The sequence below is a fragment of the Leptosomus discolor genome, chromosome 22 (assembly GCF_034619465.1).
Source record: "Leptosomus discolor isolate bLepDis1 chromosome 22, bLepDis1.hap2, whole genome shotgun sequence".
NCBI lineage: Eukaryota > Metazoa > Chordata > Aves > Leptosomiformes > Leptosomidae > Leptosomus > Leptosomus discolor.
Window position 1 is genome coordinate 4,852,867 of NC_141412.1, and position 68,941 is coordinate 4,921,807.

At 49.5% G+C, this 68,941-nt stretch overlaps 3 protein-coding genes across 4 annotated transcripts; 1 reads left to right on the forward strand and 2 right to left on the reverse strand.

The window, feature by feature from the left end:
* Positions 1–1,888: 1,888 nt before the first annotated feature.
* Positions 1,889–8,535, reverse strand: VPS26B (VPS26 retromer complex component B). Its single transcript, XM_086476822.1, has 6 exons — positions 8,313–8,535; positions 4,770–4,926; positions 4,280–4,444; positions 3,347–3,522; positions 2,575–2,717; positions 1,889–2,147 (listed from the first exon to the last, which is right to left on the reverse strand). Exons 1-6 carry the CDS (start codon positions 8,533–8,535, stop codon positions 2,001–2,003), a joined length of 1,011 nt encoding a protein of 336 aa, XP_086332948.1. The 3' UTR covers positions 1,889–2,000.
* Positions 8,536–10,713: 2,178 nt separating this feature from the next.
* On the forward strand, positions 10,714–36,461 carry NCAPD3 (non-SMC condensin II complex subunit D3). 2 transcript variants are annotated; one of them, XM_086476787.1, is made up of 33 exons: positions 10,714–10,870; positions 11,320–11,343; positions 11,413–11,576; positions 11,885–11,946; positions 12,217–12,304; positions 13,657–13,790; positions 14,515–14,587; positions 15,183–15,308; positions 15,489–15,741; positions 16,270–16,338; positions 16,490–16,573; positions 19,254–19,327; positions 20,237–20,371; positions 21,149–21,369; positions 22,786–22,977; positions 23,307–23,404; positions 23,538–23,653; positions 25,031–25,138; positions 25,693–25,807; positions 25,903–26,010; positions 27,028–27,266; positions 28,013–28,092; positions 29,282–29,419; positions 29,757–29,890; positions 30,027–30,226; positions 30,833–30,943; positions 31,359–31,514; positions 32,303–32,466; positions 32,707–32,846; positions 32,973–33,050; positions 35,942–36,016; positions 36,127–36,178; positions 36,268–36,461. In XM_086476787.1, the coding sequence occupies exons 1-33, from the start codon at positions 10,729–10,731 to the stop codon at positions 36,377–36,379; spliced, it is 4,065 nt and encodes a 1,354-aa protein (XP_086332913.1). In that variant the 5' UTR covers positions 10,714–10,728; the 3' UTR covers positions 36,380–36,461. The 2 variants fall into 2 exon arrangements, with proteins under 2 accessions (XP_086332913.1, XP_086332912.1); XM_086476786.1 differs by lacking the exon at positions 11,320–11,343 and having other exon boundaries at positions 10,729–10,875; positions 11,394–11,576; positions 16,255–16,317; positions 36,118–36,178.
* A 4,079-nt stretch (positions 36,462–40,540) lies between these two features.
* Positions 40,541–51,428, reverse strand: JAM3 (junctional adhesion molecule 3). Its single transcript, XM_009957471.2, has 9 exons — positions 51,407–51,428; positions 45,552–45,617; positions 44,569–44,682; positions 43,820–43,972; positions 43,380–43,582; positions 42,929–43,028; positions 42,463–42,592; positions 41,205–41,259; positions 40,541–40,576 (listed from the first exon to the last, which is right to left on the reverse strand). Exons 1-9 carry the CDS (start codon positions 51,426–51,428, stop codon positions 40,541–40,543), a joined length of 879 nt encoding a protein of 292 aa, XP_009955773.2.
* Between the last annotated feature and the right edge of the window lie 17,513 nt (positions 51,429–68,941).

The window sequence follows — 68,941 nt, forward strand, 5'->3', positions numbered from 1 at the left end:
AAGCTTTTGCTTCAGTCTTAGGAAGACACGGCTCCAGCCCATGGCACAGACTTCTCATGTAAAGAAAAGCAAGCCATGTCTTCACTATTACAGAGCAGAAACATGGTGTGACACAAGCATTCAGCAGAGATGAGATCATTAGTGTCCTCTACAACAGAGTGAGGCTGTCCAGCTCTACTAAAAACCACAACCTTACACATGGTGAGTAAAAGATAACTTACTTTGGCAAGCAGAAACACACATTTATCACTGAAATACAGTAGCTGTCTTAATACATAAAAAGCTCCCCTTCCCACCCAGGCCCCACTCCCTCCACCAGCACTGTTCCACTAAACCCAGCAGAAGATACTTCCATTTCCCAGCTGCAAGACAACTGTTCTACATTCAGCTGTAGGACAGAGGCAGAGGACATTCATTCCAGAGTCAAAGGGAAGCTCTCAGGGAAAACCAGACAAATCCCACTTGATAGAGCTCACATCCCAGCATTTAGTGCAGGCTTGTCTCTCTATCCGGCAGGGGGTCTAACCACCTTCTTCCTTGAAGGCATCTAAACAGGATGGATATTCTTCAGACTTAAGTCAATCAAGTCTACAAAGCCACATCTAATTTTTAGGGGAGGAGTGACTCCCTTCCGGGAATGTTCTCGTGATTCTACTTAGCTGAAGACTAAAAGAAGTTTATTTCAGAAAAGAAAAAGCCCGCATTCAGGTTCTCAGTTCATGGCATATGCTCAGACCTCACCAGTTGACTACAGCTCTGGTCGCAGGAATCGGAGAGCTCTACCATCCTGCCAGCAGCTGCTTGGCTTCATCTAGCAACACGCTCAGGGCATGAGCTTCTCAAAGCAACTGCATCCACTTTCTGTCCTTACTAACCCTCATCCCGCAGGCGCGAGGGAGCAAACAAAACAACACACACGTGTTTCTACGCTGCCGTCTGTCCCTACTACAAAGCCTGCTCTGCCACAAGGACACAGACAGGAGCAGGGCACCACGGGCAGCTTAAGCCCACTCCCAAGACAGCCCCCATTGATTTCTCACGTTCTAAAACTAGTCCCTAGACCCCTCCTGGCCGCTCTGCCCCTTGTCTGCAGCAGCAACTGGGACCTGTATGAGCGCAGCAACCAGAGAGACTGAACCGCAGGGGCACTCGGGGCAGCCGCCGGGACAAGGCTAGGAAGGCACGGCTCTCGGCCAGGAGCCTTCCTGCGCACACTTCTTGCCCACCCAGCAGCACTGGGACCTTCACCGCTCTGCCCAACCCATGCCACCACCTCCTCCTGCATCCGCACGCCTCACTCCCTCCTACCAGCCACAGCTCGCCCTCGATGCAACGCGGCAGTCAGGAGCTCCGCAGCGAGGGCACACCAGCGCGCCTGCTGCCCGTGCTCCGCCCGGCTGCGTGGCAGGCCCGGGGCTGAGTCAACGACGTGACCTAACTGTTTGTGACAAGGAATCCCATGCCAGCATGAAGAGGAAGGGGAGGCAGCGAGGGGATAACACCGAGCCATTTCAAGTAGGCCGCACCTCAGTCTCTGATTCCCTCCTCTGTCTTCCAGCTATTCACTCTGTCATTTTGTGAAAGATTTCAGAAAGGCAAGAAAAATACCCATCCTACGCAGCCCCAAAGCAACCTCCACACTGCTGGGGAGAAGCAGCAGATTTGGCCCGTACTTGCTCTCTCCCTCCCCGCTGCCGCACTGAAAGGGTGTTGGGGCAAAGAGGAGATCAGGCAGCTCCGCAGCCTCCGGACACGTGCCTCAAAGCAGCCGACCCCAGAGGAATGGAGTTGATTGGGAAGCACTGAGGTACCTTCAGCTCCGCACCGCCAGCGCTCCGGCTTGCCTTGCCCTCCCATCCCCTTCCCACCCTACGAGTCCTTTGAAGAAAGGAATTAAGTCAAAAACGGATATTTATTTTCATGAAGTCTCTGAAGTGGTTTTTCCTCCTCCTTGCTGCTGTCCCCACTGGCTCCACAGCAGCCTTCCTCTGCGTGGCCTCTCACTGCCGGCCGTTGTTCTCTGCAGGCTGGCTGGGGGTCTTGGCCTCGGTGTGTGAGGATGTCCCCTCAAACCGCTGGGAGGCGATGGCTGCTTGGTGGGACATGCTCTTCCTCACGATGTCTCCTTTCCGCCAAAGCACCACCTCCTGTAGCAACACAGCCAGCAGGGCTTGTCAGGGCCTGCCAGACCTTCTCCTGGCCCCACCCAGACCCCAAGGCTGAACCAAGCTGCCCGGCCAGCAGCTCGCACCCAGCCCACGCTGGCAGGTTCCCCCGCAGCCGTGCACAGGAGGCCGCTTGCAGCAGCAAGCAGAGGCCTCGCAATGCCGCCGTCCTGGAAATTTGGGTAGAGCGCTCCTCCTCAGGGTCTGAGCACGCAGAGGCAACCCACTGGACACCTAGGGCAGCTCTGTCCTATTGCCATTGGCTCTCGTTTGTCCAGTCCTTACAGATATTTAGTCAAGAACATGATTCTCCCCCACGGGAATCCCAAATTCCCAGAAGGTCCTTGTAACGTAGTAGCCCAAGTGACGGTCTGGAGGCCCGAGAAGAACTAACCGCTGTGTTTCTCACCTGCTGTTTAAAGTAGCGTCTCTCTTCCTCATCGATCAGCACCAGATTGAGGTAATAGCGCACCGAGAACTTCTTATTGATGTCCCTCATCGTTGGAGTCAGCTCGTAGCCAGCCAGAAAGAGTCTGATGGGAATGGACTCCCCTGCAAAGTGCACAGGACTGTCAGCACGGAGAGAACGCACAGATATAAACGAGGAGAGCGCCAGCGAAACAAAATCGCGCTGGGCCAACAAACTTTGTGACCGTTTCCACGAGTGGAGTAAGGTGAGCTAAAAGACCTCACCTCCCTTCAAAAACCAGCATGCATGGTCCACGGGCAGATCCCGCCCTTGCCGACAGCTATTCCTGCGCTGCAGGAAAAAATGAGTAAGGTGACATTTTCTCTGGCGGGTGACTCTGCTGGGCAACAGGAACTCAAAAACAAGTGGCACAGGAGACCGGCACAGAGCTGGAACACCATCTTTCTGCTCCAAGTTGCAACAATGCCAGGTGGTGGCCCGTGCCAGCACTGAATTTACATCTATTCCTGCTTCTGCCACTGCTTCATCAAAAGAATTAAGTCATTGTGACTCATTATGCCTCAGTTCCCCCCCATCATGCCAGAGAAGGAAGGGGATCGTATTTAATGCCCTATGTAAACTGTTATGAGTCCACCAGTGAAACCGGGTGCGTACAGAGCACACAGATTCAGCGGAAGATACTGCAGGACGCACGTTCCCACCCCAAAAGACTTCCGAAGAGGAATTCTCAAGGCCTCCTCTGCCTTCTCACCTCTCACAGGTGCCCCATCCATGATCTCATATTTAGCTATTGTGTCATTCTCATGGTAGACGTTGGGTCCGGTCCCTGTTGTTTCTCTCTTGATGATATCAATCTCCATGTGTTTGATCTTGATTCGCACTAGCAGGAAGTAGATCTTTCCAACAATCACATCTTTTAGATGATACCTAGCGCGTGGAGGAAGCAAGCACCACAATCACACGCTGTGCAGCAGACCAGGACACAGACTGAAGAGGCACTTTGGCTCTTTATCTGTGGCCCCAGCTGTAAATCTCAGATGGCATATCAGCCACCTCCTCCAGGCTGCTGTGAACTTCCTCTTTCACCCTCCGGTCTTTTGGAAATCAACGGGAACATTTAGCATGATCAGATAAACGAAAAACAGAATTTCAGGCTGAATATCTGGTAGAAACCCCTGCGACAGCAAAGCCTCCCAAACCAATTTTTTAGGTCAATTAAAACTAACCCAAATGCTACGCTGCAGGGAGATTTGCGAGCATCGGCTGGGAAGGATGCGTTAAAAGTAGTTTAAAAGGGTTGTTCCAACTTCTGTGCCTGAATTAAGGTCCCGCTTCAGCTGCATGGTCTGGTAAAGGGCAGTCGACATATTTTAGAGACACTTGGAGATACCGATCTTGCCGGGGACACAAGGAGCGCGAAGTTACCGCAGCAGCCTCACGCTGTGCTCCAAGCTGGGTCAGGCACAGCCGTTGCTCCCCACCGCTTGGTCCAGAGAGCACATCTACGGGGCAAGGAGAGGAACCCGCGGCTCCTCAGTCAGGCTCCAAACTGCCATGCTGGAGCGCATGAACAGAGGATCCCTTTGAGGGTCACATGCAAGACCCGTGCCTCAGGCCCCCCAGTCAGGCTGTCCCCTGTTGCAGGTGGTTCCCCACAGCCACTGGCTGCTCTCGAGAAACTTACTTGGACTTGTTATACTCAAACTCAATGTGCAGGCAATCCTCGATCCCCACCTCCATCTTAATGGAGGAGTTGAGCTCTGGGTAGGTGCTCAGGGTGTGCACGACTATGTCCATCTCCTTCACCACGTCGTTCAGTCGGCGGCTGACAGTCGCTCGGAGGAAATACCTGCAAGGAGAGTCCCCCTCCTATTAGGGCTGTACAATGAGAAACAGAGACAGAGCAGGGAGGGACGTGGGGCTGAAAGGATGGCACTGGGCTTTCCAAGCAGTCTTACTGGTACCCTGCCTTGTGCAGCAGCCAACACCCATTGCTGGAAAAGACAGAAGGGAATTTTCAAATGGAAAAGCAGACTCTTCTAAGACTTCTCTAAGCTTTCATGCATTTGTGAGCCTGGGACGGGGTGCTGCACTCCAGTATCATCACGGTAAATACCAGTACTTGCACACTGCACAGAACCAAGAACTGGGATGAGCAGGGGGAGGAGACTCACCGTAACTTCACGTTCTGCCCCGTGTAGGACTCGTAAGGTTTTTCCACGTGCGTGAATTCGAAGTCAAATGTCTGCGATTGAGTGAATTCACCAGGACGGGCCAGGTCCTTCACCAGAGACACGAACTCGTGGTGGTTTCCTCGGTCATAGTAGAGTTCTGGGAAGACAGAAGTCCAGGTTAAGCAGCGATGCTTAATCCCACGTGGCTCAGTAAGGCAAGGCAGGCGATCTCACGGCTACTCTTGTCCCGATCGCCACTTCCTTCAGCACCGTTCAGAGAACCTACCGGGGGAGCCTGTGGCTGCAACCTCCTGCCCTTGCTCACTGCTCTCCACCGCAGCCAGGCGCAGGCCAGAACTCTCCTCCCTGAAAGAGGAGGGTAGAGGCCCACACAGCCTACTGCAAGGCACCAGGAGCTCAGCTTGCCTTAGAGCCACACGGGTCGCCGATTATCAGTATTAATTCTGTTCAGACTGTTTGAGAAGAGGAGCCAGCAGCTCACACGACACCTTCCAATAATTTTCCCACGATATTGAAGGCCAAAGGCATCGCCACTTTTAAGAGAGGAAAAACCACCACTGCTCTGGAACAGCAAACAGTGACAGAGCGAAAACGAAGGGCTAGGAGGTGTCCAACTGTTCCTGCTTATCCTTTGACAACAAAACGGTGGAGTGGTCTTGATTCGCACCAGGGAATAAGTGACGGTGGAGATCCTCGCCGATTGCGCACAAAGCCAGGGTTCAGCGCACGACTACCAAGTGTGTGGGGCAGGTGAGCCAACTGTTCCACCAGCCCCCGGAGAGCACGTTAACAGCCGCGTGAACACCGTCAAGGGAAGAGCATTCACCTTTGGAAGCACCGTTCAAACCAGCTCAGGTAACCGACACGGTCACGTTGCTTCAGTTTTCCCCACAACCCTCTTGCATCAGCAGGAAACGACTACAGGTTTCCTCATTTAAGGAAAGCAATCCTCTCTACACTTCCCCAAAGTTTTCTCCCTTCAATCAAAGCGACAGAAACTTCCAACTCTGCAATTTGCATTAACAGCTCTGTGTTACACGTAACCGTCAATGAAATCTGCCCTTCCCAACCCTGCGTGTGAGCTCTGTGACTACAAGACACCCACACAGTCCTTTTAAAAGGTAGAGCCTTAGCCAATCTGATACGGTTAGATGAGGAAACAAAAACCTAAGTCATCAGACAATCATACACACACAGAGGTTCACTGTCAGCACTAAACTTTGCAGAGGAGGCTTCTGAGAGGTGTTAGTAGCGTTAGGAACTGCGGTGAGAGTCAGTTCCCCACTCCTTGAGCTGCACGATGAGATTTCAGCTCTTAACGCTCCTTTGCTCACCTTATCTCTGTAATGGAAATCCTGGCACTAGAGCACCCCTCGCCTGCGCAGAACAGCGAGTGCCACCCGGCCCTTTAGGCTGGGCAGGCAGGTGACATAAATAAACCGGCCCTCTGCACTGAATACCTGTCCATTGAATGGAAAGTGCTCGTTGACGTGACAGGGAGAAGCCACGCGCCACATCAAAAAGGAACGCGTCGCCTCGCCACACGATGCAGAAGGCAACGATCCAATTTAAAGCACAGGGAGACAAATGTCGGTGTCCTGAGTTCTCTGCTACGCCGGCAGGGCGCAGATTGGCACTCTGCGGCCTTAAGGAGAGGAAGGATTGATGTTTCCCACGCTGCAGAACGCATCAGCATGTGCAACGGGTATAAGCTGTAATTTCAGGTTTTCAGAGCTATAAGGTTTCCAAAAAAACAACCTCCCAACGTTTCGGTGGCGAGCTCGGGACACAGTAACCGCAGGCGAACCGAAATCTTAAAATGGGTTCTGTGCTCACCAGAGGCCGCACGGGACACAGTGTTCCCAGTCTGGACTCTGGTAGCCCGTCTGGACCAGCCGTCTTCCCCGTGACACGTCACTCCCTTACGTCTCAGTCTCCCTAACCTGTTAAACTGTCTCACTTCGGTACTGACCTCGCGGCGGCGAGAAGTCAGGACGTAAGGCGAGCTGTTGTGAGAGGGAAGGCACTGAGGAAGTGCCCTCAGCGGTACCAACTTCGGCACTTGAATCAAGTGGCCCGGTGGGCAAAAAGAAAGGACTGATGTGCAGGCGCAGCAGCTCCTAACACACCCTGCTCGGGCAATAACGGGAATTCAAAGCAGTTATTCTAAATGCGCCTGGTCAAAAGTCTTCCAAAATGGGGAATCGGAAGCAGGCGAGGCAGCACGGAGGAGACGGAGCGGAGCAGGAAGCGAAGTTCACGCTTCATTTCCACTGACGATCCTAATCCAACAGCCGCTAGCTCCCGACGAACGGGCTCACTCACACGCCCTCACTCACAAGCTCTCCCTGCCCGTCCTCCCCTTTCTTTCCAAAAAGCAGCGCTACGCACGAGCCAGGCCGGCAAAACCATTACACAGCAGTATCGGGGCTGGGTGGGAAAACCTCGAGTTCCCCTCCCTACACCACCTGATTTGCAATGCAAAGGCGGCAGGCCCAGGGCTCGCCCAGGGATTTTGGGGCGAAACCCAAGTACGGAGGGCCGCAGGCACGAGGCATCGCTCGCGCCAGGCACGGTCACATCACCGGGCACCTCTCGAACTTATTTTGGCTGTGGGACTCGGGCACGTCCATGAAACACGGACATCTCTGCTGCAATCGAAGAGTGGGCGTGGCAGCTGCCTTTCCTCTAAGAAAGCAGGAAATGTCAAACCTAAATTGGTTACATGCACAGATAACCACGAGTTTTGAACAACTTGAAGCCACCCAACTAACCATGCAGAGGAATTACTCAAAGACTAAGGGAATAAAAGATGGACGCAGCCGAGTGGAGCCCGCAGGCCTCAGGAAAGCCGATGTAAAACGCATTGTGGGGTAGGGGCTGGGAAGGCGCAGTTGATTTGAGACAAAACCCACCCAATTCACCGTCCTAGGCAGAGCCGTCGCTTCCCCCCCCCCCCGAATCCGCAGCCGCACCACAAACGCAAGCAGACAGCTGGCAGAGCCGCACGCACAGACGGCCCTCGGGGAGCACCGCCCGAGAGCCGGCGTTGCCAGGGTGTCCGGGCTCAGACCTGCGTCTGCGGCGGGGGACCGAGCGCTCCCCTCCCGCCGAGCGTCCGCGCTCTACAGCCAAGATCGGGGACTGAGCAGGAGGCGGAAAATAGGACGCGAGAACAATGAGGATGGGAGTTCCCTCCCTTCCAGCGGGGCTTGAGCCCAGCCAACAGACCAGGTCGCCCAGGGCGAATGGAGGCTGGAATAATGGGAATCCTCCGCGCGGCACAGCGCCGCTCGGGAGCGAGCGTAACCTACTTCGCCCCAGCGAGGATTTCCGCGGCGTAGGGCGCGGCGACGTCCCCGGGACTCGCACCCCGGCGAGAGGGGACGTGCCAGCCTCCGCGCCACGCAACCCAGCGGCGAAGGCGCCCGATGGGGAGGGATGTCGGGGAACCGGCAGGGCACCCACGCCCCGGGGGCCGAGCCGCCCCGCAGCAGGCCTGCGGCCCCGCGCCCCTCTCACCGATCTGCCCGATGAACTCCACTTTGATGCCCTGGTGCTCCAGGCGCCTGTTGGGGTGCTTGAGGGTGAGGACCACCCGCCCGGAGACCGTCTCCCCGTCGTAGAAGAGGAAGTACTTCTCCTTCTTGCCTTCCTCCGTCTTGTGCTCCACCCGCCGCCGGCTCTCGGCGTCGCTCAGCACCAGCTCCAGGTCCGGGGTCTGCCCGAACCCGAAGAAGCTCATGGCACCGGCAGGCGGGGGGGGCGGCCGCGGACACCGCCGCCCCGCTGGGAGATCGCAGCCGGCGGCTCCCGGCCTGCCCGCAGGCACCACGGACAGAGCCCTCCCGGGGGGACGGCCGGCGGATCGGGCCCGGCGCCCGTGGAGACAGGGCAGCCGCGCAGGGCGGGGGGCGGCACGGCGGCGACAGCGGGCACTCGGCGCCGGGGCCGGGGGCCGCAATGCGGCAGGGAGGCCGGGGCGGGGGCGGCGGCGGGGCCCTGCGGCCCGGCGCTCCCCGGCCGCCGCTGGAGGGACACCGGGCGGCCGCGCCTGGCCCCGCAGCGCCCCCCCGCCACGCGCGAGCGCTGCCGCCGCCGCGCCGCGCGAGCGTTGCCGCCGTCCCGGGCCGGGCCGCGCACCGCGCATGCGCCGCCCGGCCAGAACCGGGGCCGCGGCGCGCTCCCCCCGCCCTCCCGCGACGCGGCGCGCAAGCGCCGCCCGCCCCGCTTTCTCTTCGGCGCTCCGCGCAGGCGCGCTGAAGGCGGCGGCCCGGCTGCTTCCGGGTGGCCGGCGGGAGCGGCGCGGGGATTGGCCGCGGCCGGCGGGAGCGCGCGATTGGCCGGTTCGAAGGGCTCGGTGGCGGCGCGATGGCGGCGGCCGCCGAGCTGTCGCGCGCCCTGGCGGGGTGGCGGCTGCCGGACGCAGGTGCGGGGCGGGGGGCGCGCGGCGGCCCCGGGAGCGGGGGGGGGGCGGGGGCGGGCGGCTCCGCTTGCCCCGGTTCGCGCCGGGTGCGCCCGGGGAACGGGCGCCTGAGGCCTGTGAACCCTCCCCTCAGCCTGGGCGAGCGCCGTCTGGGACCTGGACTTCACGGAGGCGGAACCGCTGGACCCCCGGCTGGCCGAGGAGATCGCGGGAGAGGGGCCGGAGGCTTTCACCGGGCTCTACCGGTCGCTGTCGCCGTTTGCTGCAGGGGGCCGTGAGGACCGGGAGGTGAGGCCAGCGGCGCCTAACGGGGAGCCAGGCCCTGGGCCCGTGCCCTGGCGGGGAGGGCACAGCCCCAAACAGTTCTGGTGGCGGCCGCCGGCACGCTGCGGGGGAGAAGCTGGCCATTTGTAATTTAACATCATATAAAGAAAAAAACGGCATAGATCTGTTAAAGCACAAATATTGAAGCGCGTTTTTAAAACTACGTAACGTACGTCGGGGGTCGGCTGCAGTGGCGGTGTGAGAAGTCGCTGCCTGCAGAGAGCTGTGCTGTCACCGCGTTGTTTCTGACTGTCGCGCGTCCTCTGCCGCAGAACGTCTGGAGCCTGTTTGCTGAGAGCGGCGTCTCCGCCAGCGCGCTCGTGGCCGTGTGGCACCACTTCGTGCAGGCGGGCCAGCACAAGCGAGCCCCCGCGCAGCAGAGGGTCTGCGCTCTGCGGGCGGCGGGGCTGTACTTCCTGCTGCTGGAGGTCCCAGGTGAGCGCGGGGTGCGCCTCGTTCTTGTCCGTTCGGGCAAAAAACAGCTTTCTCTGGTTTAGCGGAATTCCAGGTGGGACAAGTGATGGTGTTTGCTGTTCGCTGGGTCTCCCTGAAATCCTTGGGGATCCAGCTCGGCTGAGCAGCCGTAAGGGTCCGACAGCAGCTCGCCCCGCTGTCACGAGGTGGCCCCATGGTCTGGGTCCAGGTCCGCATTGTGACAAGGTTGACAGAGCGCAGGGCTGGAGCCACCCGTATCCCTCTGGCGCGACAGTGCACAGCGAAGGCAGGGGCTTATTCCCGCTCTGTGACCAGAGGGGGTTTCGCTGTGCCGTGCTTTTGGACAGGTTCATTGGTGAAAACAAAAGTCTTGGTTTAACATACCCAGTAACGGGGGTTTTGAGCAGGTAATGCACAGCAGCGTCCCTCTGTGCTCAAGACTAGCACGTACTCCAGAGTTCCGCTGGGCTTGGCCGTGCGGCTCCTCGCCAGCTGGAAGGGGTCAGTCAGCTGGTGGTCCTGCTGGAGCACGTGCCGTCCCGATGCAGTTGGGCTTTGTTCAAACAATCCTTGTCTTCTTCTCATGAACTAGGGTGCCAGGGCAGTGCCGTTGTCCTGGCCATCTCCTTGGCCGTCCAGGCGAGCGGAGAGGTGGCCAGGTGGTTTGATGCTCTCTCTGTGCTTTGTCTGGAAGACGGCTGACGGTGTCTTTCCTGGGCAGGCAGCATAGCCAACCAGCTGTTCCATCAAGTGATGTTTGATAAATGTCTTCACACCCTGACAAAATGTTGGCCTCAAGAACCAGATCTGGTGAGGAAAAGAAAGAAGATGCACACTCAGAGCTCTCAGACCAGCGGCAGAAGAAGTAGAAAGAAAGGAAAACCGTGCAGGAATGGCAATGTAAGATGTTTGTGCAATCTCTGTTAATAACCAAATTGTTGGCAAGCTGTCTCACTTCTGGGTCAGTGTGAGACTCTTCCTCTTTTTCACTCCTTTTTTAAATTCTTAACCTTTGATTCAGCAGTTCAGTTGTGCTCTTGATCCTCTACCTGTTATTAGGAACTTCAGAGGTCTGATGATTCAGCGTTAGCCGCAGTTTCCTGGTGGCTGACTAATAGAAAAAATACAGCTTATTTGTGGCGTGTTGCTAGAAAGCTCAGTAGCAGAGGGAGAAAGTAATTTCCATCAGCTTCTTCAAGAGACCTTCAAGTTAGCGTGTGACCAGCTTGCAAATGGCATTTGTGTTCCCTTGCCCACTGTTAGGTGCGTTAACTAGTTGGAAAGAAAAGCTGTAGAATTTTGGCTGTGAAATCCCGTAGGACCTAGCCTGAGAACTCTGTGAAGCACCGAAACGTGCGGAAGAGATCAGCCAGTGCCGTGGGACAGGATGGTGCAGTTTCTCTTTTCTACCAATATAGGTGGAAGAGACACTGGAAGAGGAGGAGGAAGAGGAGGAGGAGGATTGTGAAAATGTTTACTTCTCAACGGATGATCTTCTTCAAGTTCGCAACTCCATCTTCCTTCTTCTGAAAAACTTCCTAAGACTTCTACCGAAGTTCTCCCTCAAAGAAAAACCTCAGTGTGTGCAGAACTGCCTGCAGGTAATACGGCTCAACTCCAGGAACCCTGTGTCCCCTGACACGAGCTTTTGGTGGGTGCAGAACGCCCCGCAGCCACGGGAGTGGTGGCAGCCCTGCCTGTCATAGCCTGGTCCCCTGGTTAGATGGGCCTCAGTGTCGATCTTGGCGTGGGTAAGACCTATAGTGCGGAGCCTCTGGGCTTTGGTCTGCTTGTGTCCCGCTTCAAGGGAGGCACCGTGGCGCAGACGTGAGGCGCGGGTTCTCTGTGGTCCGACCTGCGTGTCTCGCCCTCGCGTGGATGAGCGAAGCTTGGCTTTCTTTCCCTGCAGATCTTTGTTGAAATGACAACCTTTGAGCCGGCGGTACGCAAGCTCCAGTTCTCAGCAGCCATGTGAGCAAATAATTTTTTTAATGCCTCTACGGTGCTTTGAACAAGCGGAGTGCTCGGTGCTCGTGGTGTTGTTACCCTGTTTATATGAAAATGAAAGCAGTGATTTCTTTTGCTAAAGATAATTAGAACGTGTTCCACCTAGCTAACCGTAAACAACACTTAGTGAATATTGAATGTTTTCCAGTCAATGAGCACATTTAGCTGTAATGATTGTAGTCAATGTTTCTCTGATGAGAGATGAAGACATCTCCTCTGCTTTGTTTTGCTTAGGAATGTCAACGAAGCCAAGTGCGTTCCTGAGCTGGCCTATCATGGACTTCGGTTACTGTGTTCCCCTCTCCATGGTGCACGGGATAAGGTAAAAGTTGGACACAATCTTTCAAAATCCTGACTGCAGTGTGGAAAGGAGAAGTTGTTTCTTTCCTTCTCTCCCTGTCATTTTTGCTCGCACGGTTTTCACTCTCCGCATTAGTCTCACGTTTTGTGCGTGTGTTTGCCGGGTCAGAGGCGAGACGGGTTTCCCCACCCCAGACCTTGTGCACTTTGACTTGTATGATGGTGCATCTGGGTGCTGAATTCTCTGCTCCAGTGGCTCTAGTGGCAAATGAATCGAAAGCAGAGGATAGCTACCACAGCGGCATTCCTTCTCTGTACCTTAAAAAAAAGAGAATTCCAGGTTGCTGCGTTTGCCCGGAATTCCCTTGTTTCCGGCTAGGTGGAGCTCCAGCACCGCTTGGTGCCGTGCTGTGGCGCTGGGTCGTGCGGCAGCGGCGCGCCGTGGGGCAGCGGTGTGTGCGGGTGGCGGCGAGCAGGCTTGGCTCCCCCTCCGAGAGCAGCCTGTCATCACGGAACAGCCCGTCCTACCCCAAACGTGTCTGCGGCTTTGCATTTCTGATTCTGTTGAACTGTCCAGCGCCCCGTGTCGCCTCCCGCTTATCTGGGTGCTGCCCCTGTGGGTGGGGTTTTAGGACTGAGGTGTGACCGCGCTGGGGGTTGGCGACTCTGCGAACACATCCGAGCTAGTTTTGAGTGAGCAAGGCAGGCTGTCAGCCCGCCGCCTGGCCGCCACAGCCTGGAGCGAAGCGCGCGCTAACCTGGCGTAAACCTGAGCCTCTGCCCGGCTTCAGCAGCCTCAGAGCTGGGTTTCCACCTCCTTGGCTTCTCAGCCAGCACAAGCTTTTCAGAACTGTTGAGGTTTGTGGTATCCGGAGGATGTGGTAGCTCCCCTCCGCACCCCTGCCTCGCTTTCCCTGCCTCTCCTGTGCCTGCTCCGTGAATGTCAGGATCGTGAGGCCTGCTGCGATCCCAAAAGCGTGGCAGGGAGGAAGCTCCAAAAGTTCAGGTGCACGTTGGGGTAAAAACATGTATTTAGTTTCAGATATCTTCTGTGCAAACACCAAGGATTTTTCTCAAGTTCTAAATGGTTTTGGCAAATTGAAGTCCACGGCTTTGGAGGGAGGGGATCTGCTGATGTTTCCAGAAGGCCCTTCTTAGGACTTGTATGAGAACATCACGGCTAGGAAGGATGTTGTGTGTATTAACGACTGGGTCCTCTTTGAGTTACCCTGCTGGGAGTCCTGTTTTGACAAGTGCTATTGTTTGGATCTAAGTTTGTTTGGTTCGGAATTATTTTATAAACTTGGTCAGAATGTTTGTCCTTGGGCTCCAGTTGCTGCTGAAACGAACCTGAAAATAACCTTTCCTTTCCAGATTCTTCGCTGTGTCTTCCAGCGGATCCTCAATGTCATTCTTATGCTGGAAAGTGGTGTGGGTTCCAGACCCGCAGTCCTTGCCATCACGTCGGCTGTGATCGGTGCCAGGAATCAGGCTATAAAATTCATCAGGTGAAGTACAGAGCTCTGGCACTGCCCTTGGTGGGTATGTCTGCTCTCCCTTCTGGCGTGCCTGCCTTGGCTGTGGCGTTGATAAAGGGATGAGACAAACTCGCGCTGACTTTGAAGTTGTTTGTGCAAATGAGGTTTAATTAAAATGTCTGTAATGGGAATTCACTGAACTTGCTGGCAGGGGGGGAAGAAGGTGCTGTTTGACAGGGAAGTGGCAGTGAGTGGAAGAGACCTGCCTTCTCTGTTTCGCTTTTGTGTCAGTTTTTCAGGTTTTGTAGTTTACTACAAAGTACTGTAAAAAAGATAAAAGATGAATATGAAGCTCCTGTTTCCTTAGTTCTTTGCTTTCTCCCGCTTAAAGTTCTGTTCGGCCTATGTTTATTATTCCCCCGTGCGGGGATCCGTGTTGCTGGGACGCGCAGTCTGCGCAGAGATCCCCAGACAGCATATAGTGAGTAGCCTGAGCATAGAGAAGCTTTTCTTACTGTCCTTCTACCTGTAGAAAGGTACTGGAAGCAATATTTTCTGCCTGCAAAACCAGGTTAATGTAGAGAGTAAGCAGGTCTGCTCTCTGACCGCGTCCTGTTGCACTAGCGCTCGTGGTGCCAGGACACACGCTCTTCCTGACTTTGGGAACGCGTCCTGAGGGGAATGTCCTTGGCTTGATTTTTGCTCTGTCATAAACCCAGCCTTATTACTGTCTGCTTGTTCCTCTTCCGTGCAGTTCTCTGGTAGATGAGCTGAAAGAAGCTGTTTTTCCCATTCTTCGAATATTGCTGCAACATATCTGTACCAAGGTACGCTGAGCGTTGTTGCGTCTTGAGCTGAAGGAGTTACGTGTGGACACATGGCGGTGTCTGTAGTAGTTAGGATGTCCGTTTTCACAGTGTTCCCGAAGGAACGGAAAGATTTTCGTCATCTGCGAATTTCTTGACAGCCTGATTGCGTTTTGTTTTGATCTTTAGCAGAGTGTTCAGACACGTCGTGTCACACTCCAGGAGAATACTGAGGGTGAGCGCTTCCCCCCTCGTTCACAACTGGTTGTACCCGACTTGTGACCTTTCCAAAATTTGCAGTTGCTTTTGCCGATGTTTTGGCAGAGGACAAAGACGATTATGAGAGCTCTTTGCTCTGCTAACTATCTGAAGAGTGCCATGTTACAAATACTGCCTCTGGGTTTAATCTAAGTTCCACCTCTGCCGTGGGGAATTTGCTGTGTGACTGTGGGTGGGCGCTGAAGCAGCGACCGAGGAAGCTGTGATTGTTCTCCCAGTCCTTGCTGAATGTGACCGTATCCCCTCATGAAATTAAAAAATAAGCCCTGAAGTGCCATTCTGGCTTCCAGAGCAGAGCACCGAAATACCACACCGTGCAATTGCCCTTGTGTTTCAGGTCCCAGATAAGGCTGACTATCGCACGCACGCTGCGCAGGCCTTGGTGACTTTGCTGAATCAACTCCCTTGCGTAGAGTTTGCCGACTTCATCGCTTGGCTTTATAAATACTCACGCAACACGAAGGTAAGGAGATCTCCTTGATGTTCCAGGGTTCAGATGCAGCAGTAGTTTGAAGACAAAGGGGTCCCTATCAGTCCTGCAGAGCATTGTTGTTATTGCTGGTGCTGCAAACGGGGGAGTGGAGCGGGCAGCGCCTGTGTCTTCGCTTACGTTAACGGACCCCTTGTGCGCTTTTCATTCCAGATTGCCTACAGAGTGTTTGCTCTTGACGTCGCCTTGGCTTTGTTGGATGTGCCGGAGAGGAGCTCGGACAGCTCCTTGTCCCTGGATCGTCAGAATTTCCTAAAGCATAAGTTTTTAGTACAGGTCATGGTGTTTGGCCGGTGTTCGGACAAAGCACCCGTGGTCCGTAGCAAAGCTTTAAGCAGCTTTGCCCACTGTCTCGAAATGAAAGCTGCTGCTACCTTGGAGAGCATACAGGACTTGGTGCAAAGCTGTAAGTGTTGTGGACAAATTAGTGAAAATATTTCTTGAACTTTCTGGGGAGTAATTGCTGGGAGCTCAGAGAACTAGTTGTTAGGAGCTTAAAAATCTGCACGTAGTGTCCTTGCGTGTGGTGTCATAATGAGAAGTAATGGATGAGTCTTGTTACTCATGAACCCTTCTGTTTGGAAGGGATTTATTCACGTACGTCAGTGTTAAATAGATTGCTGCATGAGATACCTTTGAAGGATATTTACAGACGACTGAAATTGCTCATTTGGAAAAAAAAAAATTGGTTCTTGCCTAACAGTTGGTTAAATCTTGAGTTGCCTTTTGCTTCTGCTGTTGTTTTGTTCGTGATTGGCACTCTGAACTCCCTCAGGTGTGGTAAAGGCCAGATGGCACAACTCAGAAGTATGCACATAGCATCCTACGGTTAGATTGCTTGCCTGAAAAACCTGGGAATGACAGAATATCCGGAATTAAAATACTTCGTTTAATTTCTTTTTTTATTTCTTTTTGGCAGCCTGTGACCATACAGTCTTGGAAGCAAACACAAAGACTGCGAGTTCGATAGACAGTGCGGAAGGTATAGAGTCATTCTGTTATAGTAAGCCTCGGGCTTTTCTTGGCAAGCCATTTTCTAAAAATAAGTGCATCTGTAAATCCCAGGGCATGCACGAGGCACCGTTTAAGAGCGAACCATCTTGCTGGGTGAACACGTGACTTTTTCATTCTTAAAAGTTTAACTTTTCTTTCAGCTCTGTCCAGCCATCCACTGAAGACCTTACCGACCTTCAAAACCATTGAGTTGACAGACAGCAGTGATACTACTGCGCTTGATGGTACGTCAAAATTATACTAGCCTTTTCAGATAACTTTTCAAAACTTAATTGAAATTAGACTTTCTGAAGTGTATTCATTGTCCGCTTTTCAAAGAAAGCGAAGAGAGCTTTCTGTAGAGCTGTTGAAAAACACTTAGGGGTGATGAAGGGGGTGTAAGTGCCAGCCATAAAGAAACACTATTTCCACTCAAGTCTGAAAAATATATTTAATCTTGAAATACTCATGTCCATTTGGGCTAATGTGGTGGCAACGCTTACTGAAAAGCAGGTAATTTATTGTTTCCAAAAAGGTCGGTAATTGATGTGGGATATAATACTTGTAACTCCATAAATTTAAGGGTAATTAAATCTCTTGCTCCAGCGCACAAAGAAGTAATCCATTTTTGCTCCGTAAAACACAGCCCCTTTTGACTAGCGCTGTGATGCGGGGAAGAGTTCGCTTCTCTGCAGCAGCAGGTATCGGCTGGAGTTGCAAGCCAAGTGCAAGGGTGAATGGACTGATGCAGAACGGCAGGCGGCGAGTTCCAGTTTGTTGATAGCTTGCCGTCAGCGTGTCATCTGGCCTTTGCGGCCGCGATCTTCCTCCTTTGGATCTCCTCCTCTCTTTTCCTCTTCCACGTAAAAGCTTTTCTCCCCGACCTCTAGGCCTCTGCCGGTATCTTTGCTCTCCGTTCTTGCTGTTCACCTCTCGTGAACTGCTGACAGTTCAGTTCGCTGCTTGCTTCGCGTCCTGCGTTTGTGTCTTTGTTACACGTCTCACGCTGCTCTTCACATGGGATCTCTCTCCCTATCTCCTTGAGCCAGGCTCCAGTCTCCTCCACTGAAAGCTTTCTTTTAAAACATTTCGCTGATAAATGTCATTAATCCGCGCTCTCAGATAGAAAAGTCCTCCGGGCCACTTGTGGTATTGTGTATTCCCTGCTTAGCTGCAGACTCCTTGTGGCAGAGGATGCCTGGCTTTGTGTCTGATACCCAGCTGAGCATACACTTGGCACTTGGCAAAGCAAATTAAGAGAAGGGTTGGATGAAAAAAGGGCCGTCTGGAGCTCAGGAGGATAGCTGCAATACAGGGCTCTCCGAGTCAGTCAAGGTGCATTAGCAAAGCTGTCTGGCACGCGCTTGCGTTTGGCTTAAGCCTGTGCTAATTTTGCGCTTCCACAAAGACCAAACAGCTCGTGTTTTAGAAGCGAAATAAATCTTAGCCGAGGACAGGCGGAAGGGGCTGATGCACAAGGGCGCAGATAAGCAGGGTGGGGATAATCTGCAGGGTGAGGTGTGCGCTGCGGAATGACCACTGCCCGGCAGCAGGCAAACATGCAAATAGATTCCCTTGACAGTTCTCAGCCTTGGTTTTGGTTTGGTTGGTGGCTTTATTTTTTCTCCTTTTCTATGTCACTGTGAGTAAAATCAATGTCAGTTGGCAAAGTTGTGATTATTTTAGCAAATTCGGTCACTTTCACAAGAGCTGGACTATTTTAATGGCGAAATCCGTGCTTTTTCTGTCAAGCTGCTCTCGGGAGGAAGACGTGATTGCAGTTAGCTGCTCATTAAGAAAGCGCAGATCAAAATCCCTTTGCTTCCTTGGGTAAAAACTTGTGTTCAGACTGCTTTTGATTAGTTCCCTGTGACTAATCCTATTTCTTAATGGCAACAGAGTGGATCTCCACACGAACCTCTCAAAGTAACAGGTCTCCGAATTTGGCATATGTTTGGGAAATCTTACTTAGTGCTGTAATAAATCTAGCAAACAAAATAGAAACCTCAAAAGCCATGGTGAAATGCTTGAGGTCGGTATTGTCAGCTTGTCAGTAGTGCATTTGAATGATTCAAAAGGTGAGAAATAATTGTTTGTGGCTCTGTGTATTCAGTCGGGTGTCACTTAATAAACTATGATGGCTATTTTTCCCGAGAACGTGCAGAAATGAGTATGAATGGCTATGGAAAGTAAAAATTGAGGCCTAACTTGACGTTCAGGAAGGGGAGATGTGTTCTGATTTCCTTGTAGACTCTTGGGTTCTTCTTTGCAGCTGCCATTCTGCAGCCTCAAGGAATTCAGTCAATTGATAAACGGAGTCGTTTCCCCTCTGTAAAACACAGCGGTTCATGAATTAATGCTTTATGCTGTGCGGAGGCTGTAGGCGTTCTGAGCTCTCGGCACGCAGGTCTGTTAACCTGTCTTGGGTCTGCGTGGGTTCCCTTTGTCTGTGGTCCACCCTCGGCGTGCTGTTCCCGCGGGTGGCAGGGTTACCTGTGCTGCAGGCGGTGGTTAGAACTGTGCACGATTCGTCTGAGGAGCTCTCGAGCTGAGAAGGTAGCCTGACGTCTTGATGTAGACAAAGAAACAGGGCAGAAATTACTGATGATTTCTTTTCTTCTTGCTGCACGTCTCAAATGGTTTAGTGCCTCGCTTTCTGCTGTGATATGTCCTAAGATATGTTTTCAATTGAAAGAACCTGGACTTTTTTTTGCTTTTTCCTCCCTGTCTGGCTTATTCTGCATTATTTTGGGTGGGTGTGTGTGTTGTGCTTTGTTCAGTCCTCCCCTCTTGCCCTCTGCGTGTCTCGGGCAACAAATGGTTGTTCAGTTGGGTTCAGAGCTGTACTCCTCCTTGCTGCGTTCCGCGTGCCAGCGCTGCTGCGCGGGGCTGTGGGTGATCTCTCGTTATCGCGGGTTTGGACAGGAAAAGAAATCATGGCCATGCTGAGACTGAGAGCCGGGGATGAGAAAACCAACGTGAGGAAATCTGCTCTCCAGGTACGGTGGCTTTTGCGTGCTTCCCTGTTCCCGGTGACTACCCAGAATGCCGTGGAAATAACGAATTAGGCCGTAGTACTGTAGCGAGCTGGATGTAACTTTGCCCACCTGTAGCTTCCCGCTGTTCCTGCGGAGTGCCTGCAGGGTAAATAATGCAAGCATGATGATGGAAAATTTTTCTAGTACTCTGGCTGGCATTCTCTTATTCCGTCATTTAGCAAGAGAGGCTCTTCTCAAATGTCAATAGGCATTTCAATTAAGCGACTTCCTTATAAACTGAAGCATATTAGCTGCTTAGTTTGTTTTGACCTTGTTAACAAAGAGATTAGGTTATATCCAGCCTCTTCTCGAGGTCTGCGGTGCTTTGCCTGTTGCTTAATTTTTTTAATGAAGTCATTAGCTTTTAAAGAGATATGCTTCAATGAACATTCCATCCTTCTAAAAAATACATGTCTGCTGTTGACTGCTTTCTGCTGTTAGTCCTCTTCAGCCCAGCTCTTCCCCCTCAGTTCACATGCCGATTTGAGCTTCCCAATTAAAGCTTTACAATTGCTTTGCTTTAATGCTTTTTGATTAAGGAAAAAAAAAGAAATCCCCTCTTCCTTACTACCAGGTAAAAGATATGGTTTGTATAATTATGAGACACGTATATTTTCAAGGGGAAATTGTGACATTCGCTCTATCCAAATGCTGTTATAAAATCAGAATGACTGAAAAGATGCTTTGTGCTTCATTCTGCATCTCCTGGTTGTGCCCAGTGCTCATCAATTGCTGATGTGATGTTTCGCTCTGGGTGAGATAAATTAATCTCGAGTTGAACTTGGTAGGGGGTAGATTGTGTTTTTGATTCGCTCCTCAGTGCGCGTGGCCTGTGTTACCCACAAAGTTCTGCTGGCGTTTGACTCCCAGGTGTTTGTGAACATCCTGAAGCACAAGGTGGTCCCTTGCACTGCAGAAGACTTGTCCGCTCTTCAAGACCGGTGCCGGGACCCGGCTGTTTCTGTGCGGAAGCAGGCCTTGCAGTCTGTAACGGAGCTCCTGGTGGTGAGCAAAAAATGTCATGAATTCTTATGCAGCCCTGAGATGAGCAAACTGTGGGTTAAAAGAAGGAGGAAACAGGCAAATCTGGTACATGTCAGTCGTTCATTCGCTGAATTTCACTTTATGACTGTGTTTAAATTTTTTTTTTTTTTATTACCTTTTGACTTGGAAGTCATGACTCATTCTTGTACATACTTGTGATTTATGTAGAATGCTTCCAACTGTTGGAAACATGTATCTTCCTGGCTGTTGATCTATGTGTCATGGAGAAAATGTTTATGTTGCTGGCCTTCTCAAGTTCAAAAAAAGATCTGAATCACTTTACTAAGGTGTAATGTGTAGATGATAGCACTGCGATATTTTTCTTTTCTATTTATTCACCAAGGGTTAGTAACTTGGGCTTGGAGCATAGGGTTTATATTAAGCAAAACTTTTTTTTTTTTAGTGTTAAATCATCTGCAGTACAGCTTTATTGCGATACTGTTATGATTATTTATAGGGTTTCAAAACAAAGTATTACAGTACTTTAGCAGAAGCAGCAGGTAGCTTGATCATAGATATGATCAAATACCTTGTGATGTCAAGGAGACGCCAGTTCCCTTGTCCCATATGCCACCACATCGCAGTGCTAGTCGAGCAGTATGGTGGGATTTATTAAAATCTGTTTTCAGAGTTAGTAGCTGAATCTGGAGGTTTCTAGGCCTGGGCTGATCTTACCTGTGCTTATAGGATCCTCTAATGATCTCAAAATGTTTGTAACACAATGTGTGTTTCTCTCAGTCTCAGCACAACAATGTTCTGGTGCAGAAGGCCTGGTTAAATGGTGTGGTGCCTGCTGTGATGGACGCTGAAAGTTCTGTCCAAGAAAAGGCCTTGGATTGCCTTGATCAGCTCTTGTTGCAACATATAAAATACTATAACAAATTCAGGAGTGAAGATGGGAAGCAGGCCCTAGCGTGGGATCTCCTTACCCTCTTGACTTCAGAGAGCCAGGAGCTGAAGTAAGCGCGTTTCTTCTGCCGTTGTGAGCTCTGATGGCTCTTCCGTAATAGCCCTTTGTCCGATGACTTTGTTGCTCTTACTACGTTAGCATTCAGGCACAAAATCAGAGTTTTTTAACTTCTAATCCCGTTAGAATATGTAAGTTTTCCTTTGCAGAGGGAAATGGCCCGTTGTGCCCATTGACTGAGGGACTAAGGTAAGAGTATAAGTTGATCCTGTCAGTGCTCTCGGTCACGGTGTGGCCACAGCCGGTGGTTTCCGTACTGCTGAAAAGGCACGTGCCATCTATTGTGCAAGGACAGGAAAATGATTTGATTTTTTTAAGCTACTTGAGTTCCCTGCTTGCAGCAATCAGTATAAGCACGTATTCCTGCTAGAGCTGGAAACTCTCTTGGTGTGAGGGGCTTGTGTCACGCTGCCCGTTCCTGGGACAGAGGAGCTGTGGAGCACGGGCAGCTGGCGAGAGGAGCGCAGTGTTCCTTTGGGTCAAGTATGTTCACTTGCTGCTCTCGCTACCTGTGCTCTCTCCCCGAGCTCGAGCGTTCCCGTGCAGGAGCCTTGCATGCTGTTCTTGATGTGTTGGTAGCAGCATGAATATTTAAGTCAAATGGAGGTGTTCTGATGACAGAAGTAAGAGAGGATATATAAAGAAAGGAGAACATCGCCTCTTATTAATGCTGATGTACTTGTCTTATGACAAATAGAATTATTCTGCCTTTTGCAGAACGCTGTGGGAAGAAGCAGAAGAAACGCGATGACACACAGTATGACAAGGACACAACATTGATTAAAGACAGCTGTATGTTTATTAGTCAACAGGGCATAATAGCTCAGAAATAGCAAATGAGATACTGGTTGTGCTGCTTTGCCAATCTGTGAAACTGTCAATGTTCTAATTCGGGCTATTTTATAACATAGTTTGCAGATTCATGGCACCTTCTTCTTCCTGACCTTAGGGTACCTTGCAGCTTGATACATCTCAGAACTCTTTCAACATGCAGTGGGTAACTAGGGTTAAACAGAAAAATGAGCAAGTTGTGGTGCCTTAACATGACTGTGTCCTGTCCCATTCTGCGTATTAAATCACAACTACTAGAAAGTCTCTGTTACTGATTGCTGAAAGTGTCTTTTCTTGATGTGCCGTGGTACCAGTTGGACCTTCTGTCTCACTGACACAGAGCCCTACATCCATGCTTGTATGCCAGGTCTGAGGCACGTCAGGATTATGAACTGAAAGACTGGAAGTATCTAAAGCCCCCATGTATTCTGGGTTCTGGGGACGCCAAGCGATGGCAGCTTTGGGGCGTTGCCCAGTGTGTCCTGGACAGGGATGCTGGATTACACTGCCAGTGTCTAAGACCAAGTGATTTGTTTTCTCCTCCTTTAACTTACTTTTCCTCCTTTCTTCCTTGCAGCCGTTACTTGAACAAAGCTTTTCACATGTGGTCCAAACAGAACAAGTTCACCTCCACTTTCATTAGCGATGTCATGTCTCATGTGGAAACGGAGCATGCCGTAGCGGCTTGGATGTTGCTTGCTAAGGTGGCGGGTTCTTCACCCAAGCTGAATTATTCCAAGATCATTGAATCCTGGGACCATGTCAGCAGGTATATATGTGTTTTGAACTCCATCCTCCGTTCCGCAGGAAAGAGGTGGGGGTGAAGGGGGGGGAACCAAGCTGGTGAGCACTTGCTGGCCTTCCCCAGGCAGATTGCTGCTTCGTTCACGGTTCTTGATTCAGGCAGTGGGTTCTCCAGCTAGGAGGCAAGCAGTGGCCTGCAGTAACCAACTCCTAGCTCAAGCTTTTTGAGTTTTCGTTTGGTTTGACAGGTCTCCCTTAATAATGCATGGCCCAGATGAAGGGATGGTTCTGCTGCTGCGATTTGGTGGTCTTCCTTAGCGTTAACGTTCGTTTGCCTGCTCTGCTGTTTTTCAGGCAGCCCAACGTGAGCGTTGATACTACGGCACACATCCTGTGTGTCATGGGTCACGTTGCAAAGCACCTCCCCAAAAGCACCTGTGAGGGGCTGATCGGTGAGTGGCCCTGCGAAACTGCCGAGGGAAGGCAGGGAGGGTTCATGCCTCCCACCTTAACAGTTCGTTCTTCTCCAAAAGCAGGAGATAAGCTTAGAAAATGCTCGTTTTACGTGTGTGATCTCATTTTCAGATAATATCAAGTGCTGGCTGAGGGAGTCTCAGTGTCCCTTGGAGGTGATCAGCCCAGCTGTAGAAACTCTGCAGAAGCTCTGCCACGCGTACGCAGATGTGCTGGAGGAGGCACAGGTGTGACTTAAAATATGTCTTTTAAAATAGCTTGTTCCACACTTAGGAGGGCTGTCTCCTGAAGGCAGCTCCTGACTCCAGTCTGTAGGTTGATGAGCTCTCGAGACAAAGAGGATCCGACTCCAGCAACTTGAGTCTGCTCTGCTCAGCTCTCTCACTTGCTTGACTGCAGTCGTCCTGGAGAGCATCCTGTAGCTAAGGATGGGCTTGTAAGAAATCTTCTTCAGAAAAGAAGAAATCTTTCCTCCCCGCCCAGCCTCCGAACTACTTAGCCTTCTGTCAAAGTTCACAGAATTCCTCAAGGAGACCTATTGCTGTGCCTTTATGATCTCAGCTATTTCGTAGGCTTCGTCCTGTTTGAAGCTGTAGGTTGATTCTATATCAGAGCTGCTGTAGGTACACGTGTTTTCTAGGCCTCTTTCGTGGGACCAAACGGAGTTAATGACACATCATTGGCACATTTCTCTTTTCTGCCCCCGTTGGTTTTATGCCATAGCTTTGTTCTCCTCCTGTAGTGAGAAGGTGGGCTGGTAAAATAGAGATCTGAGCCTGAGCACAGTCGCAGAGAAGCTAAAACTGATGCAGGTCTCTCTTGCTGATGATTTCTCTTTGTAAGTTACGTTTCTCGTTCGGCGTTGATGACAGCTATTTTGTAACGGGCACCCCAATAAAGTTCAGTAGATAGTTTGCAAAGCTGCGCGCTCTGCGCTTCAGATGCCAGGGTGGATCGATGGTTTCTGTCTTGTTACATGGGCAGTCAGAAAATCCTCCCTTGTAGGTATAGTCATCACAGTATGTTGGGTTACAACCAAATGCAGGTCTTCCTGAACATTGGTCACTTCAGCAGTTCTAACAGCTTAGCTGCCATACATACATGTATTTGGTTTCTTTTCTTAACAGTTTTAGATGGTAGAAGAAGAGAAATGATGCATTATTTTCATCTGGTAGACAGTTACCTTTTTTGGTTTGCCTTCAGCCTCTTGGAATTCACATCATGTTTTCATTTGAATGGAACTGCGTTTTCCAAACAACACTTAAAAATTCACACAGACAACCTCAAAAGCGTTGGATGTACATGAAACAGTCACCTAAATCCTTTTTGTTTAAATCTGTGTGACTTCTATAATGAAGTAAACTTAGGCCCGTGGATCATTAAAAGCCAGCTTCTCCAAGGTGTTTTGACACTTGCACACCTCCTTTGATGTGCAGGAAGAATTTTAAAGCTCTAAGGCACTGTCTGATGGATTTCAATTGGACCTAGATTATTAAAAGCATATAAAGACTTTCAGATTAAGGATTCATGTGTGAACAGGTATTACAGCTACATTTTGTTTAATTAATGAAGTGCCGAATTATTTTTGTTTAATTATGGAACAGGAGCTGCTCAACCAGGTGTGTGGAGATTTAGTATCCACCTGTGAAAGCTATATTTCGAATGTAGTCCTCACGGAGGATGGAGCGGAGCAGCTGCGCGAAGATCTGCTGGTAAGTTCGGTTCCCCTTCACGGGCTGGTCGAAGGACGACGGCGTACTTGAGACGGGTGTTCCCTGAAGTTCATGCCCACGGCTGTGTTACGCAGGACAGTACTGGTGTGCCCACCTTGTGGCTGAGCTCCTGACGAAATCTGGTAGTTACGGGCCTGGGAGCGTACAGCAGTTCTACACCCCAGCAATGGCTTTAAGGATGTGATACCCCACGTATTTTCAGTAAAATGACGCGGTTTTTCTGCGCTTTTCCACTCGTATTTCTTAGATGAGCTGTCTGGGAAATAAGTCTGTAAAACACACAGACTGCTTTGAGGAGTATTCCAGTATTAGCAGTAGATGTGTGAGGGTTTAGCATATTAAACAGCCGCGCCCCCCCGCCCCCACCATTTCTGTTTCAAAGCTTGACCTTCTGTTCCCTAGCCACTGCCTTCTTGAAAGGACTGAGGGAGTTTAAGTTGGTTTTGGAGAAGTACCTACTGTACTGACTCCTGCTGGCTTACTGGGCGGCTGGGCCGTGGCCTTCTGACTGCAGCGTTGCTGTGTGTCTGTAGGTGAGGCACCTCTTCATCCTGGGTGAGGCTGCACAGCTCTGTCCCGCCAAAGTGGAGAAACGCATCTTCCTTTTGGTTCAGTCCATCCTGGCTGCTTCTGTCAACGAGGACCCATGTGAGGCGCTCTCCTTCCTGTCTTTCATTTTGCATTCAGACAACACTGTTTGCCAAAAAAAAGCATGTTTTCATTCCTGACCTGTTCTTTCCTAGCGGCTAGTTCTCTAGAAGATAAGGAAATTGCCGCTTCTCAGCCACTGTCCCAGTTCAGAGGATCAGCCATGCCTCCAGTGGTCAGAGCTCACGCGTTCGTGACTCTAGGTAAGTGCCATCCTGCGGCCGAAGCGTGCCCGGGTGTATCCAGTTCCCAGCCCTTCTGGTCAGGGTTCTGCTCAAAAGCCCTGTCACTTGTAACGGCCACAGTGCGTAACGTTCGCGTCGCCTCAGCTCGTGGCTTTGAGCAGTGCGAATATCCATGGTAACAACCATAAAAATGCTGCCATCTATGTGATTGCTTCTCAATGCATTAATAGCTACTGCGTTAATAGTGATTAATAATTAGCAATGATGTCGTTGAGGATTGCACTCTCCTTGTACTCGGAATTGGTTGCTGTCCGGCTGAAGGATCGTCTTCCATGGAGTAAGATGCTCAACAGAGGGTGAAGAGAACTTGGTGCTTTTGGTGCAGCTTAGAGCAGAATGACTGCACGTACTTCCTTGTTCTCAGCATGAACAAAATGCTTCTTTGTGATAGAAGCCTGGTCAAATCTGCATCTCCAGTATTACGGAGCGTACTAAGTGAAAGTTCTGATTTTGTAGTACCTCTGTGGTTAGGAACGAGTCTCTTCTCTGGCAGGTAGATGGTATTAGTGTTTCCTGAACTGCTTTGGAAAGCCCAATACTTTGTACTGAGCTTAGAAACAGTTGGGGAGAAGTAACATTGGAACGCAGGCTGTTTTATATTAAGTTGGTTTAGGGATGCTCTTAGAGGTGGGTGTCTCCCTGCTATGCCTGTGACAGCTGGGGCTGTTCTTTTTAGCTGCTTTGAATAATACCCTGTACACAGAAATAGTTCTCTGTGAAGGAGGGAATTTGGCATAGGGACCCACACTATGGGTCTAAGAGGAGTTTGGAAGAACGCCTTGAAGTATCACTTCTTTGAGAGATCGTGCAGATTGCTCATCAAGTTTCAGCATGTGTTTCTTGTTTATGCCCCTGTTTACTTCCTGATTCCTTTCTTGGCTCATATGGGACTCAAAGGAGGCAGTAAGCTGGGCTGTGGTGGTTAGGAAGAAGAATATATTCACAGCACTGACACCCTCGTCTCTTGCTTCACAGGTAAACTGTGTTTACAGCATGAGGATCTGGCAAAGAAATGCATTGCAGCTCTGGCTCGAGAACTGGAGGTGTCACGTGATGTGGCTGTTCGCAATAACGTTGTCATCGTGATGTGTGACCTGTGCATCCGCTACACCTCCATGGTGGACAGATACGTTCCCAACATTTCGCTGTGCCTGAAGGACCCAAATCCCTTCATCCGTAAGCAGACGCTGATCCTGCTCACCAACCTTCTGCAGGTAAACAGAGGTCCTGAGCCCCTGGCCGCCCGCTCCAGGTACCTCTGCGGTGCTGAATACGGGCAGCATGTCCAGCGGGTGTATGCTTATACCTTGATCAATCTACACTGAATCAGGAAGACTTTAAACTATGTATTTTGTTACTGATTTATTTATTTTTTTTTGCTAGCTAGGCAGAAATCACATCGAGGACACTTAACACAGTTGAATAATGAGGTTGTTTTTACACTATGGGTACCTCTTTTCTTGTCTTCTCTTTGTTTCTTTGAATTCCTTTCAATTTCCATCCTATCTGAATGAGTATAACAAGCGTCACAGCACCTATTTCTCCTGCTGTCTCTGCTTATTCTTCTGAAGGTGTAAATGTTGAGAGGCTCAAGACGGTTACCCTCCCAAAGTTCGTGAGAAGCCCACCAAGGCAGATTTGGAGTGCATTTGGCTCTGAGAGCAGTGCTGAAGAGCATGTGTGCTTTGGGATGGGAGAACAGATTTCTCATGGTTCTACTTTTTTGGTGATACCTGTGGTAAACCCAGATGCTTGTCGCTGTGGCATTTATGCTGTTTGAAGCATCCTCCAAAACATTTTTGTCTTGGCGTTTGCTCTGTGTCCCTCCAGCTGAAGTGTACGGCTTGCTCGTTTGCCTGAGGTACATTCTGCTAGGATCCGTCAGATACTGTCCTGACTACAGTCTGAAGGTTCACACGAGGTTTTTCCTGATTCAGGTTGAGAATTTATTGTCTTACAGGAGGAATATGTGAAATGGAAAGACTGTCTCTTCTTCCGTTTCATCAGTGTCTTGGTGGATCCAAATCCAGAGATTGCCAGGTAAAGTCCACCTCTGTAAAAGAATGAACGGGTTGAAGATCAGAGATGGACTCAAACACCAGTCTCAGTCTTGCACCTTCAGCGTGCAGAGAACAATTTCAGTGAGAGAGCAGATGATTCTCCCATTAACCTCTTCACTCCCTGTTGAGGCTTTAGGGTCTGCCATGGTACCAAAGGAGCAGCGAACCTCTGTCCAAGGCATTTGAAGCCTTTATGAAATCTTCCTCGTGGTTTTCTACTAGGCTCTGCTTTGAGTACTGGCTTTGTTCTAGGAACAGGATTAAATATTCTCTTTGTTCCATGGCGTGCCTTGTCTCCTTAAACCCTCTACCACACTTTATAGTACTTTGACCTGTGAGAGGAATTGCACACACTGGCTTTAAGTCCATGTTTGTGAAGGTTTTGTAGGTTTCCAAGTCTCAAGCTGCTCTGTGAGGTGAGAAATGAGAGTGGGGCAGGTTCCTTTAAGGATGTTAGATCGTGTGGGGATGCTGGATGCAGAGGAGGCTTGGACAGCTTGCTCCTTGTTTCTGCCTGCAACCGTCCCTCCGAAGACTGGTCTTTCCAGCCTATCATAGATTGCTAGTGCATATTCACACTTTCTTTTCTTTTCAGTGAGTTTTTTTATATCTAAGAATGTCTTTCCAGTAGATGGTGACATTGCAACATCGTGTTCCTAGAGCTTTAGCTAGGGACCACGGTGCTGTTTCTTTGGGAGCCTTTTTCTTTGCGACTGCGTTTAGTGACTGCGTCCAGACAAAAACACGTTCCTCTGGTCTGGGATTGACTTGCACATATTGCAGGACTTTTGGTGATTAACTTTTTGCAAAGTCCTGTAAGTGTCTCAGCCACAGTGGAACTTAAGTTATTTATGTAATGAAAGTGTTGTGCCTGAATTCAAGTTCGAATTTATTTCTGTCTCTGTTCAATGGCAAAAAAAAAAAAAGTAGTAGCATTGTGGATGCTGAAAACATCTGTCTCTTTCTGAATGAAGAAAGGCTTAAAGTCAATAAGCTGATATCCTTGTTCAAGGCCAGGTGGAGCTGGGCAAGAATTAAATGTGGTATTGAGGGACACTTGGCAGAGGAAAACCATCCTCCCGCTTTACAGCTTGTGACCCTACGCTGTGTTTCAGGGGTGGCTTTTAGAAGCTGCCAGATGATAAGTTGTTCTTTTTCCTCCTTTCCAGGTTTGGAGAGTTCTGCTTGGTGCATCTCTTGCTGAAGAGGAATCCAGTAATGTTCTCCCAACACTTCATTGAGTGCATCTTCCATTTCAATAGCTATGAGAAACACGAGAAGTACAACAGGTTCCCCCAGAGCGTGCGGTCAGTTGAGCACATCCGTGTCTCCTTGTTGCTAAATGATGAGCTGTCTGGCCCTGCAGCTTTCGGCTGCAGCAAAGCGCTCGTGGCGCTTAAGATTATGTATGCAGTAGGGGGAAAACAGCTAGGGAAAAGAGTGTTAAATTGAGAGTGTCCTGCCTTCCCTGTGACACTTCTGGGAGGACTTCTGCATGTAATTTGTGGGAGTGCGTGGTTTCCGAACAGGTTTATGGGTCTTGAAAGTGACATTCAAATATTCCTTGCTGATTTAAAGGCTTACTATTTCTGTGAGTTCGCATAATGTGACTTGGACCTTGTAAAGTGTCTTGTTCTGCCACAGGGCGAAGAATCTCTTCTCTCTGAAGGGAAAAGATAACAAAGAAAAAAGGATGCTTATCTATAGGTTCCTGCTCGACCACTTCACAGACGAGCAGAGGTTCAGCATCACAACAAAGATCAGCCACAGCATCCTAGGTAAGGGTCTGTCATTAAAAATCTGGCAAACAAAGGACTGGTGTCTGTATAATCACTCCAGCCGTGTTATCTTCCAGTCCTTATGGCGCTGCTGTTTCCAGTAAAATACTTCGTATTCCTTCCCTGTGCGTTCCAGCGTGCTTTGTGGATGAGATCCTTCCGTTGGACTTGGAGGCCAGTGAGCTCCTCTCAGATACATTCGCAGTCCTTAGCTGCAAAGAAATCAAGCTATCGACGATGAGATCAAAACCCGACGAAGAGGTTCAGCCTGACGAAGATGAAATGGCGATGGCCCAGGCTGTCATGCAGGCGGCGCAGAAAAAGCTCATCTCGCAGGTGGATGGCACTTGATGTGCGGTGGGAGGAGGGCCGGCCACCGTGCTGGGAGGAGCTTGACCTTTCTGTGGCAGAGAAACCTGTGCGACAGTTACCCACGTCACATAGCGATGCCAGTGGCATGCTGTGCCCGTGGGCTGTTGTTGAGGCGCTCTCTGTAGGCTCACTCTGGTCCGAGGGCACCTGCGGAGGCGCCGTGTGTTGCGAAAACAAAACATGACGGCTGGATTTGTGAAGGATGCTCGTACCTGAGGTGTCCGTTGGAGCGATCGGAAATGCATTTCCTCTGAAGTCAGGGGAGCTCTGCTGGGCTCAGTTTGTTCCACAGAGCTCTTACTGGTAGAACGTTTGAGCGTAACAGTGGTTTTCTGGTGCACCTTTTGGCAATTTGCCTTCAGTGTGAGCGCTGACTGAATTAGTGATGTATCTTAAAAGCCTCCACTTAGGTTAAAAGCCTGTGTACGTGCGTGCGGCATCCGAGCAGGCTTAATTGCAGTAATTCCCTTGCTGTGGAGTGAGAACTCCTCATTTAGTCTATTCACCTAACCACAGAGTGGCTTCTCCTTTATTGCATGGTGTAACTGTTCGTGCCTTGTTCCAACAAAGGTTCAAAAGAAGAACTTTGTAGAAAACATCATCCCGATAATCACATCACTGAAGTCTTTGATGGAGCAGAAGAGGATCCCAGCTCTTAGGGACCTTATGAACTACTTGCGGGTAAGGGGAAGTGTTTTCTTGTTGGGCTTTTTTTCCCCTCTCTTGAGTTAATGTGTTAGATGTGCAACCAGTAATGGAACCAACAGCCTTCTTAGAAGGAAATTTAGAAGGCATATGATGTTGTGACACTGCCACTGTGTTAAATAATGTAGGAGGTGGAGGGATTTTAGATAAGGATCTCGCAGTGTGTTACGTGTGAGCCTCCTCAGTGGAACGTGGGCAGAAAGCTCGAATGCTGGAAGCGTTTTCGTGTTCTGAAGTACCAATTGGAATCGAAACTTAGTCTGTTAAAAACACCTCTGCTCTACCAACTGGTATTTCCTTTTGCACTTAAGCAGCTGTGATCTGAATGGAGGCATGAATAAGTAGTCAGGAGAGATTTCTGAAAGAGTTTAAACATTCCTTCTTGCTCCAGGAAATGATGCAAGATTACCGAAACGAAATCAAAGACTTCTTTGCTGTGGACAAGCAGCTGGCAGCCGAGCTGGAGTACGATATGAAGAAGTATGAAGAGCAGCTGGCCAGGGAGAAGGAGTCGGACCAGGAGCAGGGCTCGGTGGTGCGGGCGGAGGTGGTTGGTGCCATTAACTCTGTACACGTACTGTCGCCTCCGCTAAAGTTTGCGTACGCCTCACGCCCAGACCCTGGGTGTCTGCAGACCTTGTTGCAGCACTTCTAACAGAGTGGTTACGTCATGTTCTCACACCTCTTCACCTTGGCTGACAGAACCTGTGGTTTCAGAGTCCTTTAATACGCTTAGAACGACAGCAAGCAACACACGTTAGGCGAAGAGGAGCAGCAAACAATTAACGTCAGACGAATTCAATTTAAAGGGAAAACTAAGTCTAATTGGCCACTAGCTGTGCTTACATGTTGTATTGTGCTCTGTTCCCAGAGCGATAAAGATAATTAACAGGTCAAAAAGCAACGGGTTCATTTTGTCTGGTTTTAGGTGTATACAGAGTGGAAGCTTACATCCGGCCTAGTCATGCAGATCCTCTTTAAAATCAACATGAAGAAATAAGTATGTGCTTGGGTCCATTGTCCTGAGCTATTTTAGATACCTACCTTTAGATGAGATGACTTCTACCCTGGAAGTACCTTGCTCTCTCTGCTTACTTTAGGAGAGCACCTATATATAGACCTCTAAACTAGGACATATATATCCCATCCAAACTTCCTATTCGCTTCTTGTTCAAATTTTGCCAATAAGTTCTTTCTCCCTAGCATCCCTTTACATCCATCACACAAAGGGCAGTTCTTAGTCACGCAGCATATAGGTCTAAGCATCTTCTATCTAGGATTTTCTACTCTTGTATCTATCGTTAGACGTATCATCTTTTCTCCTGTTTTCTGTAGCAACCTCCCTCTTTGGAGACAGCTGTACCTTCTGGTGGCTGGAATAATAATGCTCCGTCTCCTCGAAGTGGGAGACAGTCCTTGCCACCGGGATCAAGTCTTTCCTCTGTGCCTCCCGAGTTTACCACACCTGATGGTCTGAAACAGCCGTTACTCCGTCGCAGGTATGCGTTACTGTTTATGTTACCAGTTAGGATATTCTGCAGGACCATTGCTTTGCTGATCCACTCCTTACTTGGTGTCAAATTCACCAGTGTTCCAGCTTAATCTTCTCCATTACATTTGGTGTTTAAGGTCATAAGGGACTGGGAGGGGACAGGTCTCTCTCCTCATTACATGCATCTCACCTGGGCTTGCAGAAGGAAATTGCTTCACTGTTGTTGCCATGGTTTTTTGCCCCGTAGGCCAGCATCCTTAAGCACACTGGCCATCCTGAACTCTGCCAGGGAAGCAATGGAAGCCAGAAGCAAGCAACGCAGCAGGAGCGTGGGAGGAAGTTCATCGGCCGTGTCGCTTCCACCAAGCACGACTGGCAGCAAGCAAGGTAGGAAGCTTGCTGCAGACTGGTCTGGCGTTGGACTAGATGTAGTCGGCACGGCCTGATTGTTAGACCCTTGAGGTCTCTGAGTGAACACACTTCTGTTCTTAATGACTTCCTTGTTACTTCTAGTATCCTTTCAAAGCCTGAATCAACAGTCAACCAGAGAAAATGTTCCTGGGGTGGGCCGCGCAATCAGCACGCCAGATCGTAAGTGTAACCCAAAGGAACCCTTTCCCAACTGGGCCGAGCACCCGTTCTCCGAGAGAGGTGGCAATGCATGGCTCCCCTAAAGGGCTGAGAAAACTAGTCGTTGATAGCTACAGATCATTTATTTCTCTAAATCGTTGTAGTAAGTACGAACCGTTCTGAAATTGAAGGTCTCGGATGAATGATGTACATAGGAAAGGACAGCCCAATACGGTCTCCACTGACGTGTCACAGGGTATTAGAGTATTGAGTTGGCGCAGGAGAGCGTTTATTTTGGGTTGCTGAAGTAACAGAGCTACTGCCTTTCTTCCTTCATCAACTCTGGGGTGCTGAGGAGGCACGTTGTCGTGGCTCCTTAACAGCATGCGTTGCCCCCCCCCAAGTATGCAAGATACTGTTGCGTTGAGACACTTGCTCTCCTTGACTCGGGAAGCACAGCTCAGCATTTTCAGACTGAATTACAGAACCCTGCTGCAGAGGGAAATACCCAAGGTCTGGTCCTTTTCAGCTCTAAGATAAGGGATTCCTGTTGTCCAAACAAAGGATCTCAGGTGAGCTACGACCTGCTTGTAGAGCAGGCGGTGAGCTGTGACAATTGCAAGGGAACACAGAGATCTGCTCAAGGGGGATTAGTAACCTGCACAGTCATCTGTGTGTGTGTGTGTTTTCTACCCTAAGGAAGAACTGAACTGAGCACCAGAGAGGGAATTATTTGGGGTTTTTTACTCTGCTGTGGAAATTAAAGTAAAAATACACAGAAATCTCTCATATCCCAAACTGTGGGAGTCTGTGCTGATGTCTGCCATCTCACACAACCTGACCTTCCAAAGTCGGGTTTTACTGGAACGCTTTCTGACAGCCCCGCAGCGTTCCACAGCGTTGCTTTCTCCAAGCGCAAGGGGCAGCTAGAGTAAGACACACATGGAGCTGAGTTCCAGCAGTAGATTCCTTTACTTGATGTCAATTTGCTGCTGAACTCCTTCAGGGCATCTCCGTGGCAGGGTGAACGGAGTGTGACAAACGCCCTCGCGCGCTCGGCAGAGCGCTCCGATGGAGCTGGGAGGATAGGCGAGGGTCTGGCAGGTCAGCTCTCCGTAGGCAGTCGTGAGCTGTTGCGGCGAGGGGTCGATACTCCAGAAGCACAGGTGTGTGCCTGCCCTCTTCGCCTGTAGCCGTGCGAACACCTGACCCGCACACGCCCAGGAGGGCGAAGGACGTGGGGCCGACGAGGCAGCCGGCTGTGCGGCCGCCCGCACACACCTGCCAGCCGCCAGCAGGCAGGAGCACACCAGCGGCAGCCGTGTGCATCCACTGGAAAATCTGACCCTTCCCTTCCCTGTGTGCTCTGCTGTTTGGCTAGATTTGTCTGCCTCGGTGTTTCTCTTTGCTGCCTGACAACAAGCGGCGATCTTTGTGCGAAAAAAAAAAAACTGGGGGCATGTTTTTAGAGAGCAGAAAGCTTTAAGCGCCATATCTCTGTCTGGAAGCTGCACGGCTGTTTCTCTTAAGCACCATATGGTGACAAAGGAGGAGGAACGTTAATCTGCAGTGGTACTAGGGCTGAATTCCTACTTTTTGAGGCAGCATGTGTCCTTCAGCAGGGAGACAAACTGTACAGAGCAGTATCATCCCTTCAGTTAGTGTGTGTTGAGCCATCTGCACGGTGGCGCTGGGTCTTGCAGGCTGATAGACAATATAAAACATTTTTATTTCTCTGGCGTGTCATTCTAAAACTATTGGAGATGCAGTTCTTTGTGCACTGTTTTGTACTCGAGAAGTTAAGAACAGCTGTCTCGATTGCTCTGGCTGTCGCTCTTTCCCCTGCTGACTTTGGGCCTCCTCCTCAACTCCTGCTCGTTACTTTGACAATGGCTAAGAGGGTCTGGGCAAGTGTGGATTGCTTCGCTGTGGTACTTAAAACACACGTTGTGAAGCTACCGCCTTTGATTGCAGGGGAAGCAGTGTTTGATGACAGTTCTCTACCATTTCCTTCCTCCCTTCCTTCTTTTCACATAAACGTCTCATTAACCTCGATAACTTGTTAAGGCACACACTGCACAAAGTCAGGACACTTGCAGGTCAGTCTTGAGAGATGCAGAGGCCAACTAAGGCAGACAGATCAAGTTGGATTTCCTCTACAAGCTTCAGTGATTCCCTTCTAGGACAGGGAAGCAGAGAGCAAACCCAGTTAGTCTGTAGAGAGAAGTCCCTTTAGCAGAGTTTCCAACTCCTGCCCTATAAAGCACACACTACCTTAATTCCTTCTGAAAGGTTCTGGGAAACATGAGCGTAAAACAGAGTGTTGAGTAAAGTAAAATCTGAATATTGTGACATCTCTTCCGAGACAAATGACGGGAAAGAGACAGCTGACAATGCTGGCCTACTCAGGCAAGCTCAGTTCTACCTAGCCTCCTTGTCAAGTGATTCCTCTTGTCTGGCTGCGGGCAGTTCCTCACGGAACGGCTGTTCAGGTCCTTTGTCAGCCTTCAGGGGCCCCGCAGTCTGCCTTGACAAGGCAAAGCGACCGATCCGGATCGAACACCTTGCCAAAGACGGCAAAGCTTCAGTGGAAGGCATGGCTCTCCCGCCTCGGCGGGACAAGGAGGCCTGTGACGGAGGTTCCGTATTTCAGTTCATTTCCTCCACACGGAAGGAAGGCCGTAAGTCTGGAGGGTGAAGCTGGTGTGCACAGATGGCCCATCAGATTCAGCACATAGTTTTGAGGCTGGATGGGAGACACTGAGATCTGCCGGGCTGGAAAAGAGAGATGTGTACGTGCTTGCAATTAACTGGATATACTTACTCTGTGACACTTAAAGTGTTCTACTGCAGCGTGCCTTGCCCTCTGGCTGTGTCACAAGCTGACTGCTAATATGTGTTTTTCCTTTCAGAGACCATTAATGACTTGACTTTCGGCGCTGGGGTCAGTTACATCAGCTTGACGCGCACACCGGATTCAGCGCCAGGCAAGTTATCTTTGTGATTCTGACCTCGGGGCGGGGGGGAACCCCAAATCATCAAATCTGTGGCATTTTTTAAAACAAGAAAATACATGCGTTATTTGCAGGGAATAAAGAGGCTGAGGATGAGCCAAGAGATATTATCTGTTTGACACCACCGGAGAAACCGTAAGTGCAACGCAGGTCTGAAACAGCAATCGCAGGGAGGACTGGTGAAGTGCTGTAAAATAACCGGTCATTCTGCTTCCTTCTTCCAGCCTGACCCTGCCACGGAAGTGGGAAGTAGAATCCCCAGCAAGGAAAAAAAGCAGCCGGCCCGTTCCTCTGAGATGGTACCCACGGAGAACTCCCCTGAAACCAGACAACTGATCCTTTCATTGAACTTTTGTACAGAGTCATCATGTTGCCTGAAATCTGTCCTTTTCCTCTGTAATTATATTGTGGGCACGCATCCTTCCTTCCTTCCTTATCTGCTCTCATTTGGTTTTTACATGAAAGTGTCTGGAAGACGGGCACACGACGTCTGCATTAGCACACGTATGTGCTATAAGCAGCTGCTGTTGACAAAACTCGCTGGAGTGCTAAAAAGCTGCAGTATGAAGGGAGGCTGGCTTTTCACTCACAGGATGTGTAATTTGTCCATTTGGAAAACTAAGAGCATAATGTTGCCACAAGCTTAGCAATAAATGCATTTATCACAGCTTGCAGGGAGGTGAGTGGCTCAGCTTATTCACTCGATCCCTCCTTGTCCCTCTTGGTTATATACTAGAGTTGCTTTAATTTGAACAAAGGTAAAACAGCTTGTCACTGCCACACCCCTAAATCTGGTAATTGCACGCTACATCACCCCTTATTTGCTGTGCAAACTCCTGTGTGTGTGAACAGCCTTAATGTTCTTTTATATGGAATATTTCCATTCTTGAACTATGTTATTTCCAACTATTAACATTTTATGAAAATAAATGGTTACAGGATTAATTCCACCCACTTCTTGATCTGACAGGAATTATTTTTTTCTATAGATTTCTACAGCCTCTAAGTCTCTTCTACTATGTCGCTGGTATCTTAGGCACTCAGTTCAATTAATGTTGGACCCAGCAGCTTTTAAATATAGACTCTTATTTGACTGCAGGCAGGATATGAGTAACTCGCTGAAATCGAGGTTGGTAAGTCCTATGCAGAGCTTTGTGCTCTGCACAGATAACTTGTTCATCATAAACGCGCCGTGTAAATGGGGAATCTGACCATTCCCGAGTCTCTCTGATGCTGCCATGTGAGCCTAACTGAAGTTTTTCTGTTGTTAACTTCTGTTACAGAGCTCTTGCCCTACATTCCATTGAAACTTGAAAAAGGAATCTGTTTTGTTCATGCTGGTTGGTCTTGCTCAGGCACGAACTACAGAAGCAGGGTAGGCTTTTCTGCACCAGTGGAAACAAAGAGGTTGAGTGTGCTTTTGCCCCAGCCCTTCCAGAGGCACTTACCTCCTGCACTGGAATCTCATCATTTGCCCTCACTTTCCCTATTCTGTGACGAAGATCAGAGAAACCCTCAAGTGAGGTTGAATTTATTCTCCAAATCAAAGTCAAAACCCGGGAACAGTGGGCATATGGAATGGCTTTGGCTTAAGCGATGGCCAATTATGGCCACATCCATTTGCTTTGTACCTTCTTTCCCGCCTTAAAGTATCGTTTAACCACTTTGAATGGTACATAGAAATAGTTTATTTCCTAACTTGTACTTTTCTATTTTTTTCCTGTCCTCAAGCCGCATTGAGATGAGCCCTGTAAGCGTTAATTGCCCTTTTTAGAGAAGAACTTGGATAGACACATGTCCAAGAGGAAACTGATAAACAGTTGGACTTTCTGTAACCTTCACCCCAGTACAAGTAAAAGAGTGCTCCGACAGAGGAGACTTTCCCTTATTTCACTGAACTGAAAGCAGAAGCCTCCAGTAATACGGCTGTTTAAAAACCAAAACCAAACAAAAAACCCTACAAGAATGCTTTATAGCTTGGTATTTATGTAAAACATTCTTGGCAAAGTTAAATGTCATACATTAGTACAAACCTGAATATTATTCACAACGATACAATGAATTCCGTCAGTCGGATCGCATGAGCTGTATCAGGGGGATCACCTCCCCTTCTCTCGTTAGAGATGCCACTGTCGCATTTTAGAACTGAAAAATAAGTCTTGGTTCTTAGCTAGCTGGCTTTTCACGTGAAGGCTGCCTTTGGCTCACGGTGAGGCGGTAGACTGTGCTCCCATAGTGCCCAGAGCTACCTTGATGCAAACCTTTTCTTTCTCTCCCTTACTATAGGTATCCTAAAAGCAGCATAGAAAAGGAGTAGTGGGTATCCAGAAGGTGCAAAGGAATGTTACGCTCGCTACTGTCATAACGATTAGAGGCAGCGTGCAGCAGGGAACAGTGCTGTGTGGCTTGGCTGAAGAGCGTGTCTTCAGAAGGTAACCATCGTGTAGTCGCAAGATAGCGGTGGTCATGTCTGAGCTACACAGAGCACGTATGGTTATTGCCCTATCCTTGTTTTTACTTTCATTGGGAAAAGGAGAAGTGGTAGCACTGCCTTTAGGCAAAACAAATGCAGCAATGGCATGTCCAGCGAGGCCCCTAGGAAACACCGCAGATTAATGCAGAACACGAAAAAATAACACTGACAGTCCAAATCGTCAAGTATCCAAAATACTGTATACAGGAAAAGTTAAGACAACTCAATTCAAATTGGAATACAAGAACACTAAATTATGCTACGTTAAAAAAAAATTCTTAAACCACAGCACAGTTCTAGTGTTGCGTCCACATCTTGCAGTCTTCTCTTACCCAGTGCTGTTCAACGCTATCGACACGTATGTTCCTGGGAGACACGTGTTCCCAATTATTCTCTCTAAAGCCAAGAGAACTGGATTTGTTTTGTTTTCTTCTTTCCTTTACCATCCAGAGAAAAGTTGCAACTGACACTACAAAAGTGCTTTTGTGTTGAGCTTTTGCTTTCCCAACTCCAGAAACAGTTGCCTTGGCTATGCAGTTTAAACCTGTAAAGTTGCCGTAGCTGTCACACGGTGTTAGTGCTTTAGGGAACTTGCAGAGGGGTAGCAAACATTGAAGTCACTCTGTCACCTTGTTGGAACTGAATCCCAAAGCCATCCCTGGATATTTCTTGCAACAACAAAAACGAAGTGTTGGTCACTGGCAAGAAAAGTAAGTTTTATATATAAAAAAGTTGATAGCTCCTGCCATAAATTTACAAAAACTATCCCTGAGTGACTCTGTTCTGTGTCTGGTAAGACCTCTTGTGACAAGGAAATTGCTGAAGCTAGCTTAAGAGGAAAGAGGTGCTGTTCCACCTGCAGTTTTTTATGACACTTGGCAATAATACTGATATGCTCCGACAGTGCCATACTATAGCAACGTTTGAGCTCCTCTCTGTAGCTTAAAAAGTAAAAAAATAGCTACGTTACTGAAACACTGCTGGCATCACGTATTTACACTTTAAATAGAAATGTTACCTTTTCCGAAGTAATCAAAATATATCTTTGCAAAAAATTTAGAATGTGGGATTTTACAAAATAAATGGCGAAGGTAAAAAAGCTCGAAGATATCTCAGTACCTTTAATGGCAATCTTAGCCCGTGGAAGTATTTGGCTTTAATTTTCCTGAAAGGGATGTCTTAGCACTAGGTCCTCTGCCTCCGCTCTAAGCCTCTTTACACCACGGACAGACGCAAGAGGCAAGCCTGCTTTGTGCAGATTAGGAGGAGGGGTTACCTGCGTGCAATGAGTTCTCTCTGAAGCAGGGAACAGAAGCAATCCTTCTGGCCTGGCGCTGCCCGTGCTCCCTGTTCAACGCCGTAACGAGAACTCGGGAAGCTGACAAAAAGGGCTGAGCGCATGAGTTGCGTTTACTGTATCGGCATCTGTCACTGGAGGCTACTCAGATACCCCGCTCTGCACCCCAGCAGGCAGAGCCACGAGCGCAAGACAATCACCAATGCGTACAAGTCACCAGCCAGGCCTGGGCAACGAGCGGCTGAGAGGAAGGCTCCCCCTGGCATGGATAAGTCTTATTCTTTGAAGTCCACCTATTGCCTTATCAGCACCTTTTTTTGTCTACTAGTAATACGTACTAGTTACGTCTACTACACGTTTACCTAACGTCGTTCCCCTGGTTGGTTTGCGCATTGTGGCTGTGTCCCTGCAGCACAGATAGAAGGCAATTCCACAAACTTGCACAGCCCAGTCTCTTGGGAAGTATTTAAACGCTTCCTTAGTCCAAGGACAGGTCTAGGTGATCCTGTTGGTATCTCCGGAGGCAGGGGAGACGCAAGTTGGGCAGTGAGGAGTTACTTTAAACTTTGGCAAAGAAAAAAAAGATACACAGGTAGCTAGCTATCAAGTTCTTGTGTGTTCCAAACTCGTCCAAGCGCACTTAATTCATCTTTTGCTCTCGCTTTGAGTTCCTGGAGGAGGTATTTTCACACTCGCTGTTGCTGGTTTGCAGTATTCTTTTGGCGTCTTATATGACAAATGAAGACTTGTGTCTGAAGTCACCCTGCAACGAAACAGTTCCGGATGTAGGAAGGATCTAGCAGCTTTCCAGGCACCTCTTTGTTCCTGCTGCCCCCAACTGCAACGTGCCCGTGAAAGGCAGATCCAATCTGTGTAACTCTGTCTAGGTAGCAGCCCCTTCCAGCTGGGAAGGAGAGGGAGACGCCAGTCGTACTGGCCAGGTGCTCCTTCTACTGTCCTCCTCGCTCACCAAGGCATGGCAGAAGACTGTCTCATTCCCTCTTCGGTATCTCTGCTAAGAGGGAGAGGCTTTTTCTGATCTTAAGCTTAGTGATCTATTCAAATCCCAAAATGCAAATTCTCTTGTAAAAGCATCGTGGCCTGCCCACTTAATCCAATGAAACTCATCCTAAGGGGGTCAAGCCATAACGGAGACTGAGCAGAGCTGCATTTGATAGCTCTTGGCATCAGTCACTTCAGGCAACTTATAGTGTTCATCATTTCTGAGGAAATGACTCAGCCTTCACCCTTCTGTTTTCTCTCTGTTCTACATCCTTGCTTCTGAGAGGTGCCCACTCTGAGAAAGTCTGTAGGCCCTAAAAAAGCTAGTAGTCCTCTGCCCACCCTCTTCCTCTCCTAAACAGAGATGTTAAATGCAAATCATTTGTTACCTCATCATCTGTCCGGATATAGTTAACGCCATCAGGTTTTGCTGGAGTCTTGTAGCTGAAATAAAGGAACAGATCTCATTTCTGGGACAAGAAGACTGCAGGATTTTGGAGTGGGGCTGCTGAGAAGGGCAAAAATGAGGAAGAACAGCCGAATGAAAAGAAAACCGAGAGAAACCCAGCTCATTGCTCAAAGGATAGAGCCGTGCTTATTCCATCAATCGTCATGACTGGGATTTTTTCTGAATTCCCCTTCAGCGCAGGGTGAAAGGATTGCTGTATGTTTCTGCAAGACTAACTCTGCAAAAAGATTAACTGATTCTTTTCTGGGCTCTCCCACTCTGGTCCCTGTGCGCTACCTTTCTGTGTGCCTCCTTCCTGGTCTCCTGTGGCAATTACTAAGTTCATTTTAAACCTCCACTGCCAGATGCCTTCAGCATTTTCCTTAGTTATACGGAAGCGCCACTTGTTTGCAATCCCATAGGAATGCAGAATTTGTATACGACTCTCAAGTCCAGCGTATGCCAACCCTCAGCTGCATTTAAATAGGGTGTTTGGAGCTTTTTCTAAAGCACAAACCAAACCAAATAAAAAAAGACAGGACTTCTGCTGAAAAGCAGCATTTAACATGGAACAAATTATCTGGTGAGAATCTTGGTTTTACATATATAACAGATTCTGTAAGGACATCAAGGCTTGTTTCTGATGCTAATGCTGTTTTTAACATTTTAATGTGCATTCTAAAACGGTTGTTTTTAATCCCAAATTTAGGTTCTCACAAGGAGTGAGATTTCCTGTAGAGAGCCTACTCCTCTGCATATATTTTCTATGCATGTCTCGATGCTTTAAACTAATTGTGCAGTGAGCTCTCTTCACTAAATCGTAGACCTCATTATGCCGGCAGCACATAACCTACTGGACAAACACCTGTAGGCACTTAATTGTGCTGCTCCCCGCTTCCCGGGCGCAGTATGAGGCTACGAGAGCACAGCTTTGGCTCCTCTGTCTGGTCCTGGTCGCAAGCCCAAGAGAAGCAAACCAAAATTCTCCCTTAGGCAAGTGCACTCTGGGCATGGTGCAGGGTTTACACTGGGGAACTGGATACTTCACGAGCTGGCTGGGCCTGTAGTCTTTGGCAGGCAGGTAGGGGGTCAGGCACTGAAATCCGTTTTAGCCACCGGTTTCTGGCACCCGTCAGACTTACTTCATGTTAGCTGTGGGCGCAGGGACTTGGGTAAGAACACTCCGAATCCCAGCTTACCTTTCCCCGCTCTCTTTGCTGTTTGCAAAGTAGCCCCTTCTGTAGGCGCAGCAGATACCAAGAGTGATGAGCACCAGAACTGCTAGGACCACCAGGACTCCACCAATTATCCCACCAATATTGAGGTCATCTGGCAAAGAGAGAAGCCATCATCCAGTATTTCTTGAAGGCAGTGGCAACATTCTAGCTTTACACATGCTAAAATGACATTTCTCGATTATTCTAAACCCAAATAATTCATAGGGAACTAAGTGAGTCCCTGATTCCAAGAGTAAAACTGTTCATGAATCTGAACAGTGTTTTAATGTTTCTCTGAATTTTTAGATTTTTTTCTTCCTGTGTTTGGGGCTATGAGAAAGCAGGAAAGACTTCATGGTCTAGGATGTGTTCCTTCTTACCCTATGGTGATGACAATTTATTGATGATGATACATTAATCAGGATTGAGAAAAAGCAGAGCCACTCACAGACTTCCATCTCCTGCTCCTCACACTTGGCAAAGCCGGCATCGTTTGTAGCTATGCAGGAGTAACGGCCTGTGTCGCCTTTGTGCACAGCATGGAAAACCTGGTGAGGAGAAAAGGGAGGGCAGTACGACGTGAGAAACAGCAGGCACTGTGAGGGTATAAGCATGTATAAGCAACTCTCCAAGGCCTCACGGTGGGCCATTAGACATCTTCCTTCCCTCTTTCTAAAAAGGCAAGTGGTATCAGTAGTGATCAAAGCCGAACAGCTAGGGTAATACCTTCTTCCATCATTAATCTTCCCTTCCCCAAGTCATCCAGATCCTAGAACACCTAAGCTTCTGCAAATTATACCTTCCTTGAAAGCCATGCGATGGCTTTTCCCTTTTACAAGCAACCTTAAAAATAACCTGTTCAGCAAAACAAGTCTTGATTATGTCTGTAAGGGCATTACCAGAGTGCCTGTGGTGGGGTTCAGGGTGTAGGAGGAGTTGTGGAATTTGGCATTCGCTTTTGTGTCTGGCGATAGAGGTTCACTGTTGCGGTACCAGCTGTAGGTGGACTTTGGGTAACCTTCATTCTCGTGGCAGTGAAGAGAGGCCGACTTGCCAACAGGTACAGCTTTAGGCACAGTGCATCGAGGAGTCATAGGTTTCACTGCGGGAAAGACACAAACCACGTGAAAGGCGCTGCTGGGTAGAACTACAAAATACCTGACGTACTTTCTAAGAGGGCTGTGCTACCGAGGCATCAAAACTTTGCCGCTATTTCCAGCTGACTTCAAATGACAAATGCCAGAGTCTGTTGAGTGCCGCAGTTTCACCTCTGGAGACACTGACAGCCTCTTCTGTTAGCTAGCAGTGCTCGCAGAGGTATCCCGGCTTAAAGTAATACCTTGGACTGTGAGCTGGATATTTATCTCGTCTATGGTTTTAGTATCAGAAGGTGCTGCCACTTCGCAGCGGTACGTGGCAGTGTCCATCCGGGTGGTGTTTTTAATCACCAGCGATGTCCGGCTCAGAATTTCTGCACGAGTCGCAAAGTCTCCTGAAACAGAGGAAAGAAAGAGAAAAAATTCAGGGTAGTCAGGCAGACTAATTTAAGTGGTCGGTCTTGAACTCTTTCTGGAGTCAAGACAACCACCTGAAAGGAACTTGATGCTTAAAAGTGAAGAGCTTTCCTTTCACCAGTGACCACAAAGGAAACCGACGCTGCTAACCACGTAAGAGGATGAACTGCCCCACCCCAAATCTCAAAAACTGTGGCAAAATTGGACTTCCGAGACAGCCTCAGGTCTTGTCTCCTTTGGAAGATTCACTTGGATGTGGCTGCTGGTCCACGAAAGGACCAACAGGTGCTGGAGAAGGGAAGCTATACCGTTTCCTTTCTTACCCAAGAAGTGTCTCCTGCCTAGGCTCTCACTCCAGCTCTTTGGGGCTCCCTACTGTGAACCGTCAATAATGAGGGCAGAGAGCAGAGAACATCCTGCTCTCTCTCCATCTTGCGCTTTGACTGCTGAACTCTAGTTCCAGAAGAAAGCAGCAAGACAGCCAGAGGTCCTGCCTTTTACAGACTTGTTTTGTTCTCAGCTGTGTTGTTTTCTGAGGCTGTTTTGGAAGTCTAGGAACAATGAATCTTCGTACCCTGCATTTTATTGTCAAAAAATACATAAGAGGTTTCGCCATCTCGGATTTTCTTCCACTCAATTCTGGGATCTGGTGTTACGGTGGATTTAATGATGCACGACAGCTCAACACCTAGCAGGAGAAATAAAGGAAATACAGATTAATAGGAAGCAGCTGTATTTTTGCTCTGCTTTAAGCAGTCTTGCACAGTGTTTTATTAGGAGATGCTGCCCACAAAGCAAAGTCTTCTCTTTCATCTGCCTCACAAACAGAAACACTGCTGGGTTCCAGGAGCTATTGGAGAAGATGGATTTTGGCCAGCAAAAATAATAGCCAAACAGATATTAACTATGGAGAGAAATGAACACACTGTTCTCTCCAGGCTCTAACTTAGGGCAAACAAGACCTTATGACAGGGTGAGTCCGCAGCGCTGTCTTGCTGCTCATCAGAGCCTACAGTGTGAGTCAGGGATGCAGAATCTCCCTGGGTAGTGTCCGGTCATGTACTGAGGACCATGATGCCTGGGGATAAATTCAGCAACCCCCCTCCCCTTTGAAGCAGGCATTGTCATCTCCACCTCCTCTACAGGAGAAGGCATCACAGCAGGGTTGAGAGGTGGCTTACCCAGTATTGCATTGCCCGTCTGTAGTAGGGCCAAGATAAAACATAAATTTCCCGAGCCCCTTTTCAGTACATCAATTGCAAGGCGACTGCCTTTCCTCCCTTTGGGATCCAGTTCAAAAAAGCACTTAGGCAGACGCTTGGCAATGCCAGCAGCTTGCGGTGGGCTTTGCTAAACCATTTCAATCGAGTGCTTTGCTAAACAGGGAGAGATGCAGACGTATGCTTAAGCACTTTTCTGAACCTCAGGTTCTCGGTAGTCCTGCCTTCCCCAAGAAACCGGGTACCATGAGCAACAAGCAAAGTTTTTCTCCATTGTTTGGGCCGATGGAAATCCCCGGGCAGAGGGCAGTGCAGCCAGCGGCCCCGCAGCACTCACTCTGGAATTCCTGCACCACGGGCTTGGTGTTGCTGGATGTCAGTTCCACAGCCAAGAGTCTGCAGCCTGGAAAAACAAACAGAAGGTAATAAGAAATAGCACAGCTCATAAGTCACCCAGCTAGAAACACACTGCCTGCTGAGAAATCTTCTCAGCCAGCTACAAAGACTAACTTCCCGAGATAAAACCTATTCCTGGCTACCAACGCCAGTCCAGCAGGCCCAAGTTTATTTAGGAGTTGTGGTGTAAATACAGGAAAGCATAATTGTTCGAAGTAGCAATTAAAGAGGAGGACCAACAAAACGGCACAAAAGCAGTGCCAGCAGAAGCCGTTTCCTCGTGCCTTACGCTTATTTAGATGGTAAAGGAACTCCTGCTCTGACAGCGCTAGACTGAATGTATTATTTTGCAAATTAATTTGGTGATCAGGAAAAGACAGGAAGCAGACCAACCTCAGGAGTTCCGGTCAGTTCCTACAAGGTGGAATGTGCCAGGCCTCTAACATGCCCTGACCCCATCTTCAAGTACTTTAAGGCTCAGCGTGGTGACGTAAAGTGCAAGGTCGTAAGTAAATCATGAAAGGACTGGAATCGAAGAGGAGTTCAGCTCTTGGGGCAGACTCCCAGCCAGACTGACACTGGGTCATGCAATACTGCAAGGCATCCTCACACCACAAGCTTTACTGTCCTTCCTGCTCCGAGCACCAAAATGTTTCCAATTAATACAGTCATTTTCCCTCTTTCACGTATTGTTTTATTTTGGAAAATCTGCCTTCCATGTCTTTTCTGCTGTGCGTTTCACCGGAGCAGGTACCAACGACATTCACGTGCTGCTGGATACCCCCACTCACCAATGACTCTCTGGAGGGAGAAGGAAGCAAGCCGGCCGTTTCTGGCACGGTGCAGAAAGAAGCAAGCAGTCCAGAGAGCAGAGGCAAGCCATGCCTTCCTCATAGAGGATATTTTGGAACTGAGCGTTCTGGTTCTTGCAAAGCCCTCCACCTCTCAGTCAGACTATGGTATTCACAAAACAGGGGCTGATCCAAAGCCCTGTCTTACAGGAGGAGGATACATACTATAATCAGTGCCAAATAATCAGCTGCAGGGGTATGCCACGGCCCCATATGCCGCTTCGCTGTTACAAATCCAACCAGAAGTTTGTTGAAATCAGAGGGAGGACGCCCACTGACTTCACTGGGCATTCGATCAAACAGCAAGTTAAAGATGATGGAAACCAGTGCCTCCACGACATGAGAAGAAATGTATCTAAAGGTTAAGACTTACTCTGAGTGAAAAAAAGTCATAACAAATCAGAATAGAAAGCAGAAAAGGCAGCTGAAGGGAGATGTGGAGAAAGAAAGGATCTTCAGCATCGCAACAGACAGTTGGAAATTCCTGTGTGCTGGCCTTCAGGGTGGAAAGGTTTTGGACAGAGAGAATCTGACAATGCAGTGGCAACATTCCTCTGGTGGAGTAGACCAGATGGCGTGACAGAGCAAGGCAGCAGTCTGAGAAACACCCGAGAGCTGCGAAGTCGCTCCTACTGAAATCTCAAGGGCCTGGAACACCTAAAATCCTTTCGGCATTTTTGAAATGTTCCCTGCTGGTTCTTCTCCCTCATTGTTTGTTCAGTGCTGATGCCTTCTTCCCTGCCTTGGCTCTCAGTGCTTATGCCCCAAAGACCACTGGGGAGAGCTGGAGTTTGGCAAGGTTTAGGAGCTGCCTTTGTGTACAAAATAATTGTTACTCACATAAAAGCCACTGTCTGATGCAGTTGGCCCAGCCAAAACTGCTCTTAGCAGGACCTTTCCACCCTTCCCCCTTCTGCACTTGAGACACTCATGCAGCCTTTGGGAGAAATCCAATATTGAACTAGGACGACAAAGCTCTGGACTATAATGTAGCTATGGGAGAAGTCTTGTGTATTAGAGCTGAAACGAGTAACAGGGCAGTGCAGTGAGCACTTGGCTTTCAGTCTGCTTGTGCTTTGCTTCGGAGAGCCGGCAGAACGCCCTTTTCTGAGCTGGGTCTCAGCAGGTCTTGGTTTGTTTCAGTCAGGAGGTGGTCGAAGCAACCACGAGTAATTTGTTCAGGTCCGCTATGAAGCAGAGTCCGTTTTCCTCAGGCCTGGGGCTTCTAGACCTACTCCTCGAAAAAAGGTTATTATGCCACAAGATGCTGACATGTTCCTTTCCCTCTGTTCTTCCTCAGATCCTCTCAGGTGTTCTGTCCGGGGTTGTGATCCTGTGCTCCCTTCCGAGCATAAACACATTTCACCCATCCCAGCAAACCCCCAGAGTATTAGAATTAGCGAGTCACCAGAAGACAAAAAACAATCTTGGGAATATCTTTTCTAGCAGCAGTGTAGAAGCATTTGATTGCTTCTGCTGTGGGATTCCTGCTGCTGGAACCCAGAGAGCTTTTATTGAGGGCCCAGCCCTGAGCACTCAGCTTAACTGGGGAGATCCTGGCTGGCTTCCTGCTTGGGCCAGGTGGCTCTGATAATGAGGTGGGCTGGGTTTTCAAAAAGGGAGCAGTGGTAGGGTCTACCTTTTGCAGAGACAGCACCCTCCTTCATCAGGGAGCTGCTTTACGAAGACGCTTCTACAAATGATAACTTTCTTGCGAGACCCGAAGCAGCAGCGGAGTTGCGCCGCGCCTGAGGAGCCGCAGAAGGCAGCTGGCACCGCATCTCTCTGGTCTGTACTTTCCTATAAACCTTCCTTTTGGAAAAGCTAAAGAAAGATGGGGAGGGAAAGGGTTCCTTGTTCATTACAAGGAGCTTGAAGCAGCAGTTTGGGGTTTGTTATGTATTCTTGCTTGCACAAGATGTTTTTTCAGAACAATTGTGTCCCGTCAAGTAGACGGCATAGTAACAGTCCTGCTGAAGTACATCTACTGTGGCCGCAATGTAAGTTGAGCGGCAGGTGGAGATAGTAATGCCATAATCTTGTGTTTGAAGGAGTTACAACTCTAGAAGCATTCACTCTGAGACAGTGGGACTCAATCAAACTCTGGCCCCATCTCATTTCTCGGAAATTGTTCACAGCAGGCTTTTTCCCACCCACTAAACACAAGAGATTTAGGTCTCTCCCTCAGGCACAAAGCAGGATGTCAACAAATTTTAGACAGAAGCTGAGTCCTTGGAGACCGTGTGAGAGGTTCTGACATTATTACATGTATTGACTGTGGGCAGAGATCAATGTGGCTGCTTAAATCACTGCGAAAACAGATTTATTCTGCTGCATGTGGCAGAAGAATAGTGCAAGTAGCATGTTCTAAATGGCTAGAAGGCTACAGCTATGCACAGAGCAAACAGAAACAAAAACCTCAACCAAGTATATAGGTTGCAGAGCGGGAGCAGAGCACCTTGGCATTACTTGGGGGTATCCCTTGTTCCCAGCCTCCCTGGGGCTGGAGGAATGTGCACCACGCCAGTGCTTCCCAGCTGTTAGCACGCTCCTGTCCAAGGAGCCAGGGCATCTGTGCCCTGTCACATTTCCCTGCTGCTGGCAAGTGTTGTCTCTTTGGTGATCACATTGAGGGGTTGCTTTGTTTTCCTGCTAACTCATCGTTACTGGCGACTGCCGCCTTTAAAAGAAGAGTACTGCAAAGACGTTCCTTCGGGCCTCTTCCAGCCCAGTGCCAACAAGCAGCAAAGGTTTTGCGTTCTGTAAATCTCACTTCAAAGGCCTCAGCTCCCAGGCTGTGGAGAACAGCCGGGCATAGACATGCATTCCTTTCCAGAGCAGCATGCGTGCCACAACAGACGCACCTACCAGATCTGATTGTGCTACATCTCCGAATACCTACCAGATCTGTATGTGCTACAGACTCAGCCAGACATATGGTTGAATCCCAAATGCCATCAGTTCTCCAAAATAGAATCCAGGACAAGGCAGCGAAGTCTACGGCATATTCTTATGGCACTTCTTTGAGCTGAAGAGATCCAGCCCATGCTTGTTACTGTGACTCATGTTATCTGAATCATTTTAAAATGCTACACTGAAACTATAGCTTCAGAAAAAAACTAGCAGCTGTATAGACGACTATACTGTGTTAAATCTCCTCTCTCTGTCACCGGGTTTAAAGTAAAGCCTGACCTTCCATCTCCTTCCATCCCAATCTTTGCTCTGTTTTAAAAACTCTAGGCAGACATTTGAAGAGAAGGCGAAGTGTTCCTAAAGCGTTACAGGCAAGGTAAAAAGGGTGACCAGGAAACAGTTCACATAGCTGCTGCCAACAGCCTGTGCTGCAGTATCGTTCAGCGCTGCTTTGCCGATATCGCAGTTATCCGATACAGTAATTTTAGCTAATGCACTGTCAGGCACAAGCAGTACCAAAACATGCAGCTGTATTTAAACACCTGCCCACTAAAGCAACAAAAATATGCCTTGCTTGAGGTGTCCATCATCACCAAGCCGTTGCTCGATTTGCAATTCAAAACGCATCTACGCCGTGTGGGAACACTGCTATAAACCACATGCCTCGTTAAGCATCTTGCTTTCTGGCTGGCTCCCCTGTGCAGCGGGAGCGCTACTGAGCGAGAGCGGGTGCTATGTTGTTAGGTGTTAGAAACATGTTAGCCGAACCCTCTGCGTGTCAGCACATTCACGACTGCCAGTTTGGAGATGCCCCCTAGAGCATCCGTCCTCGATACCGCGAGCCGCCGAGAAAGGAGCGGTGCAGCAGCGATGAGCAGAGCAGCAGGCAGGAGGCGAGCGTTGCTGTTAGGGGCAGCCCAGCTGACCCCAGGACTGTCCCTGCCTTAGCCGTGCAGCGTGTGTGCGGCAGGGAGGAAGCTAACTGTTAAATGTGCGAGAAACCTCCAGGGGAAGAGCAGAGGAAGCCACACGGAGCTGGACTGGCTAAGACAAGGAAGAGGGAGGCCAGGTTTCTGCCCTCGGCTTATTTGGAGGAAATCACCGTAATCACTGCAAGAAACATCTGACCGTTTGCACCTCAAAATATCCATCCTGTTGTCTCTCCGTGCTTCAGGCTCCTCTTCCTCCCTCCTTTCTGTCCCCAGTGCATCTCACTGCGATTCCACAATGCAACCTGTGCCTAGGCGGGGTGGTGTAGGATAGGCAATGTGGTGTGGCACAGGAATGAGATGATACCAAAAAATGCCTCACCTGCTCCAGTAAGTTTGGGGGGTTTTTGGTCCAGCTGTCCTCTGGCTGGGGTTTTGGGAATAGCTTAAGGGACTTAAATGTGCTTGATATAAAGACTGGATTTATAAAGGGTGCATAAATGTTTTGTAGTACTCGGTCTAACTTTCAGCCCTTGCCTCTGGCCCAAGGAGCTGGCTGTATGTTTGCTCTGGCATCCAAGTTGCAGGTTAAAAGCCCCTTCAAGCTGACACAAGGGAGCAGGTAGGTGGACCATGCTGGTCAAGTGAGCAGAGGGAGCTGCGTGCCTTTTCTTTATTCCAGTTTTCCATGGCGCCTCCCCGAGACCGGCAAGCCAAGCCTGACTCACGGGTGGGCTGCCCTGCTAGAGAACAATGTAGATGTGCAGCGAGAGATTAGTGAACAAAAGCTAAGGAGTGCCTCCGTTCAAATTAAGTAACAGATGGACCTGGTCTGTGTGGGAGCTGATAACGGTTATAAAAAGGCCATCACCAGACTGTGGCCAGCCCACCCTGGAAAAAACCCACTCAGTCGTAAATCCTCTGTGCTGTTATAGCTGCTTGTGCTAGTAAGGCTTTATTTTTACCAGCTATCATAAAACAGCATGACTTATTTTAGACGCAGGGCTTGTGCCGCTCCGTTAAAAGGGTGCCAACTCTCTGATAGACACCTACAAACAGAGGAGATGTGCCCGCCTGGGCAGGGAACATGAAGCATAATTAACCTAGAGAAGGCAAATGCAACATTACAGAGCAGTGTTTGGCATTCCACATGGTACTGGCTTTTGCTTCTCTCCTCTCTTAGGGAGCTAGCTGATGGCACACGTTTCTTCTGAAACGCTGGTGGTAAGGGAGTGGCTGGTGCTCTCAGCACGACCAGGACCCCACGGGACAAAGCTGTGTGGAGGACCATGGAGTATTTGCGTTCATCCGAAGATGTAAGAATTTTGATTCTGCTCTTAATTCACTCCCTTCCTGCTCACCACTAGAGAAGGCAAGGAGATGCCTGTCTGCAAATAAGAGTATGGACAATTCAGTAATTAAATCTTAACCTGTTTAAATCTCCTGATTTCAATCTCCTGACATAAACTGGGACCTTAAAGACCTGATTGTATTTGCTGCAGAGAAGGCCTATTAGTATTCAGACCATGCACATAGTCTTTTTTTCTTTTTTTTTCTTCCCCCACCCCATTTTGGGCAGGAGGATTTGCTGTTCTACATCCTAATCGGAGAGCAAAGCCGTTGGTATACTTGCAGCCTGCATACCCACCCTCAGTAGTGGAACAGGTTGCTATCAAGGAGATATGGAGCCTTCTTAAGACAAAAACCTCTTTGCAAAGCAGCCTTCTTCTGCAGACCAACGTTCCTCCTCTCTCCCATGCAGGGATGGACGCGTAGGTGTTGCCTGGTGAAGACCACACTGTGCTTTCTGATGGTTTCCCAAAGTTTCATCATGTTGGAATGCAGCTGCAGACACACTGCCTCAAATAGCCATCTGACAAGGGCTTCTGGAGGTAAGAATTTCACAATCTTTGGTTGCTGTTTGGCTCATGGCATTGCATTGAGTTTAGAGGTGAGATGTTAAGGCCCTGCATATCTGCACCCTCACAAAAAAGAGACAGCCTACTTCCAAGATCAGATTTGCACGCCACCCACTCTGCAAATCCTTAGGCCAGTGGTAGGAGGAGGCACCATGAGCCATGCTCCAGAGCTGTCTGAACAGGAAGAGTTCAAGCTTACTCATGGTCTTAGCATAAGCCTGAGCTCTTGGCTGGACATGTTGAACTTGGACCTAGTCCACCAGCAGGTTCTCATGCTCTGCTCTCCCTAAGGGAGCACAGATGGTTTAGCAGAGAGCCAGAGCTGAGCTGATGGCTGGCAACCTGGGGAGAAAGCTCCCAGGTTGAAGGGCCCAGCACATTTAGCCCATTTTATTGCTTTTCACCCGTCAGAACACACACGGCTCACGAGAACAAGGGCCAGCTCCACGAAGCTATCAAATGCTCCTGATATCGGGGGGAAGATGGGCATTTAATACTTTGCAGATGTGGCTGTATGTGCCTTGCCCAACATCTTTATCAATGCATGATCCGGTCCTAGCTCTCCTGCTTTCCCAAGCTCATACCCTGGTTTCTGGCTTTTCTCCTGGAAAGGACTGAATGTACATGCAAGATGGGAAGGAAGCAATACTTGGGTGGATGACTCATACTTAATACTTAACCAAGATTAAGATGGAAGCAGCAAGGGCTAGAGAGCTTCCAGCATGTCAGATCGCATCTCTTGCTGTAATATATTCCGAGCCATCTCCAGCTCAAAGAAAAGATGGAAAGAGTTAGAATTTGCCCCTCAAAATCTGGGATGAAGGGTAGCGGAGAGAGAACAGAAAGGAAACATGAATAAGAAAGTTGTGCCCCGAAGAGGCTGTTATTACCAGCCCGTGCGTTCCTGACCTGCTTCTCCCTTCCCAAGAAAGAAACACGAGGCTGAACTGAAAGTCTCATTTTCCTTGGGTAGACAGCAGGGCACAAAGCTTCTGTGTTGCAGTAGATACCACGAACCAGTGGATTAAGTCCTGCCCAGACCGTGTAGTTTGCCGTGCTACTGGCCTCTGAGGGTCAAGCCCCTTACACAGATGCTTTGGGCTTGCAATGTTACGCTGACTCTCCTGGAGGAAAAACCAGGGGCAGGTGGCCTTGCTGTGTGGCTCTGAGGGAAGGCCATTAGGCAGGAGAGGTTCTAATTACGTCTGCACCAAGTCTTTGGCAAAGGCCAGCAGAGAAATAAGGCAGTAAGGAAGCAATTACAGATCACTTGGCTAGGAACGTATCAAAACAGTCACATTGTACTGAGCGCTGTGCTTGCCATTTTCATTAATAAATGGACAGCATAATGACCTCTTCAGACTGGTCTGGCTCACGGCCAGTATGGACCATGAAAACGAGTGCAGTCACAGAAAATGGGACGTGAGGGGATCTCAGGCAGTCAGCTCATCCCCCCCCTCTGCTGTAGGGCATGAAACCCCAAGGAAAACAACTGGCTGGGCCCCTGGATGTCTGCTGTGGCGCTCACGTGCGGTGTTTCCCCACGATCACGTTCATCTGTTAAAGTGCTGTACATTTATCCGTTCAGCCTCAGTCCCTTTGAATTCGGTGTCCCCTGCAATTCAGTAAGGATGTACAGTTCCAGTTCACTACAGGAAGAAAAACTGAGGAATGGGAAGTCACAGGAAGAGTAAGGAACACGCTATCCCCGCCGGCAACGGGCATACCGTTCTGTGATCTGTTTACTGGACGAGAGCGCCTTGCAACAGCAACAGCAAAGGCCAGAAAGAAAAATGGTGAGCACTGAAGAGAAGTGGGAATACTGGCACAGGGCAGATCTGAAGCCAACCCTTCCTGGCTATTCCCACTTGCCTTCCATTGTTTCTCTAGCCAGCCCCGAGAGTTGCCATACAGGCACATCCTACGTTACTTCTCACTTCGGCGAGTCCCTTTCCTCCCAAAAGTGGCAGATGCTGATACCAAATTAGTGCGAAGTGGGAGGGAACCAGCAGATAAGAGCCAGGGGCAATGGTTTTCCTCCTGTCCTCTCCCTTCCTCCTGTCCTCTCCCTTCTTCCTGGCAGGGCTCTCACTGCAGCAGACAGATGCTAAGGGAGGTCTCCAGGGCAGGCAGGTCAGTGAGACGTGGCAGGGATCTATGGCCAGGATCAGGGAGACAGAACGAACTGTAATGGGAAAAGGGGCAAGTTCTTTTATTTTTGTCTTGTGTGGGAATTTGACTCAAGGATTGCTGAGAATCTCATAAGCCAAAGTGACGTTTTCCAGGCTCGGCGCCAGCCAACGCACAGACTTGATCTCAGCAGGTATTTGACTTCGACGGGAGCTAGGATGCTTGGTACCTGCCTGACCCTGGCTTTTGATGAGGACATGTATCAAAAGCTGCCTGAAATGCAAAGACAGGAAATAAGCGGATATGCTATCAGCACCAGGCTTTGCAGTACTCTTTAGTGTCTGGCTGTGTCCCAACCATCAATACAGAGACTCACAGGGTTTTAGCCTATAATCCTCTATTCCTCTGTCTGTGACTCTAATCTCTTGATCCTCCGTTCTCCTCCAGCCTATAGCTTGACCAACAAAACACAGATCTGAAGTTCTGCTTATCAGAGTCCAACCATGTCATCTTCCTGTGGAAAATGGGAGTTGGGAAAAGGGCAGTACTCATCAGAGCCAAGAGTAGGCTGGAGAAGGGAACAGGAGAGGGCGTGAGCAAACACACAGAGAAATCATTTATGACAAGACTGAAAACAGCTCTCTTTTTAAGAACATTTCCAGTTTTACAGCATCATTTTTGTCTTTTTTTGTGTGTATAATCCCTGCCTCTGGTATGAAACACAATTGTCTAGTTAATGCGTTGCACAAAACGTGTACAAATGAACGTTGCAAGAGACTGACTGCAGGCACCAAGAGAACATTCACATCTGCCTATGAGCGTGCGACCAAGAGCCTGTGAAACTACTGCCGTCATTCCACGCTGGAGAGGTGGGGCCGTCTTCTGTAAGGCAGCTTTGAAGCTCTGCAGTGAATCTGTCAGAACAAAGGATGCAGATCTACAAGGGAAAAGGCACTGGGTAGAAAGCTGCGCGAGCCATGTGCGGGCCTGAAGACATGTGAGTTGGGGGAATACTGTTCCAGGGGCAGCCCTGAATCACGCGAACAGATCTGAGCAGACTTACCTTGTTAACATCAGCCTGAGCCCAGGCTGCAAACCTGCAGAGGCAGTTGCGCTGCAGGGTTTCACAGAGATAATTTTCTTAGGGAGTACATCGGGAATTAAAGGGCGCCCAAATGAAGTCACAGACAGATAAAGATGAAAAGCTTGACACAGAGCACTATTAGGAAGATGCTGGCATGAATGAGCAGGGCAAGAGGAAGGGAAGTAACGCCACGTCAGAGCCAAGAGCGAGGACAAAAGCCATTCTGGCTTGTCCCAACTTGGATTCCTAAGCAAGGCAAGCGTGTTCAATAGAACAGAGAGGAGCCTTGGCATGGAGGAGTTAAAAGATTACTTGTCCTGGGGGAGCTGAATTAGCCACATATCTGAGAACTAACTTCTCCCAGACCCTGACTTGTTTTTCTCCTTAAACATCTCCTGCTGCTATTTTTAGCAGAGAATTTTCTCAGCTGAATGCTCCCAGTTCAGTCCTGGTCAGAGGCCCTTTTCCCAGAGAGACACAGGCCCAGCAGCATGCGCTGGTCCCCACTTTCAGCTCAGCTCTGTTCCATTGTCCTGCTGGCTTTGGGGTTTGCATGTTGCACTGCCAGGTCTCTCCTGAGGCCTGGAGGACAATCCCCCCACCAGCCTGGTGCAGGCATATTAAATGCTCTCACAGACCCTAAAAGCCATGGGAGGCTGCGATCTGGTCTGCAAGTTCAGAAGCAGCTAAAAAAAAAAAAAAAAAAAAAGAGGGTGGTCTGGACTTGATAACCAGGACCTGCAGGCTTTTTGGGAGTATGGATGGCAAAAAAAGGTGGGAAGGAGATAGAAGTGATAGGGCTGACAGGATCTGCTTCTCAGCACTAAAATCTATTTGGATTCATTCCAGTTCCTCCAAGGGAAACCATGGAAGCCTTTATTGTTCATGAAAGTTGCAACTAAAATCGGGCTGGATAAAGCTCAAGGAAATACCTCTCAGAGGACAACCCTGCCTTGGCTGCTGGAAACAAATGAGGTAACTCCCTTCCTCTTCTCTGGTCTTCTTGGGGCCCTTATTCCTCCTTAGCCAACATGCTAACCTGTCTATCAGTCCATCGCTCCCTTCCCCTGGCTCCTCGCTGCTCAGCCTCCAGCACAGAGCAAGCTATCTGCCTGCTCAGGCTGCCCGCCCATGTGCAGTCAGCAACGTGTCAGTGAACGTCTGCGGCGGTTCAGAGGGAAGCAGTGCTTGTAACTGCCTTTTTTATCTACAGCTTGATTTAATACCTGCCTGCCAGAGACAGGCACGTAAATCAACAGGCCAGTTCAGGGTACACGGATGGACAAATTGAGTAAAACAGGAATGAAACCCGGGCTGGTCTGTGCTAATGTGCAGTTCAAGCTGGGGGACTCGGGAGGATCGAGCGCTCTGGATCCTGTGAGTGAAGCGCAGGCCAGGCTGCAGTCCAGCGCTGGAGCGCGGCAGCGGTCGGTTGGTTACAGCAGAGCCACAGTCAGGAAGGTCCCTCTAACAATGGCCCCTTCTTGGTCAGCGTATCTGTTGCCTGTGTGTCTTGGAGTCACGTCAGTGAAGCAAACAGATTGGGAACATATTTGTACTCCCCACAGCAGTACAGAAGCCAACCCAGACACAGAAGAGCAAGCTGGGCTCTTTTCTGCTCCTTGCCTCAGTGCCAAGTTTCCAGCTCTGCTTGAAACCTGTGGCCGAGCCCTACTTTGGCAGGGGTGAAGGGAGAGGACAGGCAGGGTCAGGAAACACTCCGCTTTCAGCTCATGCTTGCAGAAGTTGGCAGCTGGCTACAGGAGAGGGGAGCCAGGCTGAACCCAACTGCGCACCTCTGAGGGCCCCCTCGAGAGATTCAATCTGGCGCCATGTGGCTTTGCCCTTCTCCCAGCGACGCCTCGACAAATGGGGCCCAGAACAGCAGTCACCTGGACAACCCCCAGATGCTGCACAAGGGCTTGTCCCGGTGGCAAGAGCTACCTTCAAAAAGCTCCCCCAAGCCCAGCAGGAATCCCAGGAGCCCAGGATTTCTCTGTTGACCTTCACGTGCACCGTCCAACACATGGGCACTTAACCTTTGAGGCTCCTTTGAAAATCCCAGCGACAACGTTTTACGGATGAGTACGTTTCCCCTAACATCTGCCCCCTGGATCAGATGCTGCCAGAGCCTCTCTCTCTTCTGGCTCTGCTCCCAGCTGAAGGACAGACAATAGGCATGTGAACGCAGTCCCCACTTCCCCTCCCAAACAGCCCGGGGGAGATGGCATATCAGAGCCAAGGCAGCGCTGCAAGCACAGCTTGCCAGCCAGCGACAAGTCTCTCCAGATCATGGCCTGCTTTTTCTTTCCCTCCCAGTCTAGCTGAACCACCGGCTCCAGTTGTTCCTGGGCACGCAGGCCAGCTCTGCTGGGCAAGTCCTGGCAGCGTCCAGCTAGCCAAACTGAGGAAGGCTTTTCGCAGCGCACGACTGCTGGAGACAGCCTGATCTGTCTCCAAATGCTGCCCAAACTGACTGACATCCTGGATTCCCAACCCTGCCGGCCAGAGCACTGGTTCAGGGACCTCTCTGCCATGTCATCTCACAGGGAAACACACCCGCTACCTCTTGGACTTCCCCTTGCTCGCTCCTAATAGCATCTAGCTGCAATTAACTGATCCGGGCTGTGCATGGGCACACAGAAGAGCAGTTCCACCTGGTGGAGGTTCGACAAGGGTTCAGTGAGAGCTGGCTTGGAATCTCCTGAAGAACCATTGTTCCGTCTTTCTAGAAATAGCTTTGCTTCTCGCATCCTGGAGCCGTTCAGCCTGTTTGGCACCGTTTCTGCTGCTTCAGAGACAACAACAGAGAGTGAGAAAAACCTGTCCAGACACCATTTACCTTCCATGGGCTCCCATTGCCACATCAAAACACCACTTCAAACCAACCTGCCAACTGGCCAAGTAATAATCTCCAGCCAGAGACAGTCAGACCCATCCCATCATGCTTCAGGGTTCATCTTTAATCCAGGCCCTTCTGACAACAGGAAGACGGGTAGGATGAAAAGATCTCATCACAGGAACATCTACAGAAGTTACCTGGCCTCAGACTGCTCAAGTGGGGGCTATCTCCTTTCTGCTCAGCATCCAGGTACAAGCAGAAATCTCACTTGCCTCCTGTCCAGCTCCTTTCAGACGCAGCCGTACCAGGCAGTCTTCTTGGCAGTCCCGCTTGTCCCACCTGCTCAGATGCTGGATCCCTTACCTTTCCAGAGCCATGCCCATGAATGCTGAGCAAGCTTCGCTACAACCTACAGATCACAGAATATCTTCCTATGGCACCCAAGGAAATGGAGGTCACAGAGAGCTACAAGCAGCTTGTCCGCCTGCTTGAGGTGGCAAGTGACTATCAGAGCAGGACAAAACCACAGGAGCTCAGGAAAATGCTCAAGATACCTTGAAACCAAGGGAGCTGGAGAGGTTTTTTAAGCACAAGTTGCTTGCAGTCACTGCTTTGGGGAAGCGCCTGGCACTAGCATCAAGCGCTGACCCTGCGCAGCCACGGCAAGAGCAACATCTAGCTCATTATTTTAATAAGGGTCCTTTGAAATACCTTCTGTGTGAGACAAGTTAAGAAAAATCCAATCTGGCTTTATTCTGTCTCAGGCAGAAACAGCCTTTATTTAGCAAACTGCTGCTAACAGCTCTGTCTCATTAGTCAGTGTTTAGGGAACCAGGCTGCAATTGTTCTGAAGTCTGGCATTGCAGAAAGAGCCTTGATAATGAGGTCTACAGGAGACGATTCCTCCTGACAGGCCCACAATGACCTAGAAATCCTACTTAATTCCCTGTCAGTGAAAAATGCTGAGTAACAGCGAGGTGCAGAGGCACTGGGGGCTGATTTGAGAGGGAGGCTGCAGCCTCTGTTCACGCTTTGGGCTGTGATGCAAGAACTCTAGGGTGGAAAAGCCAGCACCACTCAGCTCTGCAGCAGCTCCCCAGATAAAGCCAAGGGGAGGCTTGCCAGGCAGATAAACAGAGGTTTGCTGTGGGAAGGTTTGTAGCCTCATCTGTAAAAGACCTGCCACCACGTAGCGTATGCCGAGTGCTGGGAGCAGAAGCCTCTGTTTAACACAACAGTAGAGGCAGGAGTAGGCACTTGGAAGCAGCCTGGTGCTAGCCAGGGCTTCTTTGAAGCCCCCTCAACAGCAGCACCTGGATGTGGGCTTCTCGGTGCAGTAGGCGTTGTCTCCCCTGGGTCGTGCCTGCTTGCACGCCGTGCCAAAACCCCGCCGAAGGCTTTGGCTCCCTGACTCCAACAGCTCAACTCTGACCTGCGTTCCGAGGCCTCGCGCGCCCGGCAGCTCACCAGCTTCACCCGCGCAGCCACCGTGGCTACCGGCAGAGACTGTGGTACGTGCCGCCGTGGGGGCCGCCTCTCCTGCCGCGCGCTGGAGCTGCAGAGGTGCTGTCTGCTCTCGCAGGGACCCGGGGCGAGCAGCGGCGCCGTGCTGCACCGGCACTGTGCACGCCCCGGAGGCGTTGTGGAGCTTTTGACACATCTGCCCCAACCACTGTTCTCCGTTTCCTCGCAGGAAAACGCAGGAGGCTGGCACAGGCTTGGGCCGCAGACACACATCTTTCAAGTGGCTTGTTTTCGACAAGCAGCATGTGTCCCATGGTTAGGAACCTCTGGGCCAGATGGCCCAGAGCCAGCTAGGCCAGAAGATGAGGTAGAGGGATTCAGCTGGAATGTGGCCTGGATACAGCTGACCTTGAAGACCACCCCCCAATAAAGACCCTTGCAGGCATTTGCTTGCCACCTGTTTCGGCCAGCAGACGAGGGGCTAAACCAGGAATTCTGGAACTGAATGCACAGTCTGTTAAAGAGCGGTCAGAAGACTCCCACCCACGTGAAGCTGTCGCTGATGGGTGCTCTCTTACAGGTCCTTGCGGAGGAATGCATCTCTGCCCATCGTGTGCAACACCGCTACTCCCATACTGCAGATGCAGCCCTGTTTAAAGTACAGCCCAAATCTGCAAAGGGCTGCTGTAAAAAAGAAAAAAAAAAAAAAAAAATGTGGAAATGAACTCACTGAAATCACCAGCCGAAACAGTGTCTAGAGACAACTGAAGCCAAGTCCCTTGAACGTCGGCACCAGAAGGAGGGCTCTGGAATGGAGAACATAGCTCGCTCTGCACCGGCTCTGCTGGCACAGGCAGAGAGAGGATCTGCCTCAGAGACATGAGGAAAAGACATATGCTGAGAAAGGAAGGACCAGCTTTATTTTACCAGCCTGTGTTCCCACCAGAGACATGCTTTAAAGACTGCCTTGCAAAGTAGGAATTAAATCCAAAGGTGCCTATGCATCTTCCTTGCTGTCATCCCCTTATCAGTTATCTCCAGCCTGCTCTGAGCCAGAAGATGAAAGGATCGTAACACCACTTATCTTCCCACTTAAGAATATGCTTAACAGCTTGCTGTTAAAGAGGAGGACACTCGAGCCTGGGGAAGCAGCTGTAAATTCTGCAAATGGGCTCCCTTGCATTTCTTTGAAGGAGCTACTGCTTCTCAGTGAGGGACGCAGATACGAGAAGGAAACCGGGGAGGGAGGAAAAGAGAGAAGCCTTTGTAGCAAAGAAAGACTTTGCCTCACGTCCAGCACGTGAAACTGAGTGACAGATGCGAGACGTACGGCATGTGTGTCTCAGAAGTGACCGAGGATGAGCCCGGAATTGAAAAGCTCTTGGGAAATATTTAAGCAGCCAGAAATATGACATGTTTGTCATTAGACCGCAAGAAGCTCCAAAACCACGCTCTCCTCGAGACTGTGCAGTGTTACAGCCAAGAAGGTTAGGGATCCCCTGACATGCTGCAGGCAGAACTGGTACATGCAACCCAGCTCCGGCTCTACCACTTGAGGCCAGGTCACTGCACATCCTCTGGGCCTCTCCCACAGAGCCTGCTGCCTCATCTCCCCTCTTGTTATCACGGTGAACCTGGCTCCAGCTCGCCTTCCTCACTTAATAGCCGAGTCAAACTCTCAAAATGGCCAAACAGGATCTGTTCCAAATATTTGCAGAAAGAGGAGGATCAAGGACCCTGCAGCAGAACACCAGGAGCCTCCCTGGGCGAGGAGAACAATCACTATTGTTGACCAACGCGGGCTGCTGGCGGGCGACGCGCACGCCTCTGTGCAGCGATGGGGGGAAAAAGTCCCCGAGCCCTGTCATGCTCACGGAGCACCACAAATGAACTGGAATCTGGAGTCCCCCCTGTCCCCTGGCGAAACCCCAGTGATCCAGCGCTGCAGACTTTTCAGCCCTGATCGTAGATCAGCTGTTGACTTGGAGAACTCAAGGCACAGTTGGCAAGTGGGAGAGGGGGGCACCGGAGTGCCTCAGAAGCTGCTGCCAGCCCAAACGCGGACTTCAAAGGGTTTATCTTGCCCTGTTGTTGAGAGAGCATGCAGTGCCTGTGGGTGAGGACAGCTGTGTGTTGGCCAGGCCCACCAGAGGATTTTGGATGGAAGAAGAGAGAAGTTAGTACCTGGTTTAACCTCCCCTCCAGCACGCACGAGGCAGCTTTGGCAGGCAGAGCTCCGCGCTGCCCTGGTACTTACTGGATGTTGAAACCTGGCCAAAATGAAGGGAAACCACCAGATAGATCAGGATGCTTACCAACTCAAATAGCCAGTTCTGCTTGAGGGAGAACCCATGAGACTCAGGAGGCGATTACAAGGCACTCTACCTTTCATCTCCAGATCACCAGTTCCAAGGCAGCTCCGTCAGCGCTGACCAAGCTGTAGCCAGCTAATAGCTATTTGCTCATGCACGAGAAACGAGATAAGTCATTGCCTCCTTGCTCCCTGAGAAATCAGAGCAGCGCCATCGATGTACACTACGTGCAGTCTCAGCAGAGTGGCTAAGACCAAAGAGGGAGACAAAGCAGCACCGCCTCTGCTGTAGGAGCTCCTAGGTCAGCCAGGAGATCCAGGGTGGCTGAAGGTAACCTGTTTCAGGGCCCGTGTATCCAGTGCTGTCAGCAAAGCACAGCTCATCATTCACGCTGACGGGGGGGTTGTGTGTTACTCCTTCCACCTTGGTATCTAAACACCTCAACAAGAACAGCCCGCTCTTCCAAGGACAGGGGACTCCCACTGGCCAGGGACGTCAGGGCTGGTCCAGAGCCGCTGTTGTGCGCAGAGCTGGAACTTCCCTTTCTAAGGTACGTTACTGATGCACAGGACCTCGCTACTACAGAGCGGATGTTTTCCAGGCTCTAAAAATAACTGACTCCCAACAACATGGTGGGTACAAAGAAATATTTATCTTTGGGCTTTTGCAGAGATCAATGCAGAAGAAAAAGATTAAAGCAAAGATTTAAGCGTGTATTAAAAATAGCTGTTGATAAGATCCTTTGAGGGGATAAAAGCTGTTTTACAGAAGCAGCGAGAACTTTGCAACACCTTCCCTGCCGTTAACTGCGTAAGCCCCCGGAAACCATCCCAGGAGAGCGTGAGCAGCCGGAGCGCCCCGGGAGGAAGTCCATTAGCAGGCAGCAGTCTCCTGCATGGACCCACAGGGTACACGGGAGACGCTGCCTTGCCTGTGGACACTCGGTTCTTGGCGCTGCTGCGATTCCAGGGCTGCTCACGCAGCCATGAGCATCCAATACTCCAAGGAATGCTCCTCATCTTTATGGCAGCCCAATGGCATGATGAATTAGTCTTTTGGGTAGCTTTCATGGAGAGCAGACACAAATTGGTATAGTGAGTTTTTTCTTTCTCTCTTGTTTTTTTTTTTTTCACAGCACCTAGCAAAGACAGACACCACCCCGTGACCAGAAGCCGTATGCAGGGCAGGTAAAAGCAGTAACATCTATCAAGGCCTTTGTTTTCCAAGGTAACATCCTAGCAAAACAAAAATATTGCTCCACGGCTGATCTTGGCCTAAAAGATCAAGCCCAGCCTTCCACATCTACGTGCAGACAAAATCATTAAGTCCTCAGCCGTGCACCCGGCTTCACTTGGGCAGGTCTGAGCGAGCACGCAGAGAGACGTGGAGTGGCAGGAACCCTTCGACTGGGAATGAAGAGCAGGGCTGCTGTGCAGAGCACTACCGGCTCTGTTGAAAGGTAAGCTTCACTTCTCGAAACAGCTCTCTTCCGTGACCCTGTTTGCCAGTCTTACTCCTTGTTGCTAAAGAAACAAAAATTCTGACTGACTTTGGATATGTAGAATATTACAGGCTCCTTCAGCAGTCATCGAAGGACTTCAAGGTTATACAGCTTGAGACTGGACAGCAAGTGAATTAGGTGTCTCAGGTGGGGGAGTCAGCAGGGAAGTCTGGCGCTTTCAATGGACCTGAATGTTTACAAGCATTACACTTCCACCCTCCAAACCAGAGCCTAAAACCAAGTGTCCCAATTTACATCCTACCTGTAAACCCCTGGCCATTTATATAAGGAATTACCCCCGAGTTTATTAAGGCGGGGATTTTCAGAAGAGGCCACGGGCATTGGAAACACAGCCTAGTCACGGGAACAGATCCCCTCAGCTTTCAGTGGCTTTCTCCAGCTCAGCAGAGCATCTCACCTAGGCCGCCAAAATACACTTTTAATGGTGCGATTAAAAATCTTGAAATACTGCTGAAGGTTGTCACCTGCCACCTTTCAGCCGCACGCCAAGGACACGGTAAGTCCCTGGCACGTTGCAGTTAAAGCTCAGTGTCCTCAAAGGAGCCAGCTGTGCTCAGATGAATTAAGAGGACTCTTAAAAACCCGCTGATCTTAGGTTTGTGTTGGAGTAATCAGGTACATTGATGGGAGTATGTTAGAGTGCGTTCTGGCATTAACTCTGAAATCCCTGGGATTTAAGACTTTAAAAAACAAAAAGAAAACCTTGAGCATTATCTGAACACAATTTAATTTCATCTACTTCATCTATTGCTGTGCCGAAACCTTCATTTCCCCTTGTAACTGACTCTGCGTTAAGCCCTGTGCTGCATCCCACGAGGGGCACTACAGAACCCAATACATTATATTATTTATACTGACAAGCGGTTCTTGCATGACAGAACAATTCCCATTAATTTTTCGAGCTTATCTCAAGTACCTGTGTGCTGTCAGGTTACAGCATGGATGTGGCTGGGTTTCTTTTTAATTAGTTCATGCCAGCCCAGGGTTGAGCGGACTGCTGTCTGACAGCTCTCAGCGGTCCGCAGGTGAGCTCATGGGAATCCTACCCAACTGCGCTCTCGGGAACAGGGGGAATTGCAGAGATTTTTTTTTTTTTTTTGGGCCAACTCCCATTTATAAATTTTGCTTTTGCATCTGCTGCTCTCCTCTCCGCCAGTTGTCTGATTTGGAACGTGCACCAAAAGCGTTTTCCTTCCGTACCCACCGCAGCAGAGAAGCAGCTTTGACAAGACACTTAAGAGGTGCAGAGGCGCATCCTCTTTTGACCTCGCTTCTCGCATATTAGTGTTTTTTCTAAGAAATGGGAAGGCCTGGCTTAGGATGTTGCTCTAATAAGAACTGGGCAGCAGCTCAATTATGCAGCTGTCTTGGTTCTGCACTTCCAAGCTGTGTGTTAGACAGCTGAACTTCTGCACAGGAGTCACACAAAGCCTCCTTACAGTATGAAGTGCAGCGAGGCAATCAAAGTTAGCGACTGCTGAGGAGGAAGTGCTAACAGAACCTCAGCTGGCCGTTCTTGTGCAGGAAACATCTTTTAATATGCACCTCCCTCAACATTTATCCCCAGAGGAAGCCTGCTTGACCTCTGCTTACCTAAAATGAGAAGCAGAAGTTTGTGAGGAGGTGATTATCCTTGAGAGCAATGACCTGGTGCAGTCCATGGAGTGCCTTGCTGTCCTGTTCCCCACAGATGTACTCTCTTGCTGGTTAAGTCTCTAGAAAAAGAATTAAACTCTCCAAACAATACCTCTAATCTCAAGTTAATATTGAGGGTGTTAGCACCCTGAAGGGTCATAAACAAGCCAGAGACCTGAGCTTTCCAGCCAAAAAAAGTCCAGTTTATATGTTCTTGTGTACTTCTGTGAAACTGAAAACTCTCATTTCCATCATGGGAGTTTGAGAACTGCAACCCAGCAGGTACTTCCTCTGCCCTAAGCGCAACTACTGAGGGAACAGCACCCAAACAGCAATCCAGCCCCTTTGGGTGAAAATTAAGACTGTGTCCAGAACATTCATTAGTGCAATTAAAGCCATTAACTGGTTCTTAGGCCGTGTCCTGACTCGGTGAAGGAATGGGGTTTGTTCTATGGCACACGCCCTTACTCCTCCGCTACAGGGAACTGACGTTTAGTGGTTGAATTTGGGTTTGATCCTGTCTCTCATAAAAACATGATACTCCTTAGGGGTGTGGGGGGGAAGGCAGACAGCCCTTATCAATTGCAGAAAGATGGTGCAGTTCGTATTTCAGTTGATCGAGAAGCCAGATTGAGAATGTAATTATCCTAATTAATTTTTTTTATCTTGAATTCATCTCTTTTTATATGAGCAGCAGTTTCAAAGCAGGCCACCAGCTTTTATGCGTAGAGCAGTTGTTTTATCTTGTGGAGGGGCACGTTAGCAATACACGCTCTCGTTCTGCAGAGAAGGACTCTTGGGGACTCGGGATCCTGTTGGTCTGCCGAAATCTTTCCCCGTGCTAACTCCCGCCCACCACTCCAGGCCTGCTCTGTGAGGAGTTCACGAACCTTCTCCGGATCATCAGGGCTTGATGCAATCAACTGTGAAGCGTTACCTCTAAATACACAACTGGGAGGCCAGTTCTGCTTCAGCCCACCAACACTCCTTGCAAAGGATGATAAAGCAGCAAACGCAATTCGCAAGAGAAACGTAAAGATTAATCCGGGTGAGCTGCGAGGAAAGCAGGAGCAAGGCGGGGCTAACCCGTGTCTTACCCTTTGGAGATGGCTAAAATCGGGGGCAAACCGCCAGGAGGCTCAGAAACCAGGCCCACCCACAGCCTAGTACTAGGTAGAGGAGCTTTTGTCCTTATTTGTGGAGCTAAACGCAGCAGCTCGTTCTGCTTTATTTACTTGTGTAGGTGATTGCTGGCAACTCGACGCGTGTTCCTTGTGCAGATCCTCAGCGTGTGGACAGATAAGCGAAAAACAGCTGCAGCAGGCCAAGAGACCCAGCACTCAACTTGGACAAGGAAAACAAACAGGTCAGTAAAAGAACCCAAGTTCACGATCAGAGCAACATCTCCGTCCGCAGCTCGCTCTGCTCACGAAAGAAAACACATTTTACCCTGTGAATCTACTTGTGCTTCAGTACCCAAGTAATTCTCAGAAGTATTCAGAGCGAGAGGGGAATGTGCTGGTGTCACGTTCTTTGTCAACAGCTGTAAAGTAGATGTGCGTCCAACTACTCTTTGGTGGTGATGCCAGATATCGCTTACCCAAATAGGAACACCAAGCCCTTCCTAAGAATTTTTTTGAAGATGTTACTAAGCCTCTGGTTTTGGCATGGCTCTCAAAGCTGTTTGTCCTGATTTTTTTACTGCCTGTTGAAAAGAAAGCAATACTGCAGATACTTCCCATCAGAAAATACCAACAAGCAACTTATCATAACTGCAGTAGAGCTAACAGCATTTCCACTGACTGATTCTTGGCACTGACAGCTGACTCGCAACAGTTGTTGGTGGCTGGGACAGATGGACTTCACATATTTAAAAAAAAAAAAAAAAACAAAAGAAAACAAAACAGGGGAAATGAGAACTTCTACTCTGTAGATTTTCAAAAGCCTTTTGCAAAATCCAACACGTTACCAAAACCTCAGAATCAAATCTAAGGGAGATTTGAACGCATTGAGCTTTAGAACTGCAGCGTGCCAGGGACTTGCCGTATCTCCCCACCAGGGACTGTTTTATTTTCAACAGAAAATACTTGAGAGTTTGGGGAGGTGTCCACAGCTCTGCCCTCAGTCCAGCACGCGAAATCCTCGAAACCCAAACGTCCGTTTCCGTGGGGAAGCTTGCGACAGAGACCTCAAGGCAGGACGTAACACTGATGGCGATTTTAAGCCCCACTTTCCACCACTGATGCCAGTAACTAGTATAATTATGACCATGGCATTTCCCCGCTGTGCAGAATCTTTCGATGCTGTTAGTGCCTGGAGCTGGCCATGCGCTGCAGACTCGGTGCCCCACTGGCTCCCGATCCGTGGCAATGTTTTAAGGCCGTGATCAAGAGGAGGGTCCGTTCTGGCATCAGCACAGCAGGAGGAGGCAACCCCTGCTCCGCAGCGCTTAGTCTGAGCAGCACCTTACGGTCTAACGCACGCTGACAGTCTAAAGCACACAGGTCAGAGCTGTGCAGCTCAGGATCTCAGCATCTTGTTGGCTTTCTCAGGTTCCTTTTGAGCCTTTCCCCCCCCCCCCAAGTAGTCAGTTGGCACCAAACACACCCTTATGGTCTCGCTCCTATCTCACTATCCAGCATCAACCCTGCAGATTCAGTACCTGTTCAATTTTTATGCACTGCTGACAGCGTAACCTTAACTCAGTGCGATGCCCCCCAGTACGTCAAGTCAAGTGTAGTGGAACAAACTTTTTTATTCTCAACCTCACTCCTGCCCGCTCTTCTGGGCTTAGGACCCCAAATTTGAAAACGGCTGGAAATCACTATGGGATGAGGCGTAACCTCAACTTTGGCCATAACCCTTTGTATTTAAATGGAGAGCAAACCCTGTTACCACTTGGGTTACTCACCAGAGAAATGTTCTTAGGCAGAGGTGTGAAACTAGTGGTGTCTGGCTGTTTTGAGCAACTTTTGTCTGTCTAAAGAAATGCAGAAGTGTTCTGTAGTTCATTTCCACTCTTGCTATCTTTTAGGCCAGATTCAACAGGACACGGAGGCACTGCTCACATAACAGAGGAAGGAAATGGGGCACCTTTCTACTTTGCAACCCAACTGTAAGTTAAAGTTAAGTCTGTCATTTTTCTCACTCAAAGGGAGCATCCGGATCCAGAGCTAGCACCTGGAAGTCGATGCGATGCTCCAGGACCGGGCACTCCCAATTCCTCCTGCTGAAATTGTTTTTGCCACAAGCCACAGCAAAGCAAGCGAACAACAGACCCTGGAGCGCGTGACAACCATCTCCTCCTTGCAGATGACTCCCAGTCATCTTCTCACCTCTCCGCTCGCTTTTTTTGGTAAATAGCGCCCAAATCTCACTTTATGTGAGGCCCAAGAGGCTCTGCAAGTTATTTGGAGAAATGTTTTGTCCTTAGGTAAACTGTTTGAAATATTTGAATGCGCTTCAGTCTTGAGTCGACCCAAACCAGTTATTTGTGTCTCTGTACGCACACGTGTGCCTGCACCCCCCCCTCTATTTGAGCGGTCAGTTGCTGGTTGTCACCCTAACCCCGCTCCATCCCCTTTTCTCCTTCTGCCGTCTGGGCAGGCGGGGAGGGGGAGGGCAATACAAGCCCACCGGCTGCTGTCCCCCTCCTCATCCCCCTCCCCACTATTAATAGCCAGACAACAAATGAGCCCAAATTCATTCCTGAGCGGAATTAGCAAATGTT

Coding starts and splice junctions, on each gene's coding strand:
- VPS26B (XM_086476822.1), bottom strand. CDS start 8,535: ATGAGCTTCTTCGGGTTCGGGCAGACCCCGGACCTGGAGCTGGTGCTG. Junction 4,927..8,312: donor GGAGTTCATCGGGCAGATCG/GTGAGAGGGGCG, acceptor CTGTCTTCCCAG/AACTCTACTATGACCGAGGA. Junction 3,523..4,279: donor TTTGAGTATAACAAGTCCAA/GTAAGTTTCTCG, acceptor TCCACGCGCTAG/GTATCATCTAAAAGATGTGA.
- NCAPD3 (XM_086476786.1), top strand. CDS start 10,729: ATGTTTGATAAATGTCTTCACACCCTGACAAAATGTTGGCCTCAAGAA. Junction 19,328..20,236: donor TGAGGAAATCTGCTCTCCAG/GTACGGTGGCTT, acceptor TTTGACTCCCAG/GTGTTTGTGAACATCCTGAA. Junction 27,267..28,012: donor TGCTCACCAACCTTCTGCAG/GTAAACAGAGGT, acceptor ATTGTCTTACAG/GAGGAATATGTGAAATGGAA.
- JAM3 (XM_009957471.2), bottom strand. CDS start 51,428: ATGTTGCATTTGCCTTCTCTAG. Junction 45,618..51,406: donor GTTGCATTTGCCTTCTCTAG/GTTAATTATGCT, acceptor TTGTTTTTCCAG/GCTGCAGACTCTTGGCTGTG. Junction 43,583..43,819: donor TATCCAGCTCACAGTCCAAG/GTATTACTTTAA, acceptor TCTTTCCCGCAG/TGAAACCTATGACTCCTCGA.